The sequence below is a fragment of the Dendrobates tinctorius genome, unplaced genomic scaffold (genome assembly GCF_039654945.1).
Source record: "Dendrobates tinctorius isolate UK_male_01 unplaced genomic scaffold, ASM3965494v1 ptg000048l, whole genome shotgun sequence".
NCBI classification, from domain to species: Eukaryota; Metazoa; Chordata; class Amphibia; order Anura; family Dendrobatidae; genus Dendrobates; species Dendrobates tinctorius.
In genome coordinates, this window is record NW_027361716.1 from 11,467,536 (window position 1) to 11,539,624 (window position 72,089).

The window sequence follows — 72,089 nt, forward strand, 5'->3', positions numbered from 1 at the left end:
ATTCCGTGCGCAAGCGTGCGCATGCGTTTTTTTGACGAGACAGGGCGGACCAAAAAAAGCAACATGTTGCGTCTGGCGCGCCTGGCGCAACAGACAAAAAAACGCATGCGCACGAAAACGCTAACATGCGCAAAACACTGCGCACGCCATTTTAAACATAGGGGCGCAGTGCGCATGCGCACGGTGCGCTGCGCGCAAAAATGCCAATGTGAAACCAGCCTTACAGTATGAGAGATGGATCCAGGAATCTTGACCGCAGAAGGAGAAGTCCACAGGACCTGGTAAGGACCTTCCCACTTAGGATGGTGCTGGTGTCTCTTCTTTATCACCTTCACAAGGACCCAGTCTGCAGGTTTCATGATCTCAGGTTTTGTTAGTGGGTTTTCCTGGAACAAAACTACGAGTAGAAACTTCTTTGTGAGTTAATATCTTAGCCATATATTCTGCTAATGTACAACCAACTTCCTCATCTATCCTTTTAGAGGATTTTAGCTGAGGTAACAGAAAAGATCTCCCGTATATGATTTCAAAGCCTGTCAGCACTACAAATGTCCGTGTGACATACATATTTAGTACAACCAATAGGAGACAGTACAACCAATTTTTCCTGTTTCCTGCATGGTCTTTGTCAACCTATTTTTCAAGATCCCACTGTGTCTCCCAACCAGTCCGGCTGACTGAGGATGACAGGCACAGCGGTTTCCCAACTCAATTGACAATGTTTTAGGTAATAATAACATTACTTAGTTTACTATATATTTTCTGGAACCCCAAATCTGGGTATGATTTCCTTTAGAAGGGCCTTCGGTACCATTAATGCATCAGGGTGGACAGCTTCAATCCACCTGCTGAAAGCATCCATAATAACAAGGCCGGACTTTTTCCCTCACACTTGTTCAATAAAATCCATACAAATGTGTTGAAATAAGTATTCAGGGTGAGGACATTGTCCTCTCTCTGGTCTCAGATTCCCTTAGGAATTATTTTTGCACAAGTAATGCAGATTAAACAAAAATTTTAATAGTTAGTAAAGCCATACATCATTAATACTTAAGATATGACCTCTACCATCCCTCCTGTTGAGACATAGCTTATGCCATGGCTCAATACTGTGACATATCTTAGGAGGTCACTGGGCAGTTTATACATATAGGGCATCTTTAAAGAACCCCTTTTGTTACCAATTTTTTTTTTTTTTTCTTTTCTTTTAATGCCAATAGCATGTCATCCACATATAAGAGCATCTGGCTGCCTTCTGGTGACTCACATTGAGCTAGGTTAGCCGATTTTACCTGGAAACAATAGTAGGTGATTCACAGTACCCTTGTGGGATTCTGGTGAATGTATACCTGGATGCTGAAGAAGACATTAATGACATCACTATAAAGACCTTATGTTCCGGCCTCCAGTCATTTAGCAGAGTATGGGGGTCCGGCACTGTGGGGGCTCTTGTTATCACCGCCTTGTTTACAGATGGGGGCGCCCTCCCTACTGGAAACAAGGCTGTGTTACAAGGTGAGCTGGACAGGGTATAATCACCCCTTTTATCGATCCCACATCTGCTGGTCATGAGGACCACAAAGATTCTGGGTATGTGGTCAATTCTTCCTCTAATTCTAGGAAAGGATCAGCATTTCTCACTCGTTCCCCTGCCTCGCTGCAGGTGGACACTGGGTTTAGAAATGGTGTTCCACTTTAGTACTTGTGAATATGCCTGCAGTCTGGCATTGTAAAATGAGCCGTCATCCAAATCCTCCCATCGTTACTTTCCTTACACCCCAACAAAATCACCAAGGAATTTCCATGATCTACCTTTACATCTGGAGAGGGAAATATGTGGCTCGGTGCCTCTAAAAAGCAAAAACAACAATTTAATTTGTTCTGACAGTTTACAACTGACAACACAGTTCCCTTTATAATTCCAGTATATGGTGTGCAAAGAACAATCTAGAGCATGGAAATTCCCATATTTTACATCAGGACCCCTGAAATACCTGTAGTACATGGAGCAGTGTAGTTCTTCAGGTGTGTGAAAATCTACATTTGTATACCTTTATCTATTGCTTCCTTGATGAAGGGCTCAGTAATAAAGGATGGTCCTGCAGTTATTAGATCTAGACTGTAATAGTATCTGGATTCCCCATACCCCTGGAGCACCAATGTCTCAGCCATGGATTTCACCTATAGTCCTGCAGCAATAGGAATTATTCCCAGGCTCAGGGCTTGCATCATATCCCTCCCACACAGCTGATAATATAATTTGTGCAACTGCACTTTTACCTGTGCCAAGGGCCCGGTGTTTCCACAGGCGTAGACAATGGTTCTCTGTGTCTTACCACTTGCTCCTTTTACCATTATGCAGGCAGCAGACAGCCCAATACTCGGTATCTCTTCTGGATGTACTAAGGTTCTAGTGGCTCCTGAATCAACAAGAAAAGTGACCTCATGGCTTCCCACAAGGATGGTTATTTCTGGAAATACAGTGTTTTTTTATAAATGTATTTCTACTTTAGCCAAATTAAATATTTCCTCTCATTACACATTTCTTGTACCAAATTTTCACATTATATGAAATACAACCCATCTGTCAAAAGACACATTCAGGGTCTCCTAGTGGCCCCTTCTTATCTCAAAACCACAACCACATTCCACAACACATCTCATGCTCACAGCTTATCTCCCACCTCAGGACTGTTTGCTCTGGGTGGTGCCTACTCCTTGTTTGTCAAGACTAAAAAGACAATGTCAGGGACATACAATTTTTACTATTTGTTATAATATGTAAGAGGTAGGCCTATAAGTTACCAATAAGGACACATTACACATTTGATCTGAAGACTGTTCTCTCTGGGTACCTGATGAAAAAGGACCATATCCAGTCTCATTCCAGGGATACCTTCTCGGTACAATATTAATAACTTTCCAGCCATCAGATGAAATGGTCAATAACAATCCTGCCTTACAATGAGGACAAGGTCTTAAAATATATATCTATGGGATAAAGTCCCATAATGATGTTACATAAAATTCTTAAACACAAAAAGACAAACAACAAAATAAGGACTATACACAATATAAACCCTGGAGCACAATGGATTTCTACCCACTTATAAGAAGTTTGACAAATATCAATGGAATTCATATGTCAACAAGAAGACAAAAAAAACAATAGAAACAATACAATTACTGCTCCTAATATCCAGGATGTAAATAATCCTCACTGATTACACTATGTCCCAGATATTTACCTGCTTGTATCTCTATATCTTGCCATCTCCGTCCAATGAAGGCCTGTAAGGGCCTAGTATGACAACACAGTGTGGCAAACGTGAACGGTCCCCAAGGAATGGGGTCACGATGATAAATGTGGTCACTGATCTGAACGAGATAAATATGCTCACAGGGACTTCTGACCAGTGTAACAGTACAAACACACAACATACAACACTCTTCACAGTTAGAGAATGGACAGACACACGTACATAGAGACATAAGACAAGAGAGTAAAGTTCCCTCGTACTCCTAGACCTGAAGTGCTGAGATAAAGTCTAATGACACCGCCTCTTTATATCCAGAGACGTTCCCGTTCTTAAAATCAGGTATTCAGAGCACCACCGGCGCGGACTCTACTAACTCCTCAGTGATCGTGATAAGGTCCCATTTGACCGCCACAAATCTGACTTTGTGTCCACTTTTTAAACGAGGAGGGTTCAGTCACTCTGTGTTATTAAAAGAAAAACATATAACAAAACAACATAGAATATTCTCTATGGGGATCAGGTGACATGTACCTAGGTGATTTATACCACTATAATAACCTATGATTTGTCTCCAGTCCACAGGTGACTGTTGACCACGCCTACTGGACTCCCTAATACAGTCAGGATTTTATTTCAATCCTCTTACATTCACTCAAGATAACATTCAAGGAGTCTCATGTGTAACATAAAACATATATTTATGGCGTTTTAGTTCTATGTAGTTTTAAAAGACAGACAAAACAGCACACTTAACAGAAAACAACATTCAACAAAGCACAGAAGACAAAACAGAATACCGGCAAAAATTCATCTTATACCGGATTCCTTAACCCCTTAGTAGCCCTTTTTAAAAACAGCACCCCCTGACATATTGAAAACTTCTGTCAGTTAGTTTATTAACCCTTCAGGTGATTTACAGGAATTAATGCAAAGTAGTATAGCAGGATACAGCAAGTTGTCAGCTATAGTAGACAGCCGACAGCTGCTGGATCGTCACCTGTGTGGGGATGATATTCTCTTATATCTCAGGTCAGAAAAAAGATATATTGGCTGTCATTAAGGGGTTAATCTAACGAGAATCTCCCTCGATTCTCCCATCTAGATCGATTTAACGTGCACACGGAGTTTTTTATTCCACAGTAGCCTTCTCACACTGGCTTTGTACCCATTCAAAAAATAAAAAATAAAATAAATAGAGATTATTGTTATTTAGCGGAATATCTTAAAAGAACAAACAAACCCCAAATCTATGGAGCTTCGCAACTTACAGGAGTTATTATAACGCCAATTGCATGTAAACTTCCAATTTACAAGAGCCTCTCACAAACCCCAATTGGAAAAGTCTACCAGTTCCCTATTCAATTCCTAAAATAACATTCATCCCATTCAAAAATAAAAATAAAAAAATAAAGATTACTATTATTCTTCGGAATATTTTACAAGAACAACAAACCCCATTCCTATGGAGCTTAGCAATTTACAGGAGTTCTTCACAAACCCCAATTGCATGTAAACTTCCAACTTACAGGAGCCTCTCACAAACCCCAATTGGAAAAAGTCTACAATCACAGTTCCCATTCAATTCCAAGAATAACATTCATACTGGATTAACAAAGTTACCGAATATAATGAAAATTATTAAATGTTCTTACCTGTATTCAGATACAGACGATTCCCAGAGATTCTTAGACTATACGAAATCCGTCACTTTCCCTCAGACCGGGATAACTGATTAATGCCCCTGGTGACGCCTAATGTCAAGGCGGAGGACTTACTTAAGGAGTCCCAGACTCCCCCGTGTACGGTTTACAGTACTCACCGGTGAGGGGAAGGTGTTGGATTCCCGGCCAACGCACCAAAATGTCAAGGGAGTTTCAGTCTTCCAATTAGAAATCGTCCAGACCTGAATAAGTAAGATGCTTCTTTATTGGACATGCTGGCATGGAGAGAGAATGACGACCACACAAGATGTGAGGAGTCCTCTGTCTAACTCAATACATATTCTTAAGAGTTTAAATAGCAAAGCCAAAAGGGTGTTGGAACATTGTGTTTGCAAAAAAGAGTACATACAATATGCTGAGCTTGTTAGAAATCCTTATCTACAGTTACCAGAGAAGTCATGTAAGACAAGGAAACCTGCTAACGTTCACAAAGAGTAACACCCAAAAGTAACACCCATGTATTACATCAGCTGAAAAGAGTTTCAAAGTCTTAAGCAAAAATAAATGGCATATATGCAGTCATGTGCATAGATACATATATACATACATATATATACATATACACACTCATACATACATACACGCATGGGTATATACATACACACATATATATATACACATACACCCATGCACACAAAAGAAAGAACTTTATTACAATTATTATAACACCAAAACATTATTATGACACCATTTTGTAAGCTAGACCCCCAAAGGAACTTATCTAGATGTGTGGTGAGCACTTTGAACCCCCTAGTGCTTCACAGAAGTTTATGACGCCCGGGCGTGAAAATAAAAAATTTGTATTTTTTCCACAAACATGATCTTTTAGTCACCATTTTTTTATTTTCCCAAGGGTACCAGGAGAAATTGAACCCCAAAAGTTGTTGTCCAATTTGTCCTGAGTACGCTGACACCCCATATGTGGGAGAAAACTACTGTATGGACACACGTCGGGGCTCGGAAGGGAAGTAGTGACGTTTTGGAATGCAGACTTTGATGGAATGGTCTGCGGGTGTCATGTGCGTTTGGAGAGCCCCGATGTACCTAAACTATTGAAACTCCCCACAAGTGACCCCATTTTGGACACTAGACCCCCCACGGAACTTATCTAGATGTGTGGTGAGCACTTTGAACCCCCAAGTGCTTCACAGAAGTTTATGACGCCCGGGCGTGAAAATAAAAAATTCGTATTTTTTCCACAAACATGATCTTTTAGTCACCATTTTTTTATTTTCCCAAGGGTACCAGGAGAAATTGAACCCCAAAAGTTGTTGTCCAATTTGTCCTGAGTACGCTGACACCCCATATGTGGGAGAAAACTACTGTATGGACACACGTCGGGGCTCGGAAGGGAAGTAGTGACGTTTTGGAATGCAGACTTTGATGGAATGGTCTGCGGGTGTCATGTGCGTTTGGAGAGCCCCGATGTACCTAAACTATTGAAACTCCCCACAAGTGACCCCATTTTGGACACTAGACCCCCCACGGAACTTATCTAGATGTGTGGTGAGCACTTTGAACCCCCAAGTGCTTCACAGAAGTTTATGACGCCCGGGCGTGAAAATAAAAAATTCGTATTTTTTCCACAAACATGATCTTTTAGTCACCATTTTTTTATTTTCCCAAGGGTACCAGGAGAAATTGGACCCCAAAAGTTGTTGTCCAATTTGTCCTGAGTATGCTGATACCCCATATGTGGGAGAAAACTACTGTATGGGCACACGTCGGGGCTCGGAATGGAAGTAGTGACGTTTTGGAATGCAGACTTTGATGGAATGGTCTGCGGGTGTCATGTTGCCTTTGGAGAGCCCCTAATGTACCTAAACAGTGGAAACCCCCTACAAATGACCCCATTTTGGAAACTAGACCCCCTAAGGAACTTATCTAGATGTGTGGTGAGCACTTTGAACCCCCAAGGGCTTCACAGAAGTTTATAATGCCCGGGCATGAAAATAAAAAAATCGTATTTTTTCCACAAACATGATCAATTAGTCCCCAATTTTTTTTATTTTCCCAAGGGTAACAGGAGAAATTGAACCCCAAAAGTTGTTGTCCAATTTGTCCTGAGTACGCTGACACCCCATATGTGGGAGAAAACTACTGTATGGACACACGTCGGGGCTCGGAAGGGAAGTAGTGACGTTTTGGAATGCAGACTTTGATGGAATGGTCTGTGGGTGTCATGTGCGTTTGGAGAGCCCCGATGTACCTAAACTATTGAAACTCCCCACAAGTGACCCCATTTTGGACACTAGACCCCCCACGGAACTTATCTAGATGTGTGGTGAGCACTTTGAACCCCCAAGTGCTTCACAGAAGTTTATAACGTTCGGACGTGAAAATAAAAAAAAAATATTTTTGCCCCCAATTTTTTATTTTCCCAAGGGTAACAGGAGAAATTGGACCCCAAAAGTTGTTTTGCAATTTGTCCTGAGTAGGCTGATACCCTACATGTGGGGGTAAAACACTGTTTGGGCGCATGGCAGAGCTTGGAAGGGAAGGAGCACCATTTGACTTTTTCAACTCAGAATTGGCTGGAATTGAGATCAGACGCCATGTTGCATTTGGAGAGCCCCTGATGTGCCCAAACAGTGGAAACCCCCAATTCTAACTCCAACCTGAACCCCAACACACCCCTAACCCTAATCTCAGCCCTAGCCCTAACCCTAATCTCAGCCCTAGCCCTAACCCTAGCCCTAGCCCTATCCCAAACCCTAGCCCTAACCCTAACCCTAGCCCTGGACCTAACCCTAGCCCTAACCCTAACCCTAAGGGGAAAATGGAAATACATACATTTTTTTTATTTTATTATTTTTCCCTAACTAAGGGGGTGATAACGGGGGGTTTGATTTACTATTTATGGCGGTGTTTATGTTTGGCAGCTGTCATACGCTAAAAGACGCTTTTTATTGTAAAAATAGTTTTTGCATCACCACATATTGAGAGCTATAATTTTTCCATGTTTTGACCCACCGAGTCATGTGAGGTCTTATTTTTTGCGGGACGAGTTGATGTTTTTATTGGTACCATTTTTGGGCACGTGACATTTTTAGATCACTTTTTATTCCGATTTTTGGGACGCAGAATGAACAAAAACCAGCGTTTCATGTATTTCTTTTGGGGGGGTGCGTTTACACCGTTCCACGTGCGGTAAAATTGATAAAGTGGTTTTATTCTTCTGGTCAGTACGGTTACAGCAATACCTCATTTAGGTCTTTTTTTATGTTTGGTGGTTTTATGCAATGAAAACTATTTTATGTAAAAAATAATTATTTTGCATCGCTTTATTCTGTGAGCTATAACTTTTTTATTTTTTCGCTGATGATGCTGTATGGTGGCTCGTTTTTTGTGGAACAAGATGAAGTTTTCAGCGGTACCATGGATATTTATATGCGTCTTTTTGATCGCGCGTTATTGCACTTTTTGTTTGCCGGTATGATAATAAATCATTATTTTTTGCTTCGTTTTTTATTTTTATTTTTTAAGGGGTTCGCTAAAGGGGTTAACTAATGGGACAGTTTTATAGGGCGGGTCGTTACTGACGCGGCAATACCTAATATGTGTACTTTTATTGTTTTTTTTTTTTTTTATTTCCAAAAAATGGATTTATTGGGGGAATATTTTTATTTTTTTTTTCTAATTTATTTGGTGATTTTTTTAAAATTATTTTAACACTTTTTTTTATTTTTTTTTAACTTTATTACATAGTCCCAGGTGGGACATCACTGTCCTGTGACAGATCGCTGATCTGTCACATCACTAGTGCAGACTTCCTCATGCCTGCGCTTTGCAGGCACTGAGGAAGCCAGCTCCCTACAGGCCCCCGAAGGCCCCCGTCGCCATCTTGCATCCGGGGGGCCTGCATGGAAAGAGCCCCCCTGCAGCAGCGCTGCACATTGCACTGCTGTGGGGGGCTCAGGGAAGCACGGAGGGAGCCCCCTCCCTGCCGATGCTTCCCTTTAACCCCCGGTACACCGCGATCATGTTTGATTGCGGTGTGCAAGGGGTTAACGTGTCGGGGGTGGTCCGTGACCCCCCCTGACACATAGTGCCGGATGTCAGCTGTGATAATCAGCTGACACCCGGCCGCGATCAGCGGCGCTCACCACGTGGGCGCCGCTGATCGCGCTAGACGTACTATTCTGACCATGGGCATAGGGGCCCGGGTCCCATGGACGGGATAGTACGTCTGATGTCAGAAAGGGGTTAAAACATTTCCCCCCTTGTCAAAAATACCAGGTCATCAGGGCCTGGACACTGGGAGGTCGTTATGAAATTGCCCAAGGCCTTTGACATTGTACTCCTGAATCTGCTGTACCTGGTGTGTGTCTCACTCGCCTCTTCTCCTTTTTAGGCAAGGAAGCTTGCCCCAAGCTGCTAGTGTTTTCTGATGGGAATTTTTCCAACATATTTTCCACAATGGCCTTTTGCTGTAGCATCATTTTAGTAGATCTCTCCTCCTCAGGAAGGAGAGATTCACAGTTCTTCCATATAAGGTGGGTCTAGCAGGGTGAACAACCAGTACTCTTTTTTGGCCAAGATGAATGTAATGTGAAGGTCACGGGAATGCCAGCAGTACATAAAGTTGGCCATATATGCAAAGGTTCATACAGCCAACACTTTCCTGTCTCCAACATGATGACTGCTCTCCATCCCCTCCTCCTTTTTCTCCTTCTTCTTTTCCTCCTCTTCCCCTCCTCAGGCCATCTACATAGGAGAGACGGGATGAAACATTTGTGGTTACTAGTGCCTGTTCCTCCTCGTTAGCCTCCACGACCTCATTTTTACCCAATCTGCACTGATCAGATGAGATGTGGCTGGGCTGGGTAGTATCTCCCTGTCTCATCTCGTCTTCCATTTCCACTTAGTCCGCATGTAAAGCTTTGTGTTTAATTGTCAGCAATGACTGTTTAAGTAGGCTCAGAAGCTTGATTGCTGTGCTGACGATGGCATCATCATGGCTCACCATCTTTGTGGAGTTCTCAAATTCTTTGAGAACTCCTCAAATGTTTGCTCATTCTTCAGATCTTAAGTGCGAAGGTTGACCAGAATACTGACAGGAGCTGGTATTCCACAACTGGCCTCTGCTGCTCACAAAGCATTGTCAGCATGTGTAGTGTTGAGTTCCAGAGCATGGTAACATTGCACACCAGTTGATGACCTGGCACTTGCAAGAGCTGCTGTAGCAGTGCAAGAGCGGCAGCAGCTGTAGCAGACTTGCGGAAATGGGCGATGACGTGGCAAACCTTGATCAGAAGCTCTAGCAAATATGGGTAAATTTTCATAAACCTCTGAACTACAAAGTTGAGCCAATAGAGTAAAAATAGTACATGTGTAAGCTTGTCAAGCTTCACAGCCGCCACCCATGATCACAAACATCCGTTCCTAGTTGTAGGTTCAGTGGCGAGAGTCACAGATCTGTCTGATCTGTTAGTCCTTTCAATAACTGTGCCGTGATGTGTGGTTTGTCTCTTAGACAAATTAGTTTCAGCAGAGCCTGTTGCTACTTCACTGAGGCAGTGTGGTACAGGAAAGATGTATATCTTTGTACCGTGTTAGCCAGTAGATAGAAAACTATTCAGAATTGAGAGTCCTCAGTGGTTGATACCTTTTAATGGCTAACTGAAAAGATGGTAACACATTGCAAGCTTTTGAGACTACTCAGGTCTCTTCATCAGGCATAGACTAATACAAAATCTGAAGAGTCACATATTTATGCACAATACAGAACAGAAAAAATGCAATAGATGAGACAAGTGACGTGAAGCAGAATTATGATTATGGGAGAGGGAGAAACATAAATATTGGACCAGTTCATAGATAAGGAGTCCGGATGTTTTATTGTCCTCTGATTGGGGTCTCCTAATGTGTTGTGATGCCCCCACAAGGTCTTAGGAGCAAATTCCTTAATTAATGTAAAAAGACATAAATCCATGCGACACATTCATTCCAGCATTGAGAGTGTCAAAGGTCGTCATAAATTTATAATCACATCTCAGAGAGAGAGAAGAGTCTGTGAGTATAAATTTATGACGACCTTTGACACTCTCAATGCTGGAATGAATGTGTCGCATGGATTTATGTCTTTTTACATCAATTAAGGAATTTGCTCCTAAGACCTTGTGGGGGCATCACAACACATTAGGAGACCCCAATCAGAGGACAATAAAACATCTGGACTCCTTAGCTATGAACTGGTCCAATATTTATGTTTCTCCCTCTCCCATAATCATAATTCTGCTTCACGTCACTTGTCTCATCTATTGCATTTTTTCTGTTCTGTATTGTGCATAAATATGTGACTCTTTAGATTTTGTATTAGTCTATGCCTGATGAAGAGACCTGAGTAGTCTCAAAAGCTTGCAATGTGTTACCATCTTTTCAGTTAGCCATTAAAAGGTATCAACCACTGAGGACTCTCAATTCTGAGGAAGTGTGGAAGAGCTTTCAGCTAATTTGTGATCTGAGAAAGCACGTCAGAGATGGAGGATGAGGAGGAGCAAGAGAGGGTGCAGGAAATGGTGTAGTAGGTGGAGGAAACCCTGATAGAAGTATGGACAGCAATCCTTGGCATCAGGAGCACGTGCTGTGCCAGGGTGGGACTTGGCCGTGACCTCCACAGTGTTCATCTAATGTGTTGTCAGTGAAATGCAGCGTCCTTGGTCACATGCGCTTTTCGACGTATTTGTTGTTAAGTGGACAATCCCAGTAGCCATATTCATAAGCACATGGGTGATGTTCCTGATAAAAGGCGGGGATGCCACACTGTGAGAAATAAAGGCAGCTGGGAACCGAGAACTGAATGACCAAATCTGTACACCTGTAGCAGGCCAATTTTGGTTTTTATTTCAATCCAACAAAATTGCACACAAACCAAGTTCTACAGTATGTATGACAATAGTCAATTTTTGAACAACAAAATTTGTACACCTGTAGCAAGCCATTTTGTTTTTTATTTCAAACCAACAAAATTTCAAACAAAGCGGGTTCTACAGTAGATATGACAATAGTCAACTTTTTTAACAAAAATATTTTGTGAACTGTGCCACGCCAAACAGTTTTTAAAAATTTGAGCAGTTTGTAATTTTACAGAAAGCATGTTAAACTTTATGGATGAATAATTGAATACATTAACATTTTTGGAGTCTTTTTTTGGAGTTTTATATACCACCATAATGTAAAAAGAAACCAAGTTAAACTGTGTGTATGAATAACTGAATCCATTAAAATTTTTGAAAGGGTTATTTGGAGTCTTATATACCACAGTAATATAACAAAAACCACGTTAAACCGTAAGGATAAATACTTGAATCCATAACATTTTTTGGAAGGTTTTTCTTTTTTGTTTATATAATCACCTTAATGTAACAAGAACCATGTTAAACTGATGAATGACTAATTGAATCCATACAAAATTTTGGAACTTTTTTGGAGTGTTATATGCCGCCGAAATTTAACACAAAGCACGTAATACTGTATGGATGATTAACTGAATCAATTTTTCAATGCTTTTCTGGTCTGTTGTATAATACTGAAATGTACCACAGACCACGCAATAGTATATGGATGAGTAATTGAATCCAAAAAAGTTTCAATGCTTTTTTGGAGTCTTATGTACCACCAATACCACCAAAATCTCACAGAGAGCACCTAATGCTCTATGGATGACTAATTAAATACAGACACATTTTTAAATGCTTTTTTGGAGTATTATGTACCACTGAAATGTAACAGACCATGCACTACTCTATGGATAACTAACTGAATACAGACAAATTCTTCAATGGTTTTTTTGAGTGTTATATACCACCAAAATGTCACAGAAAGCACTTAATATTTTATGGATCATTAATTGAATACAGACAAATTTTTAAATGATTTTTTTGAGTCTTATGTACCACCAAATGTAACAGAGAGCACGTAATACTCCCTGGATGACTTACTGAACACAGAAACATTATTCAATGCTTTTTTAGAGTCTTATGGACCACTAAAATGTCACAGAAAGCAGCTAATACTTTATGGATGACTAGTTGAATACAGACACATTTTTAAATGCTTTTTTTGCAATCTTATATGTCACCAAAATGTCACAGAAAGCACTTAATACTCTATGGATGACTAATTAAATCCAGACAAGTTTTTCAACACTTTTTGGAGTTTTATATGCTACCTAAATGTCACAGAGAGCACCTAATACTCTATGGATGACTAATTGAATACAAACAATTTATAAACCCTTTTTTAGACCGTTGTATAACACTAAAATGTACCTCAGAACACATAATAGTATATGGATGAGTAATTGAATACAGAAAAAGTTTTCAATGCTTTTCTGTAGTGTTATATGCCACCAAATTGTACCACAGAGCACGTAATAGTATATAAATGAGTAATGGAATACAGGAAATATTTTCAACTCTTTTTACAATTGTTATATAAGACCAAAAAGTACCATAGAGCACATAATAGTATATGGATGAATAACTGAAAAAAAGACAAATTTGTTCAAAGCATTTTTGGAGTGTTATACACCAACAAAATGTAACAGAAGGCACCTAATACTGTATGGATGACTAACTGAATCCAGACACATTTTTCAATGCTTTTTTGGAGTGTTATATTGCAACAAAATGTAACAGAAAGAATCTAATACTGTGACATATTGTACTTCATGTTATTGGTAAAATTTCTTTGATATAACTTGCGTTAATTTCTAAAAAAATGGAATTTTGGAGAAATTTTTAACTTTTATCTCTTAAATCAGAGAGATGTCACACAAAATAGTTAGTCAATAACATTTTTTCTTTAAACTTTTTTTGTTGTGAAGTTATAAGGGTTAAAAGTTGACCAGCGATCTCTCATTTTTACAGCAAAATGTACAAAACCATTTTTTTAGGGAACACATCACATTTGAAGTGATTTTGAAGGGCCTATATGACAAAATTCTGAAAACTAACCCCCCCCCAAGGTGCTCAAAACCATATTCAAGAAGTTTATTAACCCTTCAGGTGCTTCACAGGAATTAATGGAATGTAGGAGAAAAACAAACTTTTAACTTTTTTTCACAAAAATTTTACTTCTACACCCAATTTTTTTTATTTTCACAAGGGTAACAAGAGAAAATGGACCCAAAATATGTTTGTGCAATTTCTCCTGAGTACGCCCATATCCCATATGTGGGTTAAAACCATTGTTTGGGTTGCTAGGCAGAGAAGGAGCACCGTTTGCCTTTTTGAATGCAAAATTTGCTGGAATCGAGAGGGGACGCCATGTCGCATTTGCAGAGCCCCTAATGTACATAAACAGTAGAAACCCCTCACACGTGACCCCAATTTGGAAACTAGGCCCCTTACGGAACTTATTTAGATGTGTGGTGAGCACCTTGAACCCCCAGGTGCTTCACAGAAGATAATAAAGTAGAGCAGTGAAAATAAAAAATCTAATTTTTTTTCACAAAAATAAACTTTTAGCTCCAAATTTTTTATTTTCACAAGGGGAACAGGAGAAAATGTTCCCCTAAACCTGTTGTGCAATTTCTCCTGAGTATGCTGATATCCCATACGTGAGAGAAAACCACTGTTTGACTTTATTAAATTAACTGGAATCGAGAGCGAACGACATGTTGCGTTTGGAGAGCCCCTCATGTACCTAAACAGTGGAAACCCTATGCTAGTAACCACATTTTGGAAACTATACCCCTCAAGGATCTTATCTAGTTATAAGGTGAGCACCTTGACCCATCAGATGCTTCACATAAGTTTATAAGGTAGAGCCACAAAAATAAAAAATCTCATTTTTCTCACAAAAATTTACTTCTAGCCCCCAATTTTTCATTTTTGCAAGGGTAACAGAAGAAAATGGACCCAATAAATGTGCCCAAACAGTGGAAACCTCTCACATGTATCCCCATTTTGGAAACTAAATCACTCAAGTAACTTATCTAGATGTATGCAGTGCACTTTGAACCCCCAGGCACGCCATAGATGTTTAAATTGTTTTATTTTCACAAGGGTCACAGGAGAAAATGGACTGCAAAAATTGTTGTGTATGTCTCCTGAGTACGTTGATACCCCATATGTGAGGGAAAACCACTGTTTGGGTGCATGGCAGGACTTGAAAGGGAAGGAGCACCATTTGGCTTTTTGAATGCAAAATTGGATGGAATCGAGAGCGGACACTATGTCTTGTTTGAAGAGCCCCTGATGTGCCTTAGCAGTGGAAATCACCCACATGTAATTCCATTTTAGAAACTACACCCCCAAGGAATTTTTTAGTTGTGGAGTGAGCACCTTGAACTCCTAAGTGATTTACAGAAAATTATAACATTGAGTGGTGAAAATAAAAAAAAAAATACATTTTTTCAACAAAAATGTTATTTTAGCCCCAATATTCTATTTTCACAAGGGTAACAGGAGAAAATAGACCCCAAAGTCTACTGTGCAATGATACCCTATATGTAGAGGAAAACTACTTCTTGGGTGCACAGCAGGGCTCAGAACGGAAAGAGTTATAGTTTGGAATGCAGACTTTGATGGAATGGTCTGGGGTCATCATGTTGCATTTGGAGAATGACTGATGTGTTGAAAGAGTGGAAACCCCTACAAGTGACCCTATATTGGAATTGATCTAGTGTGTCCTGCTGTGTGAATTTTATAATGTGGTGCCATATGTAAATTGTGTAGAGTGCATCAGGTTGGCATATGTGAGTTGTGTAAGTCAGAAATGAATTTAGTAGTCTATGGATTTGTGGTACAGTTTGAAGCATTCATTTATACGCAGGCCAGGTTTGTCAAGGCAGGTGTTGCATTTATAAGTGGTTTCCTTGTGTATCCCCCTTCTTTTGCAACATTCCTTTCTTTGTGCTTTGTGGGGCCTCACCGGGGATATATTGGCCTAGTACGATACAAGCACCTTCAGTTCTGGAAGTACTGGGGCCCGCTTTTTCCTTATCTCCAAACATTAAGGCCATGATTACTACTTCTTGGTAGTACTGGTCTGGATTGCACCTTGCAAAGTGTTGAGCAATGCCATCTGTACGAAGTGCATGGCCAGCTTTTTGTACCACACTTTGGTTTTTGTCATGGCACTGTATGACTGGATGACTTGATCAGAAAGATCAACTGTCCCCATGTTCTTGTTGTACCCCAGGACACAGTCTGGTTTGGTGACCTGTGTAGAGGTACAGCAAGTTGAGGGGGCACCACAGAAATCGTAGTATTGGGATCCTAGCCAAGGCCTGTAAACACTATAGCATAATACAAAGGAGAAAAAAGGCCATACAAAGGGGATCACCACATAATATTATATATAGCAAACAACTTTATTGAGTACAAAACTAAACACAAAACATAAAAACATTTAAAGTCACAGATGAGACATGAGCTGTGCAATCAACCAGTTTATAATAAAACCGTAGCCAATACCCTATAGACATATGTGCTCAGAGAATGAAAATTATGTGCCAATTTTTATATAAACAGCATACCATCACATTTAAATGTAAAACGGGGTGAATAAGAGATCTGCATATGAGATGATATACTTGATAACAGCAAAAATATTTTTTATCAATATTTTCTGAAGCAGTCTACCCATATTGTACCAGGTCACAAGATACAGAGAATACCCTCCTCAAATCCTGTGAAAAAATATTGGTGGTGAAAAATACTTTAAATGACTGCCACTCACAGGTATATATGGTCAGGGAAGGGAGACCTATATAGAAATATGCAGACCCACACCCTTTGCAGTAAAATGCTGCCTTAGAAAGTGAACATGTACAGCGGCTTACCCAGAAGAAGAGTCCCCATGCATATGGAACCCCAAAAATAGAATAAAGTGCATGACAGCCAGAACAAAAACTTGTCCAAGTACAGGCACAAAGTAAAGCATGTCAAGTAAATTTGGATGGGTAAAAATCCATAGCCAAATCTTGAGAGGCAGAGATAAAGGTAGCTGAATATGTGCACATAGTCTAGGGTAAGGCAAAGAGAAGATACCCGACTTGTGTCGCCACTCACGGTGTGGAGGTACCTCGTATAGTGGTGGGGGTGCTGCCATCACCATGTATAGTTAGTTATCAAGAAAAGGACATTCCTTTTGTCCTTGTACTTGACAAAAGCATGTTGTCACTACATGTTGTCACTACTGAGGGCTTTGCTCTCACCCTTTCAGAGCAGTTTCCCAATTAGCTTCTTAGGGAGGTGTCACGGGGTCCTTCTCTGGTATCACACAATCAACAGAGCAAGCGAAGAGTGAACAATTCCCAGACCTTTATTCAGGCAAAAATACGAAAAGGTCCATATTCAGTCCACCACACAAAGGATAAGATAGTCCAGAATAAGAATGCAGTCCAGTAACAGGATAAAATGTCCAGGGAAACGAGAATCCAAAACTCTAGCACCAGAGGATAAAATGGGTCCTTCTCTCTGAAATGCAGTCTTTACACGATCCTGTCCACTCCGGAACTGACTTGCCCAGCTCCTGTTCTCCCCCGACCCCCTTCCTTGTCCAGGGAAAGTCAAACAAGTTGAGGCGGTTTCCAGGCCCCCCAGAGGAGACCAAAGGGCCTTAGGGATTAATGCACTACAGGGGGTCATCAAGAGACAGATACAGTGAGGCTGTAGACTTACAATGTAATAAGAAAAACACTATGAAAATAACTGAAATAGAAAAATAGGAATGTACAAAAAATGACATCCACATAGCATATCACACCATCACAGGAGGCCTCTCTGAATTTAGTCGACAGTACTGCAGGCTGTGGTAGCTTGCTCAGAGAGAGACTTGAAGAGTGAGATGATGGTATAAAAGTTATCTACATTGAGGTGATAAGCTTGATCCAGTAATGTGGGCACCAATTACCACACAATTTTCCCACTCACTCCCAGGACAGGGGGACGTTCAGGGTTTTAATCCGGATGTCCTGCCTTTCATGAATTCTAAACCTGTGGGTGTACTCAGAGGTACTCTCACAGAGTTTGTATAGCTTAATTGCATACCTGGTCCTCTTATTGGGTGGGTATTGCTGGAATTTGAGCCTCCCTTTGAAATGGATTAGTGACTCATCCACGCAAATGTCCCTTTGGGACACATACACCTCAACAAACTGATTGCTGAAAAGATCAATGACCGACTCAACTTTGAAAAAACGGTTAACTTTGGGTATTCTCTGGGAACACATTGTGCCTTATTATTGTAATGCAAAAATTGTGAATTGACTCAAATCGTTTACAGGTCATAGCCATGCGGAACACTTGAGTGTTATAAAAAACGTTAACACTACAATATTGCTGAAGCTCTGTCTTCTTCACTAATCCCTTGCGATGGACCATGCTCCAAAACGTCATCATTGCTACTGTGTCTACAGGGGTCCAGTAGAAATTAATGAAGGACTTTTTGTCAAAAATTGCTGGACATTCAAATTTGTTTGAGCCAGCAAGAGTTTTACAAAACACTCAGAGAAAAATACTTTGAAAAAGTCTGTTTCTGTGATGACGGTGGTGTCAGATTGGATTCCTAATTGTGACACAAAGTCAGGAATCAGTGACTTGTTATCTTCAGGGGTCAGGTCCATACAGAGTCAGTAAAGGTGAGAGCAGATTTGTTTTCTGTCCTAGGGCGTCTGCATGGCGGTTTGGCATCACTTGAGGAAGAGGAGGAGGTTGAAAAATAAAGTAAGGTGACATCCTCTCCCTCACTGTCAGGAAAGGAAAGCGCTACATTTTTCAGTAAGCGGTGTTCATGTGTACCAAATTTTTTTTCAGTTTTGTGTGTGAGTGCTTGGTGTAATTTTTTTTATTTAGAACAGACATAGGACACACACATAGATGTGATAATTTTTTTTCTGTGCTGAGACTACCTCAATTCAGCAATAAATACTATATTAGACGATGATTACTACAGTATATTTTACTGTCTGTAATCTAAATTATTTTGTTTATTCTCGTTTCACAAAAAAAACCAACAACTGGAGTTTGATCACTGATGTGTGTCAGTGATCAGCACTCGACGGCTGTAGGATGTGTAGGGAGGAGGACCCCCGCAGAGTGTCCGGGCCGGAACCAAGGGGACTGCCATCTGAGTTCCTAAGGAAACAGTACCCGGGGAGCAGAGTAAGAGAGTGGACTGCTGAGAGTGACAGGACAGCAAGGGGAGGGGTGAATATAAAAGGGGCAGGGAGCGCACAGGGGAGTCAGTTGGTGATACGTCAGACACGGAGCAGGAGACGGAGGGGGCGTGAGAGTACTAGGAGGACACTGACAGTTCAGAGAGGAGACCAGCAGCAAAGGGTAGATACGCAGTGGCCCTCAGGAAAGAGGCGCAGAACTTACCGACAGGCGACTGCCTCTTCACCCCAATCCCGGTTTGCGATCTGCCCCCGGGCATCCTTGGCTGTTACTGCTGAGCCCGAGCCCTCCGTGGCCTGTCCGCTGCCTCGGCCAGCCGCTGCCATCCCCCTTCAGCCCGCGGCTGCGGCCTGCCCGCTGCCACCCGCGGACGCAGCCCGTGGTTGCGGCCTGTTTATCGCCGCTCACAGCCGCCTTCACCCCGCTGCAGTCGGCAGTTGGGGCCTGTTTCTCGTCAACAGAGACACCCTGCACACAGCCCCAGGCTGTGCACGTGGCCAGTAAACCGCCACTCTTGACAACTGCGACACAACCCTGCTTGGGAACAGGAGTCCCATTGAACTCACTAACTAGCGCAACCCCGCAGTTACAACAGGGGGTTCCTTCATCTCAGGACTCCATCAGGGCCTGTTGTGCCCCAACTCCTCCTGGGCGCTGGAGCGCCCGAAGACTACTCCAAATCTTCAGCAGCTGGGCCCAGCGGCTGCGACGCCAAAGCAGCCTCATCAAAGACGCCAAAGCAGCCTCATCAAAGACGTCAAAGCAGCCTCATCAAAGACGCCAAAGCAGCTTCATCAGCATCGCAGCTCCCACAGAGACACCGAGGGACATCAGGACGGATAAGTGACATTATAGAGTATAAAGAACCATAGAAGGCCATACCGCGGCCCCATAGTCACCGGCCTCGGCCGGGTTAGTCGTGTTCTCTTTCAAATAGTGTTTGGTTGTACTGAGTCCCTGCGAGGACAACTGTTGTTATCCCTTTTTGGTTGCTTAGCATAGCCCTAGTGGCTTTAATTTATAAAAGTTTGCTTTCCAAAGTTCAACCGGTCTCGCGTCTCGTCACTGCATCCTGCGAACCTGCTGTTTCCTACAGATGGACGCACGGATGATTTTTTTTATATATTTTACTGTCCCCAATTTAAATTATTTTTTTATTCTCTTTTCACAAAAAAACTCCTCAACAACTAGAGGTTGATCACTGATGTGCGTCAGTGATCAGCACTCGATGGCTGTAGGTATCACAAATAGAGTTGAGCGATACCGTCCGATACTTCAAAGTATCGGATCGGAATGGATCGGCCGATCTTAAAAAAAAGTATCGGTATCGCCGATTCCGATACCGGAAGTCCCATTCAAGTCTATGGGACTTCCGGTATCGGAATAAGAAAAACCCTATTTTTGCCTTGTACAGCCTCTCTGGGGTCTGTACGGGCCTTTCGGGGGGCTGTGCCGGCCTGCCAGGGGGTCTGTGCAGGCTCCGGTGGTCTGTGCCGGCCTGCCGGGGGGCTGTGACGGCCTGCCGGTGGTCTGTGCAGGCACCGGTGGTCTGTGCCGGCCTGCCGGGGGGCTGTGACGGCCTGCCGGTGGGCTGTGCAGGCTCCGGGGGGCTGTGCCGGCCTGACAGGGGGCTGTGCTGGCCTGCCGGTGGTCTGTGCAGGCTTCGGGGGTCTGTGAAATTCCCACGCAGCAATGGCATAAAGTGAGACTAGGGACTTTTTTTTTTTAAGTGGCGGAGGAATACAGTGCGGAAGGATACCTACCTTCCGTCATTGGATTCCTGCAGCCCGTAGAGAGCGGCAGCATCAGCTGATGCTGCAGTTCTCTACCCAAGATCGTCGTGGGACACACTCGTGGACTGCTTCGGATCATGGGTGAGTATTTTTGTGGTTTGTTATGTTAATATTTATTCCGTAAAAGACAATGGCTTCGGGGAACAATGTGACAAGTATTGGTAAGTATGTTACTCTATGTTATATGTACTGTATGTCTGTGTATGTATTGTATGAATGTATTGTATGTAGCATGCATGTAGTATGTATGTAGTATGTATGTAGCATGTAGTATGAATGTAGCATGCATGTAGTATATATGTAGTATGTATGTAGTATATATGTAGCATGTAGTATGTATGTAGCATGCATGTAGTATGTATGTAGTATGTATGTAGCATGTAGTATGTATGTAGCATGCATGTAGTATGTATGTAGCATGCATGTAGTATATATGTAGTATGTATGTAGTATATATGTAGCATGTAGTATGTATGTAGCATGCATGTAGTATGTATGTAGCATGCATGTAGTATGTATGTAGTATGTATGTAGCATGTAGTATGTATGTAGTATGTATGTAGTATTTATTTTTTTTTTTAAACATTTAACACATTAGCCGGATGATGGGACTACTACTGTCCCATCATTGGCTAATGTGTCAATCACTGTCATGGTAGCAGGCATCGCCAGATGGGACTTGTAGTCCCATCGGACGATGCTTGCACAGACCCCCGGACATCAGCACAGCCCCCCGGCAGGCCGGCACAGCCCCCCAGCAGGCCGGTACAGACCCCCACAGGGTGCACAGACCACCGGCAGGCCGGCACAGCCCCCCGGCAGGCCGGTACAGACCCCGGGCAGTCCACACAGCCCCCCGGCAGGCCGGCACAGTCCCCCGGCAGGCCGGCAGAGACCCCCGGAAGGCCCGAAATGACGGCGCATCATGATGCGCACACACCGCGCATCATGATGACGTCATTTCGGCTGTCAAATCAATCAACTTTGAACTTCCGATTCCGATGCCGATGCCCGATATTGAAAAAATATCGGATGTCGGTATCGGAATTCCGATACAGCAAGTATCGGCCGATACCCAATACTTGCGGTATCGGAATGCTCAACACTAATCACAAATTATTATTTTTTCTGCGCTGATACTAACTCAATTCAGTAAAAAATACTGTTGTAGATGATTACAACAGTATCTTTTACTGTCGCTAATCTAATCCTATCAACTAATCTAAATTACTTTTGTTTTACGCTTTTCTGATACTGACTTACTCAATTCAGTAAAAAGTACTGTAGTAGACAAGGATTACAACAGTATATTTTTACTGTAGCTGATCTAGTCCTATCAACTAATCTAAATGATTTTTTACTTGATTCGTTTTTCAGAAAAAAAACAAAATAAAAATCAACCGAAGGTCTGTCGGTGATGTTTGTCACAGACCAGCGCTTGACGACTGTAGGACCCACGCATAGATGTGGTGCAAAAAGGGGATAATAAAAAATAGACAGGAAAAAGTTCTTGCCAAAAATGAAGTGGTGCAAAGGGGCGAAGGGGAAAAAAGTGAAAAAAAAACATGGAAAACAGCGAACATGAGTGCGGATCATTGATATGTGTCACTGATCAAGGCTCGGCGGTGGCAAGATGCATGCAAGGAGGTGGTGCAAAGGGGGCGGGAGAAAAATGGACAGGGACAAAAAAAGTCCTGGAAACTAGCAAGCATGGACTTGATTAGTGATTTGCGTCACTGATCAACGCTCGACGGCTATAGAATGCACGAAAATAAAAAAAAGCCAAAAATCGAGTGATCAAGTACTGATCAGTGATCAAGTATTGATCAGCGCTTGCAGCAAAAAGGAGAGTATAAAGGGGAACAAGTAGGCAAATAAGGAAAGGGGGATTGGGGTGGATAAAAAAAAGATCAGGCAAGGATCAGGAAGGGATCAGGAACTCTTCTTTCAGCAGCGGCTGTAGCAGGAGCAGAGACAGCAGCAGCAAGAACTGTGATGGAACAGGCTTTTTTGGCACCACAAGGCCCAGTACTATGCTCAGAGCAAAAAAGTGACCACCCTGTACAAATATGTATCTAGAATGAGGAAGAACAGGGCGGTCACAGCCAGGTCACACCATGTTTGTGTTTTCTGATTGGTGCGATCGAAGTCATCATTGTTTGCACCATTCAGAGCTGGCTCTGGTGATCTTTGCGTTGCTAGGCTCCAGCCTATGATTGATGCTCTTACAGCACTGATCATAGATTGGACATCAGTGTTTCAGGCAAACTGATTGCCTGAAACAGTGAGAAACGCTGACTGCAATTGGCTGCTTAGAATTGAACAGCCAATAACAGCAATTGTAGTTGCGAAGATGCATTGCCACCCCCGGGACGATGACTATGTGCTCTGCTTCAAGATGGCAGCAGCACTTTAATATGATCACCACATTAAAGATATGACATATCTACAGTATACGTCCAAGGTCGGTAAGTACCAGCCGACCATGACGAATAAATACATCCAATGTTGGGAATGGGTTAAAGTGTAGTTGCTGCACTCATACACTCATAACGTCTTTGCAGAAAGTGCAAATCCAGGAAAAAATTATAAGGAGGGTCATCCAGTCATCCATAGGCCCCAAAATGGAAACCACTGGCTGGCCTCATTCAAATATTTTTAAAGTGTAGCTGCTGCATTCCTACACTCATAAAGGCTTTGCACAAAGTGCATAGCAAGGAGAAAATTAGGAGAGTAATAGAGTAATCCTCTTCAGGTACCCACTTCTCCTTTCTTTCGTGGCTGGGGAGACTGCCTCCACCTGTTTCCTGGAGCCAGATTTTCAGGTGCCTAGGTTGTAAGTGACTTGGCTTCGGGTAGTGCATGAGGACATGGAGAAATGGGCAACAGCCCCCTGCACTATCCGTGCAAGTAGAAGAATAAGTGTGGCACTCACTGTCCCATAAAATCCACTTCATTAAGGCAATTTAAAACATCCAAGACAGGAGAGTCCCATGAGGAGTATGAAGGACGACGGCCGTTTCGCGCAAATGCATTTCTTTCTTTGCTTGTGTTCCCCCTGCACCATCGCCTGGTCTTGCATAGGAGGTAGGGAACCCCAAGGACAGTCTAATCTCTCGGGGGTGGTAGTAGTTCTGTCTAGAGCCTTCTTGTCTCTTTCCACCAGCCTAGGCACCGCAATCCGCTCACCAATTCATGAATCCTGGCTTTCCCATCCCAATACTCAAGAACCCCAGCGGTGAAGGCTGCTATGTGAGTTCAGACCTAGATCCGGGCCTTGATGGTTCCAGGAAAGCAGACAGTTCCGGACCACAGGCTCCTGCCACTTCCACTGTCACACCAGCATACTCTTGTGAGTTTTGCATGACTCTGCCTTCTTTGTCGCCCACAGAGCACATAATACTTTATGGATGAGTAACTGAATACAGAAAAAAATTTCAACACTTCTTTGTAGGATTATATGTCACCAAAATGTACCACAGACCACGTAATAGTATATAGCTGAGGAATTGAATACAGAAAAATTGTCAACTCTTTTTAGAGTGTTCTATAACTCCGAAATGTACCACAAAGCACCTAATACTCTATGGATGACAATATAGTACTTTTTTCACCCAAAAAATAAAAATGTGGTCTACTGCTGCAGCTATTTAATCAGCAAAGGTCTGCAAAGCCCCAGTCCCTGCCTAGAGACTGAATTCAGCAACTCTTCCTATTCTTGCGACTCTCTCTCCCTCCCTAGGCTAAAAGCAAAATGTAACTGATAAAATCAGAAAAGCACCAAATTAGCCCTTAAAAAAACTGTTAGAATGATGGTTCTGCTTCAGTACAGGACTCTGATTCATTAAATTGTGCACACACCTGAACAAGCACTCTCTTCCTCCAATAACAACTGTCACAGAGATGTGCAGTGGTGTCAGTGTGCCAAGCCTGGTGGCTGTCGTTTTAGATCATCTGATGTCACGCAGCCAGACAATCACAGTAATGCCACTACCAAGTGACTCGCAGGCAATGCTCGCATGCTTACTGGCAGTGTGACGGGGGACAGTGCTGATGATGTTAAGCGCTGTAGCACTAATGACGTCATATGAACGCGTAAAATAAATATATAAATCTGGATCTCTAATCTTTGGCACATTGTGACTCATAGTCCATTTTTATTATGATTCGGAAATAGAGTTAACGGTCTATATGAGAAGAGCCATATTAACCCATTCACCCCCAAGGGTGGTTTGCACGTTCATGGCCGGGCCAGTTTTTACAATTCTGACCACTGTCCCTTTATGAGGTAATAACTCTGAAACGCTTCCATGGATCCTGGTGATTCTGACATTGTTTTTTTATGACATATTGTGCTTCATGTTAGTGGTAAAATTTCATTCAAATAACTTGCGTTTATTTGTGAAAAAAACGGAAATTTGGTGAAAATTTTGAAAATTTCGCAATTTTCCAAATTTGAATTTTTATGCCCTTAAATCACAGAGATACGGCACACAAAAATCTTGATAAGTAACATTTCCCACATGTTTAGTTTACATCAGCACAATTTTGGAACCAAAATTTTTTTTTGTTAGGAAGTTATAAGGGTTAAAATTTGACCAGCGATTTCTCATTTTTGCAACACCATTTTATTTTTACGCACCACATCACATTTGAAGTCACTTTGAGGGGTCTATATGATAGAAAATACCCAAAAGTGACACCATTCTGAAAACTGCACCCCTTAAGGTGCTCAAAACCACATTCAAGAAATTTATTAACCCTTTAGGTGCATCACAGGAATTTTTTGAATATTTAAAAAAAAAATAAACATCTAACTTTTTTTCTCAAAAAAAATACTTCAAGTTCAATTTTTTTTATTTTCCCAAGGGTAACAGGAGAAATTGGACTGCAAAAGTTATTGTGCAATTTGTCCTGAGTACGCTGACACCCCAAATGTGGGAGAAAACTACTGTATGGGCACACATCAGGGCTCGGAAGGGAAGTAGTGACGTTTTGGAATGCAGACTTTGATGGAATGGTCTGCGGGTGTCATGTTGCCTTTGGAGAGCCCCTAATGTACCTAAACAGTGGAAACCCCTCACAAATGACCCCATTTTAGAAACTAGACCCCGTAAGGAACTTATCTAGATGCGTGGTGAGCACTTTGAACCAGAGGCGTATCTAGGCTTCCTGGCACCCGAGGCAAGAATTTGGTTCGGCGCCCCCCCACTCCAAATCCCCCACACATTAACCCCATCCCCACTCATTAACCCCCATCCCCACTCCAAATCCCCCACACATTAAATAACCCCCATCCCCACTCCCAAATCCCCCCCACACATTATGTACCCCCCACTCCAAATCCCCCACATATTAACCCCATCCCTACTCATTAACCCCCCAAACAATAACCCCCATCCCCACTCATTAATTCCATCCCCACTCATTAACCCCCCCGTCCATACTCCCAAATCCCCCAACACATTATGTACCCCCCACATTAACCCCCATCCCCACTCATTAACCCCCAGACAATAATTCCATCCCCACTCCTTAACCCCCCACACATTAACCCCCATCCCCACTCCTTAACCCCCCACACATTAACCCCCATCCCCACTCATTAACCCCCCACACATTAACCCCCATCCCCACTCATTAACCCCCCACACATTAAACCCCATCCCAACTCATTAACCCCCCACACATTAATCCCCATCCCCACTCATTAACCCCCCACACATTAAACCCCATACCCACTCATTAACGCCCCCACACATTAACCCCCATCCCCACTCATTAACCCCCCACACATTAACCCCCATCCCCACTCATTAACCCCCCACACATTAACCCCCATCCCCACTCATTAACCCCCCACACATTAACCCTCATCCCCACTCATTAACCCCCCACACATTAACCCCATCCCCACTCTTTACCCCCACACAGTAACCCCCATCTCCACTCATTAACCCCCATCCATGAACCCCATCCCCACTCTTTAAGCCCCCACACATTAATCCCCATCCCCACATTAACCTCATCTCCACTCATTAACCCCCCCACACATTAACCCCATCCCCACTCATTAACCCCCCACACATTAACCCCATCCCCACTCTTTACCCCCACACAGTAACCCCCATCTCCACTGATTAACCCCCGCACTCATTAACCGCCATCCCCACACATTAACCCCCATCCATTAACCCCCATCCCCACACATTATCCCCCCACACATTAATCCCCATCCCCACATTAACCCCATCCCCACTCATTAACCCCACTACACATTAACCCCATCGCCACACATTAACACCCCCCATCTTCGGTGGTTTCTTCAGCTCCACATTGGAGCACACTTACCACCAGCGCTGAGCGTTCACTCTGGGCGTCGGGGAGTGACGTCAGCAGCGTGATCACATGACATGTCACGCTGCTGACGTCGCTCTGGCCCGGCGGTCAGAGCTGCATTTGTACTGGCGTCTATACAGACATCAGTACAATTGTTCCCTGGGAGCTGGCATGCGCACCTTCTCTGCGCCTGCTGTCAGCTTGACAGCTGACACCGAGAACCGCCGACTCTCAGGCCAGGGGGGGCGGCAGAACGGCAGCCGCCAGGGAGGACACTGCGGACCGCTGCTTTCCGGCCCGGACTGCACCCCCTGCCGGCTGCGCCCGGGGCAACTGCCCCGGTTGCCCCCCCTAGATACGCCCCTGCTTTGAACCCCCAAGGGATTCACAGAAGTTTATAATGCCCGGGCATGAAAATAAAAAAATCGTATTTTTTCCACAAACATGATCAATTAGTCCCCTATTTTTTTATTTTCCAAAGGGTAACAGGAGAAATTGGACCCCAAAAGTTGTTGTCCAATTTGTCCTGAGTACACTGATACCCCATATGTGGGAGAAAACTATTGTATGGGCACACATCGGGGCTCGGAAGGGAAGTAGTGACGTTTTGGAATGCAGACTTTGATGGAATGGTCTGCGGGTGTCATGTGCGTTTGGAGAGCCCCCTGATGTACCTAAACTATTGAAACTCCCCACAAGTGACCCCATTTTGGACACTAGACCCCCCACGGAACTTATCTAGATGTGTGGTGAGCACTTTGAACCCCCAAGAGATTCACAGAAGTTTATAACGCCCAGGCGTGAAAATAAAAAAATCATTTTTTTCCACAAAAATGATATTTTTGCCCCCAATTTTTTATTTTCCTAACGGTAACAGGAGAAATTGGACCCCAAAAGTTGTCTTGCACTTTGTCCTGAGTAGGCTGATACCCTACATGTGGGGGTAAACACTGTTTGGGCGCATGGCAGAGCTTGGAAGGGAAGGAGCACCATTTGACTTTTTCAACTCAGAATTGGCTGGAATTGAGATCAGATGCCATGTTGCATTTGGAGAGCACCTGATGTGCCCAAACAGTGGAAACCCCCAATTCTAACTCCAACCCTAACGCCAACACACCCCTAACCCTAATCTCAGCCCTAACCCTAGCCCTAACCCTAACCCTAGCCCTGGCCCTTACCCTAGCCCTAGCCCTAACCCTAATGGGAAAATGGAAATAAATACATTTTCTTTTAATTTTATTATTTTTCCCTTACTAAGGGGGTGATAACAGGGGGTTTGAGTTACTATATATGGCGGTTTTTATATTTGGCAGCTGTCATACGCTAAAAGACGCTTTTTATTGTAAAAATAGTTTTTGCATCACCACATATTGAGAGCTATAATTTTTCCGTATTTTGACCCACCGAGTCATGTGAGGTCTTATTTTTTGCGGTACGAGTTGACGTTTTTATTGGTACCATTTTCGGGCACGTGACATTTTTTGATCGCTTTTTATTCCGATTTTTGGGACGCAGAATGAACAAAAACCAGCGTTTCATGAATTTCTTTTGGGGGGGTGCGTTTACACCATTCCGCATGCGGTAAAATTGATAAAGCGGTTTTATTCTTCGGGTCAGTGCGGTTACAGCGATACCTCATTTAGGTCATTTTTTTATGTTTTGTCGGTTTTATGCAATGAAAACTATTTTATATAAAAAATAATTATTTTTGCATCGCTTTATTCTGCGAGCTGTAACTTTTTTTATTTTTTCGCTGATGATGCTGTGTGGCAGCTCGTTTTTTGTGGGACAAGATGATGTTTTCAGCGGTACCATGGATGTTTATATGCGTCTTTTTGATTGCGCGTTATTGCACTTTTTGTTTGGCGGTATGATAATAAATCATTATTTTTTGCTTCGTTTTTTATTTTTATATTTTAAGGTGTTCGCTAAAGGGGTTAAGTAATGTGACAGTGTTATAGGGCAGGTCGTTACGGATGCGGCGATACCTAATATGTGTACTTTTATTGTTTTTTTTTTTTTTATTTCCAAAAAATGGATTTATTGGGGGAATTTTTTTTTTCTAATTTATTTGGCGATTTTTTAAAAATTATTTTAACACTTTTTTTTATTTTTTTTTTACTTTATTACATTGTCCCAGGTGGGACATCACTGTCCTGTGACAGATCGCTTGTTTGATCGCGGTGTGCAAGGGGTTAACGTGTCGGGGGCGACACATTGTGTCGGGTGTCAGCTGTGATAATTAGCTGACACCCGGCCGCGATCAGCGGCGCTCACCACGTGGGCGCCGCTTATCGCTGAGACATACTATCCCGTCCATGGACATAGGGGCCCGGGTCCCATGGATGGGATAGTACGTCTGATGTCAGGAAGTGGTTAAATATGTGTTGAAATATGTTTGGTGCAACAACTCCATTGCTGTCCATGAGTGTTTAGTTGATAGATTTGTATGCTGTTCATAAAGTTAGAACACAAAATAAAACTCTCAGAGGCTCACACAGGGAGAGCATGTGACTGTATTTCCTGTTTTCCTGTGTCTGTGTATGAGAGAAGCAGCCTGCTGTGGATGCTGCACAGATAGAGAGACAGAAATGATTTATTCCTGATCTGTTAAGCTTATCATATATTGTTCCTGATTGTTCCTGAATAAAGAAGCTCTGTTGTCACACGCTTGGAGAGTATCCTGAATAATCCGCTGCCAACAATATGAAATGTAACATTTAACAGCTCTACTTGCCTAACGTTATTCCTCCAGTGGCCTGATAATATGCCAGCCTCTGGAAGGATTTATAGGTCTTTTTATCTCTATTCAAATGACAAGATATGAAGTGAACTTCTGGCTTTGCAGTGTGACTACAACTACATCTTACTCCCCTGACTTAGGACTCCATCAGTCCTGGCACTAAAAATCTGGGTTGTTTCATTGATCCTTTTAGGGTTCAGTGCGTCCCGTAATCTTTACCATAAAACACTGGATTCTACGTTGACATTTTTAGGGTTAAACCTGTGTGTGCCTCCGATCTCATGGGATCTCACTGTCTCCTCAGTTGACAAATGGTCTTCTCAGGAAGAACATTGCTTAAGGAAGGATTAAAGACAAGGTTCACTTTAATCAGTGGCTATCCATATGATATTCTAACAGCAAGATACCAAAGAAGGCTGTGTTTGCAGAAATGCAATTTGACTTGTGCTTCTCATAAGTCTGAGTCTATGATCCCATTGGGACGTTGCTGTTCAATTTTTATGCCTGTACTTTTATTTCCATTTTTGTCTCAGACATCCTGTGCTCAAAACACAGCAAAATGATTGTCCTTGATAGGTCTATAAGATGTGAATATTAACTCATAATTTACTGAACTGAATTCATGAAAACGTAGGCTTAGCTGTGAAGGTCTCACCATTTCCAAAAATAAAAATCAAGAGAAGATAGGTTGTTTTCTTCTGTATGTCTATGGAACATGCGTTTTTGCTGTTTATTAGTTAGCTAGATATTTTTAAGTGCTGTTCCAGCTATCGCCAGTAGGTGTCATAAGTTGCCCTTCTTCTTTTATTCCTGTGTTTGGAATTTTCTGTTCCCCGAATGGTTAATTGTTCAGAACCACCCCTTCTTCTAGCCTTGGTCAACAACATGTAACCATTCTCCAGCGTCTCCTGAGCAGCCCACATGTGTTTAGCTCAGCTTTGGAAAATCATTGCTATAAAAAGCGGATTCCAGTAAGGATAATGCAATTATGAGTTATGCATCTGTGTTAGAAGCCATAATGCAGCCCCCATGATGTTTGCAATGCATGCTCAGCTCCTGTGATGTTATTTCGTTGCATGTTTGTTATAAGCATCCTCTAGTTATGCATCCTCTGTTCAGTGAATGTAAAGCTGGCAGCCACTAGTTGTGTTAGATATTTCTTTCCCCTTTGCTGCTGTGTATGTTATATTGCCCAGCTCTTATATAATGCATGATAGCAGCATCCTTTACCATTGCTACTGTTGTGATAATACCCTGCATTGCTATTACCTGCCAGTATTCGTGTTTTGTATACTGTCTACTAGTTCTGATATGCTGTATTATGTCTTTTGTAGTTTTTACCTGAATCATCCACATTTTGTACAACAATCTACTGAATCATCCATAACTGTGTTCTACTATACCATCTGTTATCATCTCCCATTGTTGTCCATATCATCCCAATAAATAATAGACTTAAGCACCTATACAGTCTTGTCTCTGGGAGTGGATGAAAGGTTAAGCCGTATACTGGAATCCACACAGCGTTATACGTGGAAGAAGGCAGAACACCTCCTATTTGTCCCAGTTCAGTTTCACAGTTAGACTCTCCTAGATACGATGAAATAAAAGTAATAGACAGGGCTCCAGACACAAGGCAGCAGAGGGATGCCAGACTGGGAGACTGTGTACACATCATCAAATCTATTAGGTTTCCATGTTGGCCCATTAAGAGTTATCAGAGATGGTGACAAACTTACACTTGTCTAGGACCAATAAGGCCACTCACATTCATCTGTATATTTTGCTGCAAGCAATCAGCTCTTCAGGGATGACTGCTTCTATCTGTGCAGCAGTACACGGCATGCAAGCGGCTCTTGGCTTGCTGATATGTACTACTACTTAGTATATAAACTGCTATTTAAAGTGCATTCAGGACTGAACACTAATTGCTCTTGTAGCAATGTGTTTTCCACTGACTCCAATGTGCAAAGGTGAAATTCTCCATTATCTTCGGCTAATGGCACCCATAATTTGGTGAGTGTATTGTTAGTACTATATTGCATTACACAGTAACTGTAGTGGAGTCAGAACATTTCCATGAACTACAAAATGTTGAAGCATTGAAATAATTGTGTTTCATATGACACTTGCATTTTTTTAAGTAAAAGTTCTCTACCTTTAGCTATGTTCCAACCTGCTTAGCTAGGGATTGATGGAAGAGAATATGATTCGAGGAACAGAATACACAACCCTTTTTTGTTGTCTGTTACTTACTATTGAGAAACATAGAATCCATTCTACATGCTTTGACAAAATAAAAAAAAAAGTTGCAAACGTTCTCAAAGCAGTTAAGATTTCCTCATTGGAACTAAGGCTCAAATTCATCAACATTGGCGCCAATTTACAAGAGGGGGCATGTCGGAGTCAGGCGAATGCCTCTTAATGAATCAGCCGCATCTGACAAGTGGCATGCACCCTGCCACAAATCTTACTCTAGTGAGGGACTGGAGCAAAATTTCTGGTGAAAGGTTTGCCACAGTTCATCAGCTTCCCACCCCAACTTCCCTTATCTTGGAAACTAGCATGAAAACTCTGAAAGCCTTAATTGCGCAAAACTGTTGCCACTTTTCAAAGTCGGGCCTTTGTGTATAAAGAGAAAGTAGATAAGTACATGTATAGATAATGGTTATGGAATGAAAATGTGATAAAGATTAGTTAGATAGATAGATAGATAGATAACAGCTAGGAATAAATAGATAATAGATCTCTGTATATGTCTGTTTTCATATAGTACATGTAGAGATACTTTATTTTGGGTTTACATAGAAATAATAATTGGCTGGCGACAAGACCTCTGTGCATACAACCACATTACATACCACAAATATAGAAACAATAGATATTTTGTTGCTTCCTGTAATTTGCTGGCAGCCTGGATCGTATTCATTGTTAAAACAGTGAAGGTGGACTGACCCCTATTGTTATAGCTCCCTTGAAATATGATATTCTGATGAAAACTGCCATTTAGATAAAAGGCTAGGGATAATAGTGGAGGCTGGCATGAAATTCTATAGTTTACTATTTCTGCTTCTATGTAAACTCTGACTGGTTCCTCTTGTGTGGAATGTTATATAACTGTGCCATGCAGCTAGAGAGCTACGGGTCAGGCAGAGGGCATTTCCCAATTTGCCGGGCTTGCCTGACATCTGCGGAAATAAACCTCACAATCCACAATAACTGATTAGCACAGAGGTTCAGCGCTCAGTTCATGTAAGTAGACAACACAGTGTACATGGATCATTGATTATGATGGATTTTAATAAAATAGTTAAAAGAATTTTCTGTGTCCCTAAAGCTAGCTGTCTTCATTTAATACATTTCATATTCTACAATAAATGATGTCTTTCAAGGATGAGACTGAAGAGCTGAAAGTGGAATGCCAAGCTACAAAGAATACATCTGCTTCAGGAATCCCTCAATGAAAAGAAATATCTGTTGCAGTGTGATGGAAGTTCTGCTGAGGAGACTGCCAGCAAGCAGACTGTTGCAAATGCCAGCCAAGTGTGAACTAATTTGTTTTTAAGTGTAAACTTTCTTCCTCTGTACAAGGGAAACTGTTGCCTCAAGTAAGACTGTCGCCTCCTCATGAGTGAAGCTCTTAAATTGGTAGAGTAGGGAACCTCTCTACCAAGGGCCACTACATCTTTTTTATGTTTCAAAGGGCATACCTGTTAGAATCTGTTCAGTTTATGACTATCCGCCATTTTATTGTGATGTTCGGGCTACTGGTCTTTTTCCTGTGGTGCTGGGTTTGTCTTGGGTCAGGTGATTGTATCACCCTTTATTAACTTGCACCTGTCTCCCATTCCTTGCTGGACAACAGTGTTAATCTGCTTGTATTCCGGCTTGGAGCTTTGCTTTGCCTTCTGTGTGTTTAATTAGTTCAGTGCTTGGACCTCTGGTTCTGCTAGTCTTAGTTTCTGTTTTCAGTTTGTTTCTGCAGCCTTTTATTTGTTTTCTATTAGGAGGTGACTTGTTTTTGTACCTAGTCCTTAGATCTTTCAGGGACCCGTTCCCCCTATGTATAGGTCTTCGCTTGAGATTAACCTAGGATCGTTGGTGGGTCTATTCGCAAGTAATGGGTCGCCCACTCCATCGTAGGGTATCAGCCTAGTCGCAGTGCAGGGCCAGTTTTCCCCCCTACTACCCTAGTCCTGTGCTGCAGAACTGTAACAATAACATCCTACAACTCTCCCCCACTCACATCATCCAAAGCAACTCCTTTACAAGCATCCTACTAAAATGCTATCGTTGTCAATGGTGAGCCTACCCCTTTGACTTCTTGTGAGGTTTACCAGACTCAACAAGTACGTAATATCTTGGATATATATTGGTGTATGAAGCTAGATTGGAATCTAGCATTGTCGCAATTTATCCTTTAAATGTCATGGTTGGATGGGCCGTCAACTACCACTCCATTGACAACTCCCTCCTCTTTATTGTACTTGCAAAAAAGTGATCACAGGTTTAAGTTCCTTAAAAGAACTTGCAAAATGAAAAAATATAGAACCTCCCTTAGCCCCCAAAGAAAAAAAAGTTGGTAACAAAAATGTACATGAAAATGGTACAAAAATACAGCTCACCAGACACCTTGCAAATAAACTAGGAAAAAAACCCAACAAAGATTTCATACCACCCTAATGCCCCCCCTAAAATATGAAATTATGGGTCTCACAAGTCAGGTCCTTTTTTTATTTGCTTTCAACTTTTTTTTAAGTAGTAAAACATAACAAACCTGTGTAACTACGGTATACAGTTCTGGCAAAAATTAAGAGACCTCTACAAAATTTTCAGTTTGTATGATTTTTCTCTTTCTAGGTATATTTTTGAGTAAAATGTAAATTGCTCTTTTGTTCTATAAACTACTGACAACATGTCTCCGAATTTCCAAGCAATAAATTTTGCATTTATTTTCAGAAAATAAGACATGGTCAAAATAACAAAAAAATGCAGTGCTTGCAGACCTCAAAAAATGCTAAGAAAACAAGTTCATAATCATATAGAAACAACAATACTAATGTTTTAACTCAGGAAGAGTTCAGAAATCAATATTTTGTGGAATAACCATGATTTTTAATGCATCTTACAATGCTTTCCACCAGTCTTTCACACTGCTTCTGGGTGACCTTATGCCACGCCAGGTCTAAAAATTTAAGCAGTTCTTCTTTGATGGCTTGTGACTATCCATCTTACTCTTGATTACATTCCAGAGGTTTACAATGGGGTTCAAGTCTGGAGATTGGGCTGCCCATGACAGAGTTTTGATGCGGTGGTCCTTCATCCACACGTTGATTGACCTAGACGTATTGCCCTGCTGGAAAAAACAGTCCTCAGAGTTGGGGAACATTGCCTGAGCAGAAGGAATCAACTGTTTTTCCAGGATAACCTTGTATGCGGCTTGATTCATACATCCTTCACAAAGATTAACCTGCCCAATTCCAGCCTTGCTGAAGCATCCGCAGATCATCACCGATCCTCCACAAATTTCACAGTGGGTGCAAGATACTGTGGCTTGTATGCCTCTCCAGGTCTCCGTCTAACCATTAGATGACCAGGTGTTGGGTAAAGCTGAAAATTATACTCATCAGAGAAAATTACCTTACTCCAGTCCTTTATGGTCCAATCCTTATGGTCTTTGGCAAACTTCAGCCTGGCTCGCCTTTGCTTCTCATTGATGAAAAGCTTTTTTCTAGCATAACATGACTTAAGCCTTGCCTCTAGGAGCCTGTTACGAACTGTTCTTGCCATGCACTTCACCCCAGCTGCCATTTGCCATTCCTTTTGTAGGTCACTTGATGTCATCCTGTGGTTGCTGAGTGACATTCAAATTAGATGATGGTCGTCCTGATCAGTGGAGCGTCGTTTTCGTCCTCAGCCGGTCTGTAGCCTTGTTGTCCCCAATGTCTGCTGCTTGAACTTGTTGTAATGGACTGCTGTCTTAGAAATTTTAAGGATGGAGGCACAATGACCCTCACTGTATCCCTCTGCTCGTAAAGCCAGAATTGAGCCCTTCTTTTCCTCACTCAAGACTTTTCTTTTCAACTCCTTTGGCATGGTTAAAATTTATTTTTTCATTCCTATTACTTTTGGGATATTACTAGCACTTGTTTTGCCATCCAGCTTGTCCTATTGCAAGAGGATTGTGAACACCACAGCAGGGTTTTTGATACTTTCCTTCATTAAATAAGATTTGGTTCAGATGATCACCTAATCAGAAGCACATTAACCCCTTTACCCCCAAGGGTGGCTTGCATGTTAATGATCAGGCCAATTTTTACAATTCTGACCACTGTCCCTTTATGAGGTAATAATTCTGGAACGCTTCCATGGATCCTGGTGATTCTGACATTGTTTTCTCGAGTCATTTTTAACTTCATGTTAGTGGTAAAATTTCATTCATATAACTTGCGTTTTTTGTGAAAAAAACAGAAATTTGGGGAAAATTTTGAATTTTTTTTTTTTACTTTATTATATTGTCCCAATGTGGGACATTACTGTAAAGTGTCAGATCACTGATCTGACACTTTGCAGTGCACTGTGCCAGATCAGTGATCTGACAGGCACTGCAGAGGCTTTCTCAGTGCCTGCGCGATTCTTCCCTATGCCCCCGGTACATTGCGATCATGTTTGATCGCAGTGTGCCAGGGGTTAATGTGCCGGGGGCGGTCTGTGACTCAACTGCGATCAGCGGCGCTCCCCCCGTGAGCGCCGCTGATCAACTATGACGTACTATTCCGTCTATGGGAATTAAGTCCCAGGGCACATGGATGGGATAGTACATCATATGGCAGAAAGGGGTTAAGTTGAATGAGGTGTACTCTGGTTGGTATTCAACTGACACTGGAATGGAATGGTTGTCAGACATGTAGAGAAGCTGATTTTTATAAAATTGTGCAGTGATCTCTAAATTTTTGCCAGAGCTGTGTAGTAAAGATAGGAGGCCATTGTTACCACACAGTAAGTGCAAAAAAAAAAAACAAACCCAAGCAACAATACCCCAGTTGGTTCTGGTTTTTTTCCATTCACTTCCTTGTTTTTCAGAATAATAAAAAGGTATTGCTGATTTTTCAGAACAAAAATATGGTATCTGGTTTCCGCTATTTACACTCCACTGAAACTTCCCTCACTAAAGTCTCTAATGATCTAATAACAGCTAAATCGAAAGGTCATTACTCCATGCTAATTCTCCTGGATCTCTCTGCTGCATTTGACACTGTGGATCACCAGCTCCTCCTCACTATGCTCCGCTCCATCAGCATCAAGGACACAGCCCTCTCCTGGTTCTCCTCCAATCTCTCTTACCGCTCCTTTACTGTATCTTTTGCCGGCTCCTCTTCCTCTCCTCGTCCCCTTACTATCGGGGTCCCGCAGGGATCAGTCCTAGGCCCCCTCCTCTTCTCTCTATACACTGCCCCTATTGGACAATCAATCAGCAGATTTGGGTTCCAATATAATCTCTATGCTGATGACACCTAATTATACACTTCTTCCCCTGACATCACCCCTACCCTAATTCAAAATACCAAGGATTGTCTGTCTGCTATCTCTAACATCATGTCCTCCCTCTACCTGAAACTAAATTGCTCCAAAACTGAACTTCTTGTGTTTCTCCTCTCTACTAACCTCACTCTACCTAACATCGAAATAACCCTGGAGGGTTCAACCATAACTCCCAAGCAGCATGCCCGCTGTCTTGGGGTCATATTCGACATCGAACTTTCCTTTACTCCCTATATCTGATCACTCACTCGCTCTTGTCACGTGCATCTTAAAAACTTCTCCAGAATCTGACCTTTTCTCATCTTTGAAACTGCTAAGACTCTTATTGTCGCTCTTATTCATTCTCGTCTGGACTACTGCAACTCTCTTTTGTTCGGTCTCCCTCTTACCAAACTTTCTTCTCTCCAATCCTTCTTGAATGTGGCAGCCAGGGTCATATTTCTGTCCAGCCGCTTCACCGATGCCTCCATCTTGTGCCAGTCATTACACTGGCTACCTATTCGCTACAGGGTCCAGTATAAACTCATCTCTCTCACCCACAAAGCTCTCCACAGTTCTGCACCGCCTTACATATCCTCTCTCATCTCTGTCTATCGCCCTACACGTGCCCTCTGTTCTACAAATGACCTAAGACTAACATCCCCCGTAATCCGAACCTCGCACCTCCGTCTCCAAGACTTCTCTCGTGCTGCGCCAGCTCTCTGGAATGCATTTCCCCAGACGATCAGACTGATACCTAGCCCCGACCTATTCAAGCGTGCTTTGAAAACCCATCTCTTCAAACAAGCCTACCACATCAACTACTCAGTAAACTAACTTTGCCCTGTTACCTCCTTCCAAATATTATTCTGAATCTGCACCCTACTATTCATCTGTCTCCACACCCTCCATGCACACGATAACTGCACTTGATATTTGACTATTGCACTTAAACACACGGGTTGATGACCGGATCATGCAGCTTTATATGAAAATCCCTATTTATTATAATTGCCAGAAGTGAAATAACAAGCACTTTTCACCTACTGTGTCCCCCCCATTTCCTTGCAGATTGTAAGTGTGGCGCCCCTGAGGCTCAGTCGCCACAGAGGTACTGCACCTCCTCCTGGGGTGTGGTGCCCCACCATCCAGGTAAGTTGGAGGCTCCTGACCACGCTCCAACACTCGCACCCCACACAACAGAGTAGTTCAGCAAAGCCACATTGCGGCTCTTTGATTAGAGAGCAGCAGAGCACCTTTGGTGGTTCCCTGCTTGGAACACGAAACGTGCTGGGAGGCGGGTGGAGTTGAGCATACATAAAAGAGCGGGAAGGTTTAGGATTACAGGTCAGTCTGAGAGAGAAAGCCACTCAGAGAGGAGTGAGGAAAGAAGATCCCTGAGAGAGGGATGGAGGAAGGAGTTGCTGCAGCAGACCTAAGTGACCTGGGTCTGCTGGCACGGGAAAGGAAAGAAGGAGAAAGACATTGAACTGAAACCTGATCTTCCATAAGAGAGAGAGAGAGATTTGAACGGAACGAAGGAGTAAAAGGGAACAGAGAGGATGTGGGTTAGAGGAAGAACCCTGCCTAGAAGTTCTAAGCGCAAGGCCGGGGCCCGGTCCCCGAGGTTGTATGGACACTAATGGTTCTGCAGCAGACACCGGTGGAGTAGTGGGCTGTAAATGCACTACTCCCATCTAAGACTTGGGGGCACAACAGCAACTTGGATAGTGAGCCGGGACTCAGGAGTAGAGAGTGCCTGAAGCAGGCTACAGCTGTCTGCCGTACAAGTAGAGTTATTGGGAAAATCTGTCAGGAGGCACTCCAGTGTAACTCAGTACTGGGAGTACTTCACACTTAAAGGCGCTATAGAGGAGACGTTCAGAAAGGCACATGTTGGCGGAGCGTTGGAAGGGAGCATTCCATCTTGCCTGGAGGTTGACTGAGTCACTGACCCGGCACGGCACGGAGGTAGGCACCTGTGTGTACTACAGACTGCGAGTAAAGCTTTGGAACTGAAAGCCCTGGTGTCCTCCATTCACTCTTGCGCCAACGCATCCAGTCCCGCTACATCTGGGTACCAGCTTCTACACCGCTTGTGCCTCTCCTCTTCCCCCACATCTACACTGCCCTGGGGCTACAGCTCCACCTGTGGGGAGCTTCACCATCTTGGCTGCAACACACCACCAGCCCCAGAGGATCTGCATGCAGCGTCGGCCTAACATCTCACTTGCCGAACACCACAGATGGCGTCACGAACTATTCATTCAAATCATTACATTCCCCCCCCATTACTTGGGCGCCCAGGGCCACGGATAGCGTCAACGCTGCTGTGACACATCCCGCTGATACTGGCCCGGTACCGAGTACCCCACAGCCGTGGGAGGGCGACCCATAAGCTTGCAAGCAGGGACTTCCCTCCTAATGTCACTGTTTAAATTGTCTTAACTTGTATTGAATTTATTGTCTGTACATGTCCCTGCTTAATTGTAATGTGCTGCAGAATATGATGGCGCTATATAAATAAAAATTATTATTATTATTATTTCTCTTGAGTGCTTAAGTGACAGGAAAAAAGTAAGCAAAAAAAATGGCCACAAGAGGAAGATAACTTAGACTAAATAGATGATTGGTGCAATAAAGCCTTTTTTCTGTCCAAAATAAATTGTGATATTTTTTTAAAAAAGATTACATAATCTAGGATATATTTTACATTCTGGTTGTTTGCAATTTAATTTGAATAATAAAATGACTTGAACTTGAAATATTGTTTACCGCCTGTATCATCTGATCTTGCATTCAGCATTCTGTGTCTATTCTGTCACTCAGAAACATGACTATATATTATATACCTTATAAAATGAAGGAAGTAATATTCTGAAATATATAATATTACAAGTACATGTAATAGTGTCATGTAAAAGTTTGGGCACTCCTGGTCAAAATTACTGTTGACATTGAACAGTAAAGCAAATTGAAGATGAAATGATATCTTAAAGGCCTAAAGTTAAAGATAACACATTTCCTTTACATTTTCAAGTTGCCCTTTCCTCAGTTAGAAATGTAATTAAGAAATGGCAGTTAACAGGAAGAGTAGAGGTCAAGATAAGTTCTGGAATATCAAGCAAAATTTAAGTGAGAGCTGCTTGTAGGATTGCTAGAGAGGCAAATCAGAACCCCATCAAAGGACCTTCAGAAAGATTTACAAGACTCTGGAGTTGTGGTTCATTGTTCTAGAGTTCAGAGACACCTGCTCAAATATGACCTTCATAGAAAAGTCAATCATAAACATTTATCCCCTAAAATGATACTTTATTTAGTTAAAAAGACCAAACAATTGGTCATACACCAAAATACCAATGTGACAAAAAAACAAAAATAGCAGTGTCCAAGCAAAAAACCCCTTAGGGGAACCACTAGGAATCCCTAGTAGATATCCTGAGCTTTCACCTGCCTCGCCGCGGAGGTTGGCACCCTAGGGGGAAACGTTGTGGCGCCCCCGCTCAACGGTGGCTATCCCTAGGTGCCCTGATGTGCCCTGCAGCCACTGAGGATACCCTCTACCCGATATTAAAGGGACCCCTAATCCTAGATGGATATGATACTGCTCTAAAGAGGACCCTAGTTCCCTCATGAAGTTAAAATCAAAAGAACACATATTATGTGCAAATTGTATCAGATGGCATCATGGGTATATTAAATCCCCTTAAAAAGGCAATATATGATATTTTAGATGTCTTGGGGGATTCATAGATAATGAAATAACAGTAAGCTGGCACTGCTATGACCTTATAGTCATCAAATAAACTTTATGCAAGCGGCAATTTTAAATATAATGCACTGTTTCCATAATATCAGCACTCCCCTAGTGCCTCAACGGTTATAGTACATGCCTCCAATAATTAGCAATCTATGCCAGCCTTACTCACATATACAAACACAGCACCGAATAGAAAAAAATGATATTCATCTGTGTTATTCATCTCTGTCACCCGACATCTATAATGGGTTAATTGCGCCTCAACGCGTTTCGCCAGTCATGGCTCATCAGGAGGCTAGATAGTCCGATGCCATGTGTCCAAGATAAGGTGCAATATTATAATGATATCTCCACTGGTTCCCTTTTTAAAACCGCCGCCATCAGCGTGTATATCAACGCCCACCTATGGTGTCCTCCCCACAGTCTATCTGCACATGTCTGAGCGTCACTAAGATATGACCAACCAGGCGCCTGTAAAGTGAGCGTCACATTGCCCTGATCCATTTAGTCCCCACTTCATGCGCACATCGCACAAGCAGATGCTTCATCACGCATGCTCACCTCCTCCCAACCACAAATATCGGGAACTTCTGGGAAGCTCATGTATCGCGTCATCAGATGCTTCATTGCGCAGACTCCGGGAGCTGAGTCCACAACTGCCATATTGGTATTCCCGGACTGCCAGGAGTCAAGCCGATCATACTGCACATACTCGAGGCCCCATTAGGATTGGCTACCTTTCACCTCCTGTTCTGTATGATCCATATCACCGTTTCAATAAGCAAGAAACAAAGGGCTACATTGCGCAATCACAGTCAGCCATCCCGGTTCAGATAATCATATAAAACAGACTTTGGAACATCCTATTATTTCTTATTAAGCTCAAAACCGTATTTTATTCTCCTTAATCTCCTATGGCATATTAGGACCCCCCAAAAAATCAGTAGGTACCCACAACTCAAGATGGCAAACAATAAAGAGAACCTGATATGTACAATATTCCATATCAATACAGTATATGAGAATCCTCAAATGTAGAGGACCTCTAAAAGCAAAAACCCAGCACGGCCAGTTCACTCAAAGGGTCACACTCCTCAGCCCTGGCTTATAAGAAACAGACAAATGAGACTTGTTCATTCAGCCCCTTTGGCTCGAGGGACTCCATCCTGAATATCCACTCACACTCTGTTCTGAGGATCTATATTTCCCCTCTCGGATTTAAATTCACAACCTCTATTATGTTGAATTTAATTTGACCAGGGTCACCTTTATGAAAGGACCACATATGTTTCGCGAGTGGGGTCTCCCTTTGGTTTCTGATATCGCCAAATGTTCCCCCACTCTCCTCCTAAACTCCCTCTTGGTCTTCCCTATGTAGTCTCTAGGGCAGGAGCATGTGGCCATGTACACAACCCCTGTGGTTTTACAGTTCGAGAAGTCCCGTTGGAAAAAGGGCTTCCCCGTACTTGAGCTGCAGAAAGATTTACCAGGTTTCATATATTTACAGAATCTGCAGTCTCCACATTTAAAGAAACCACAGGGTTTCCTCTCCAACCATGTGCCACTGACCCCTGGTCTCCTGTATTGGCTGTGTACTAGCATATCTTTAATAGATTTGCCCTTCCTAAAGGTTATATTAGGGCGTTCACCTAATACGTCCTTGAGGTCTGGATCTAATCTGAGACCATCCCAGTGTCTTGATAGGACTTTCCTGATCTCCTGATGTCTATTATCAAATGTCCCAATGATCCTTATTTGATCCGTCGAATCCTCCACCATACGTTTTTGAAGCAATTGCTGTCTATTTGCTTTACTCGCAAAATCATACGTGGTGTCGAGGACGTGCCTTGGATATCCCTTCTCCTGGAAGCGGCAGAACATATCCCCGGCTTGTCTCTGAAAAATATCATTCCTGGAACAATTCCTTCTCAACCGCTTGAGGGGAACTGGATGGTGGCTCTGCCAATGTAGCAGACTGTTCGTACTTGTCGGTTTGCGATATATACTTGTAGAGAACCCTCCCATTCTATCTTTTTTAACTTTTTTGACCTTAATATCCAGGAACGGTATTTCAGATTTGTGGATCTCAGAGGTAAACCTGAGACCCACATCATTTTGATTAAGTTCTCTTACAAACTCTGCAAATTGGACCTCCAACCCTGTCCATATCACAAACACATCGTCTATGAATCTGTACCACATAGATACCAGGCTATGCCACCATTTCTCCTCACCCCCAAACATGATAGTCTCCGCCCACCAGCCCAGGAAAAGATTTGCATACGACGGGGCACAGGGACAACCCCATCGCAGTGCCCCTGAGCTGGTGGCAGAATTTTCCATCGAACGAAAATGCATTATGGGAAAGAGTAAATCGTAAAAGTGATGTCAAGAAGGCATTATTGTTGTGAGTTCATTTTCCCCTTCGTCACTGAGGTCTGGTGAACTCCCTATTCTGGTGAAGGAAGGTAATGAGCCTGATTATCAGGCACCTGAGCCTGATGAGGATGACTGGCTGAGTGGAGTCATGGACTGGATATAAGGCTGCCGACGCCCTTCTGCCCTGCAGGTGATTTCTCTGTGGACTTCTAGGACACCAGTCTGATTCCTGCTCCTCTAAGCTTAAGTTTTTCTGCTTTGCCTGTTTGCATTAGTGTTTAGTTTTTGTTTTCCTTGCTTTTATGGATTCTGCCATTCCCTGCTGGGGTGAGCTGAATCTCCTTTTGCCTGTAGCTCTGTCTTCAGAATATTCCTGAGTACTGACATAGTTTTTTTGAAGCCTAGCGTCTTCAGGGCCTTTTTCACTGTCAGTCTGTTGGCTCTTATTTTCATAGGGTTTTTCACGGATTGCAGACAGCAGCCTTCCTGTCCTTTCCTACGTAGGTAGTTTGGGCCCCGTCTTTGCTCAGTCTATCTTTCTGTCTGTGTTAGTGTTTTCATCTTGCTTCACCGTCATTATATGTTGGGGGCTGCCTATTGCTTTGGGGTCTGCTCTGGGGCAGTTTAGTTTTCCCCTTTCTTTCTTTAGGCCTAGTTATTTCTCCGGCTGTGATCGAGGGGTCTAGGGCATCGTAGGAACCCCCCACGGCTACTACTAGTTGTGTTGATAGGTTCAGGGGTCTGCAATCCGATAGCTGCCAACTTCTCTGGTTTTCTGGACTTAGCTAGCAGTTCTGTTTTTGCCTCCTACGGTGACTCAATCATAACACATTATGCCCTCTGCATGCCACTGATCTCTGACTCAAAAAATGTTCAACACCCCTGATCCCTGCTTCATGAGGTATGTTGCTGTACAAAGCTTCTATGTCAATAGAAGCTAGCCATGCATTCTCCTCAAAATATAGACCCTCCAATTTTAACAAGAGGTCTGATGTATCCCTCAAGTATGAAGGGAGAGATACCACAAAAGGGCGCAGAATCTGATCAATATACAGGCCACAATTTTGTGTAAAAGAGTCCACACCTGATACGATAGGCCTCCCTTTTAACGGGTCCAAGCCTTTATGTATCTTTGGTAATGCATAAAATGTAGCTGTCAGTGGAAATTTGGGGAGAAGAAATTCAAATTCTGTTTTGGAGACCAAGCCATTACCTAATGCCGCATCCAGGAGTAATCGGAGCTCCTCCTTGTATATATTTATGGGGTTTCCTGTCAATACCTCATAGGTGGAATCATCCTGTAATATTGCATTACACATAGTACGATATTCAGTGTGGTTTAGAATCACCAAATTTACCCCTTTATCAGAGGGTTTTACCACCAGTTGGTCATTCTTTTTAAGGGCCTCCAGAGCTGACCGCTCACTCACCAACAGATTATCTTCATTTTCCCACTCTGGTTTTGTCAATTTTTTTAGATCCCTCTCTACAAGTAGGGCAAAAATATCAATATTTCCCATATCTCCTTGAGGTGGCATTTTGTCGCTCTTATTCCTCAAAGAGGTGAAGGGGCCTTTTCCAGCATCAGGGACCCTATCATTTTCCCTTAAGAGACCAACAAGCACTTCATACCCCTCTATATCTTCCTCACTGAGGCCTTGTTGTCGACATGCCTCTCGACTATTGCGTCTAAAAAATTTTCTCCACTTTAATTTTCTACAAAAGAGGTTCAGATCTTTCACCCACTCAAAACAATTAAATTTATTGGTTGGCACAAAATTCAACCCTCTCGATAGGACATTCTTTTCATCACTAGTAAGGGTGTGCGAGGATAAGTTCAAAATCTGTCCCCTCAATGGTTGAATCGGGTTCTGAGCTGATAACCCGTCCTCGCACCTTGTTCCAAAAAAGAGGAAGAGGAGGAAGAAGAAGCAGAGGGCTGGGTTGACCCAGGTAATATATTGGATGTCAAAAAGGAGGACTGTGTTCTCATGCCTCCCCTGTATGGCCCTCTTCCCCTCTTCCCAGACCTGCCCCTCCCCCCTTGCCATCTTTGTTTGGGTAAGCTTTCCCTATATTGATGACCACCAGCCAGTGATGTCTCTGTCCTTTCTGTATCAGAAGTGTCTATGTCCGAGGAAGAAGCCTCTGATGGTTTCTCTTTTTGATAACTAAAGACCTGATTTTCGCTAAAGTCTTTTAAGTCTCTATGAAATTGGAGCTGTTTCCGCTCTTTCAGCAGTGCCTGATACTTTTCAACCGAGGTTTGCAATAACCCCTCCCTCCTGTTGAAATCGGGATCCCCCTTAAACTTCAGGACTCGTTCAATCAACTTATTCAGATCATTAGTAGATCTCTCGAGTACCTTCTTTTCTTCAGTCAATAAGATCTGCATGAATCTTATAGATGATTCTATGGACTCCTTGATCTATGCATTCATCAGATCAGGTGAGGCAATCCTGGGGGAGGGATTAATGTTTATCCTCAGACCCCTTGGAATGATTCGATTTTTCAAGTAATTCTCTAGGGTTCTTATCTCCCACTAGGACTTCAAAAAATCCTTATATCCCCCATTCACCTCATTGAACAGATTTTTAACCCCTTCACCCCCAAGGGTGGTTTGCATGTTCATGACCGGGCCAATTTTTACAATTCTGACGACTGTACCTTTATGAGGTCATAACTCTGGAACGCTTCCATGGATCCTGGTGATTCTGACATTGTTTTCTCGAGACATATTGTACTTCATGTTAGTGGTAAAATTTCATTCAAATAACTTGCGCTTATTTGTGAAAAAAACAGAAATTTGGCAAAAATTTTGAAAATTTCGCAATTTTCCAACTTTGAATTTTTATGCCCTTAAATCACAGAGATACGGCACACAAAAAACTTGATAACTAACATTTCCCACATGTTTACATTACATCAGCACAATTTTGGAACAAAAATTTTTTTTTTTGTTAGGAAGTTATAAGGGTTAAAAGTTGACCAGCGATTTCTCATTTTTGCAACACCATTTTATTTTTAGGACCACATCACATTTAAAGCCACTTTGAGGGGTCTATATGATAGAAAATACCCAAAAGTGACACCATTCTAAAAACTGCACCCCTTAAGGTGCTCAAAACCACATTCAAGAAGTTTATTAACCCATTAGGTGCGTCACAGGAATTTTTTTGAATGTTTAAAAAGAAATGAACATCTAACTTTTTTCACAAAAAAATACTTCAGGTTCAATTTTTTTTATTTTACCAAGGGTAACAGGAGAAATTGGACTGCAAAAGTTATTGTGCAATTTGTCCTGAGTACGCTGATACCTGATTTGTGGGGGGGAACGACTGTTTCGGCGCATGGCAGAGCTCAGAATGGAAGGAGCGCCGTTTGACTTTTTCAATGCAAAATTGGCTGGAATTCAGATCGGACGTCATGTCACATTTGGAGAGTCCCTGATGTACCTAAACAGTGGAAACCCCCTACAAGTGACCCCATTTTGGAAACTAGACCCCCCAAGGAACTTATCTAGATATGTGGTGAGAACTTTGAACCCACAAGGGCTTTTCAGAAGTTTATAACGTACAGCGGTACAATTAAAAAATCATATTTTTTCCACAAAAATGATCTTTTCACCCCAATTTTTATTTTCCCAAGGGTAACAGGACCCTAAAAGTTATTGTGCAATTTGTCCTGAGTATTCTGATACCCCACATGTGGGGGTAAACCACTATTTGGGCGCATGGCAGAGCTCGGAAGGGAAGCAGCGCCATTTGACGTTTTTGGCTGGAATTGAGATCGGACATCATGTCGCAATTGGAAAACCCCTGATGTACCTAAACAGTGGAAACCCCCCACAAATGACACCATTTTGGAAACTAGACCCCCTAAGGAGCTTATCTAGATGTGTGGTGAGAACTTTGAACCCCCAAGGGGTTCACAGAAGTTTATAACATAAAGCCGTACAATTAAAAAATCATATTTTTTCCACAAAAATGATCTTTTCACCCTCAATTCTTATTTTTCCAAGGGTAACAGCACCCTAAAAGTTATTGTGCAATTTGTCCTGAGTACGCTGATACCCCACATGTGGGGGTAAACCACTATTTGGGCGCATGGCAGAGCTCGGAAGGGAAGCAGCGCCATTTGACGTTTTTGGCTGGAATTGAGATCGGACACCATGTCGCGATTGGAAAACCCCTGATGTACCTAAACAGTGGAAACCCCCCACAAATGACACCATTTTGGAAACTAGACCCCCTAAGGAACTTATCTAGATGTGTGGTGAGAACTTTGAACCCCCAAGGGCTTCACAGAAGTTTATAACATAAAGCCGTACAATTAAAAAATCATATTTTTTCCACAAAAATGATCTTTTCACCCTCAATTCTTATTTTTCCAAGGGTAACAGCACCATAAAAGTTATTGTGCAATTTGTCCTGAGTACGCTGATACCCCACATGTGGGGGTAAACCACTATTTGGGCGCATGGCAGAGCTCGGAAGGGAAGCAGCGCCATTTGACGTTTTTGGCTGGAATTGAGATCGGACACCATGTCGCGATTGGAAAACCCCTGATGTACCTAAACAGTAGAAACCCCCCACAAATGACACCATTTTGGAAACTAGACCCCCTAAGGAACTTATCTAGATGTGTGGTGAGAACTTTGAACCCCCAAGGGCTTCACAGAAGTTTATAACATAAAGCCGTACAATTAAAAAATCATATTTTTTCCACAAAAATGATCTTTTCACCCTCAATTCTTATTTTTCCAAGGGTAACAGCACCATAAAAGTTATTGTGCAATTTGTCCTGAGTACGCTGATACCCCACATGTGGGGGTAAACCACTATTTGGGCGCATGGCAGAGCTCGGAAGGGAAGCAGCGCCATTTGACGTTTTTGGCTGGAATTGAGATCGGACACCATGTCACGATTGGAAAACCCCTGATGTACCTAAACAGTAGAAACCCCCCACAAATGACACCATTTTGGAAACTAGACCCCCTAAGGAACTTATCTAGATGTGTGGTGAGAACTTTGAACCCCCAAGGGCTTCACAGAAGTTTATAACATAAAGCCGTACAATTAAAAAATCATATTTTTTCCACAAAAATGATCTTTTTAGCCTCAATTCTTATTTTTCCAAGGGTAACAGCACCCTAAAAGTTATTGTGCAATTTGTCCTGAGTACGCTGCTACCCCACATGTGGGGGTAAACCACTATTTGGGTGCATGGCAGAGCTCGGAAGGGAAGCAGCGCCATTTGACGCTTTTGGCTGGAATTGAGATCGGACACCATGTCGCGATTGGAAAACCCCTGATGTACCTAAACAGTGGAAACCCCCCAGAAATGACACCATTTTGTAAACTAGACCCCCCAAGGAACTTATCTAGATGTGTGGTGAGCACTTTGAACCCCCCAGTGCTTCACAGAAGTTTATAACGCCCGGGCGTGAAAATAAAAAATTCGTATTTTTTCCACAAACATGATCTTTTAGTCACCATTTTTTTATTTTCCCAAGGGTAACAGGAGAAATTGGACCCCAAAAGTTGTTGTCCAATTTGTCCTGAGTATGCTGATACCCCATATGTGGGAGAAAACTACTGTATGGGCACACGTCGGGGCTCGGAAGGGAAGAAGTGACGTTTTGGAATGCAGACATTGATGGAATGGTCTGTGGGTGTCATGTTGCCTTTGGAGAGCCCCTAATGTACCTAAACAGTGGAAACCCCCCACAAATGACCCCATTTTGAAAACTAGACCCCCTAAGCAACTTATCAAGATGTGAGGTGAGCACTTTGAACCCCCAAGGGCTACACAGAAGTTTATAATGCCAGGGCATGAAAATAAAAAAATCGTATTTTTTCCACAAACATGATCAATTAGTCCACAATTTTTTTTTTATTTTCCCAAGGGTAACAGGAGAAATTGAACCCCAAAAGTTGTTGTCCAATTTGTCCTGAGTATGCTGATACCCCATATGTGGGAGAAAACTACTGTATGGGCACACGTCGGGGCTCGGAAGGGAAGAAGTGACGTTTTGGAATGCAGACATTGATGGAATGGTCTGTGGGTGTCATGTTGCCTTTGGAGAGCCCCTAATGTACCTAAACAGTGGAAACCCCCCACAAATGACCCCATTTTGAAAACTAGACCCCCTAAGCAACTTATCAAGATGTGAGGTGAGCACTTTGAACCCCCAAGGGCTACACAGAAGTTTATAATGCCAGGGCATGAAAATAAAAAAATCGTATTTTTTCCACAAACATGATCAATTAGTCCACAATTTTTTTTTTATTTTCCCAAGGGTAACAGGAGAAATTGAACCCCAAAAGTTGTTGTCCAATTTGTCCTGAGTACGCTGACACCCCATATGTGGGAGAAAACTACTGTATGGACACACGTCAGGGCTCGGAAGGGAAGTAGTGACGTTTTGGAATGCAGACTTTGATGGAATGGTCTGCGGGTGTCATGTTGCCTTTGGAGAGCCCCTAATGTACCTAAACAGTGGAAACACCCACAAATGACTCCATTTTGGAAATGAGAACCCCTAAGGAACTTATCTAGATGTGTGGTGAGCACTTTGAACCCCCAAGGGCTTCACAGAAGTTTATAATGCCCGGGCATGAAAATAAAAAAATCGTATTTTTTCCACAAACATGATCAATTAGTCCACAATTTTTTCATTTTCCCAAGGGTAACAGGAGAAATTGGACCCCAAAAGTTGTTGTCCAATTTGTCATGAGTACGCTGACACCATATATGTGGGAGAAAACTACTGTATGGACACACGTCGGGGCTCGGAAGGGAAGCAGTGACGTTTTGGAATGCAGACTTTGATGGAATGGTCTGCGGGTGTCATGTGCGTTTGGAGAGCCCCTGATGTACCTAAACTATTGAAACTCCCCACAAGTGACCCCATTTTGGACACTAGACCCCCCACGGAACTTATCTAGATGTGTGGTGAGCACTTTGAACCCCCAAGTGCTTCACAGAAGTTTATAACGCTCGGACGTGAAAACAAAAAAATCATTTTTTTCCACAAAAATGATATTTTTGCCCCCAATTTTTTATTTTCCTAAGGGTAACAGGAGAAATTGGACCCCAAAAATTGTTTTGCAATTTGTCCTGAGTAGGCTGATACCCTACATGTGGGGTAAAACACTGTTTGGGCGCATGGCAGAGCTTGGAAGGGAAGGAGCACCATATGACTTTTTTCAACTCAGAATTGGCTGGAATTGAGATCAGACACAATGTTGCATTTGAAGAGCCCCTGATGTGCCGAAACAGTGGAAACCCCCAATTCTAACTCCAACCTGAACCCCAACACACCCCTAACCCTAATCTCAGCCCTAACCCTAACCCAAGCCCTACCCCTAGCCCTAACCCTAACCCTAGCCCTAACCCTAACCCTAACCCTAGCCCTAACCTTAACCCTAACCCTAACCCTAGCCCTAACTCTAGCCCTAACCCTAACCCTAATGGAAATAAATACATTTTTTTTATTTTATTATTTTTCCCTAACTAAGGGGGTGATAACGGGGGGTTTGATTTACTATTTATGGCGGTTTTTATGTTTGGCAGCTGTCGCACGCTAAAAGACGCTTTTTATTGTAAAAATAGTTTTTGCATCACCACATATTGAGAGCTATAATTTTTCCGTATTTTGACCCACCGAGTCATGTGAGGTCTTATTTTTTGTGGGACGAGTTGACGTTTTTATTGGTACCATTTTCGGGCACGTGACATTTTTTGATCGCTTTTTATTCCGATTTTTGGGACGCAGAATGAACAAAAACCAGCGTTTCATGAATTTCTTTTGGGGGAGTGCGTTTACACCGTTCCGCGTGTGGTAAAATTGATAAAGCGGTTTTATTCTTCGGGTCAGTACAGTTACAGCGATACCTCATTTATGTCGTTTTTTTATGTTTTGTCGGTTTTATGCAATGAAAACTATTTTATATAAAAAATAATTATTTTTGCATCGCTTTATTCTGCGAGCTATATTTATCTTTTCGCTGATGATGCTGTATGGCGGCTCGTTTTTTGCGGGACAAGATGACGTTTTCAGCGGTACCATGGATATTTATTCGAGTTTTTTTTTATCTCGCGTTATTACACTTTTTGTGTGGCGGTATGATAATAAATCATTATTTTTTGCTTCGTTTTTTATTTTTATTTTTTAAGGGGTTCGCTAAAGGGGTTAAGTAATGGGACAGTTTTATAGGGCGGGTCGTTACGGACGCGTCGATACCTAATATGTGTACTTTTATTGTTTTTTTATTTTTTTATTTTCAAAAAATGAATTTATTGGGGAATATTTTTTTTTTTTTTTACTAATTTATTTGGCGATTTTTTAAAAATTATTTTTACACTTTTTTTTATTTTTTTTTTACTTTATTACATAGTCCCAGGTGGGACATCACTGTCCTGTGACAGATCGCTGATCGGTCACATCACAGATCACTGTGACAGATCAGTGATCTGTCACAGGCAGTGCCGAAGGCTTCCTCATGCCTGCGCTTTGCAGGCACTGAGGAAGCCAGCTTCCTGCAGGCCCCCGAAGGCCCCGTCGCCATCTTGGATTCGGGGGCCTGCAGGAAAGGAGCCCCCCGCAGCAGCGCTGCACATTGCGCTGCCGTGGGGGGCTCAGGGAAGCACGGAGGGAGCCCCCTCCCTGCCGATGCTTCCCTTTAACCCCCGGTACACCGCGATCGTGTTTGATCGCGGTGTGCAAGGGGTTTAACGTGTCGGGGGCGGTCCGTGACCGCCCCTGACACATTGTGCCGGGTGTCAGCTGTGATAATCAGCTGACACCCGGCCGCGATCAGCGGCGCTCACCATGTGGGCGCCGCTGATCGCTGAGACGTACTATCCCGTCCATGGGCATAGGGGCCCAGGTCCCATGGACGGGATAGTACGTCGGATGGCAGGAAGGGGTTAAGGGCCAGGGGACCAGAACTATCCTCTGTTGTGCCCCCTATCCTAAATGCTTGGTTTGCGTCTTCCAACCAAAGATCTGAGTTAATTGGGCCCTCAAGAAAACAGGCCATACCAGATTCGAATTCAACCAATCTCAGTATATATAACACAAGGGTCTGAAATATAATCATAAACATTTATCCCCTAAAATTATACTTTATTTAGTTAAAAAGACCAAACAAATAGTCATACACCAAAATACCAAAGTGACAAAAAACCAAAAATAACACAGTGTCCAAGCAAAAAACCCACTAGGAATCCCTAGTAGATATCCTGAGCTTTCACCTGCCTGGCCGCGGAGGTTGGCAACCTAGGGGGAAACGTTGTGGCGCCCCCGCTCAATGATGGCTATCCCTAGGTGCCCTGATGTGCCCTGCAGCCACTGAGGATACCCTCTACCCGATATTAAAGGGACCCCTAATCCTAAACAGATATGATACTGCTCTAAAGAGAACCCTAGATCCCTCATGAAGTTAAAATCAAAAGAACACATATAATGTGTGCGAGTGCTGTGCGATTTTTTTATCGCACCCATTGACTTCTATTGTAGGATGCGATCCGTTTTCTGATTACAATCGCAGCATGCTGTGATTTTTTTCCTGCCCGATTGTGATCCGATCCGAGCTGGAAAAAAAAAAACACAGATGAGCACACAATCATAGATTAACAATGGTCTGAATTCAATCCGATTTTTTATTGGATTGAATTCGTCCGATTTCATCGCAAGCAGGCATGAACCCTTAGGCTGTGTCACATACACACTTCTCAGCACATGATGGGGAGTGCACCAGCATGGGTTAATTTATCTCCTCTCACTCAATCCAGCTTTCAACCTCTGTTTTAGGCTATACAGTGAGTATTAGAGTTGAGCGAAACGGGTCGGTCATATTCAAAAGTCGGCGACTTTCGCTGAAGTCGGGTTTCATGAAACGAAACTCGACCACAGCATGAGGTCGGCCACCAGAGCGCCAAAGTCGCGTTTCAAAAGATGCTTCCAGCGCCCTTTTTCAGCCAATGATGGAGGACGCACACTGTGGGCAACGCGATGACTTAGGCATCGGTCACCACCATCTTTGAGAAGGGCATGCGAGTGATTGACTGGCTTTGTGTGGTGTCACAGGGGCTATAAAAGGGCGTGAACGCCGACCGCCATCTTACTTCTGCCGATCTTAGCATTAGGGAGAGGTTGCTGCTGCTGATTCTGAATAAGGGAGAGCATTAGGCAGGGAAGAAGAACCAAAAAACTGCTTCTGCTGTTAGCGATTTCCACTTACAACACAACACATTGTTTGCAGTGACAGGGAAGGCTCTATTTTTGTGCATCAGCTCTGTTGGTTATTAGGCTGCCTTATAAGGCTCCCTGATAGCTGCATTGCTGTTTGCACACTGCTGTGCAAACTGCTTTTTTAAAAGCAAAAATACTTTTCTTCCTCTTTTCTGCACAGTTACCAAGCATTCATTTTTCCACCCTTTTGTGTGTGCAGCAGTCCTGCTTATTAGGCTGCCTGCTGCCATACTTGGACTGAGAGCATCATTGTCAGCGTCCTCAAATCTCTAGTGAGATCCAAATTCTCACAAATCCTGTAGACACCCTCCACCTTGTCATACACCATCCAATTTCAGCCTGTTACAATGAGGTGTAATCTCTCCTGGGCCAGAGACAATAGTTCTGCGTCTTCAAATCTATAGTGAGATTCAAATTCTCAACAATCCTATAGACACCCTCCACCTTGTCATTCACCATCCAATTTCAGCCTGTTACATTGAGGTGTAATCTCTACTGGGCCTGAGACAATAGTTCTGCGTCCTCAAATCTATAGTGAGATTCAAATTCTCACCAATAGTAGATACACCTTCTACCTTGTTTTACAGTACCATATAGCTGGTGGTATTTTGGGTACATTTTCACAAAAATGAGGAAGTATGGTGGAAGACGCAATGGAAGTGGGCGGGGGTTGCCAGCTGGTCCCGATGATGGTGGTGGTGTTGCATCTGTTGGTAGTGGCAAAAGCACAATAGCACCTAAGGCAGGAGGTGTTGAGCCTTTATCATCGTCTAGCTCCACAAGGCCTCGAAGGCTCTCTATTCTGGGAGTAGGTAAACCTCTTTTAAAGCCGGAGCTTCAGGAACAAGTTTTGGCTTACATTGCTGACACCGCCTCCAGCTCTCTCGCCTCCTCTTCTGAAGTTTCAAAAAATAAAAGCACTGAGTCGTCAGTGGAGGCTCCTGGTCAGGAACAACACCTTTCCTTGTGTCCTTCACCCCTACCAAAAGTGAAGGATGTGGCAGGCCACACTACTGATTACTCCATGGAGCTCTTTTCACATACCATGTCTGGGTTATCAAGTCAAATCGTGAATTCCACAGTCCAAGATGAATCTGCTCCAGTAAGGGGGGAAATAGGAGAGCAGGGCAGGCCAGACAGGTTCTGCTAGTGGGAGACTCAATTATTAGGGGAACAGATAGGGCAATCTGTCACAAAGACAGGGATCGTCGAACGGTGTGCTGTCTACCTGGCGCTCGAGTCCGACACATCGCTGATCGGGTTGACAGATTACTGGGAGGGGCTGGAGAGGATCCAGCGGTCATGGTGCACATTGGTACAAATGACAAAGTTAGAGGTAGGTGGAAGGTCCTTAAAGATGATTTCAGGGAATTAGGCTGTAAGCTTAAAGCAAGGACCTCCAAGGTGGTATTTTCGGAAATACTTCCTGTACCATGTGCCATGCCAGAGTGGCAACGGGAGATTAGGGAGGTTAATAAGTGGCTCAGGAATTGGTGTAGGAAGGAGGGGTTTGGGTTCCTGCAGAACTGGGCCGACTTCTCAGTTGGCTACAGGTTCTACGCTAGGGACGGGCTGCACCTCAATGGGGAGGGTGCAGCTGTGCTTGGGGAGAAAATGGCTAGAAGGTTGGAGGAGTGTTTAAACTAGGGACGGGGGGGAGGGTATTCCTTTTATAGGAGGGGAAGACAGTACAGATAGAGACCTGGGCACAAATAATGACATTGGGGGTGGGGGTGGCATGGGGGGTGGGGTTAGAGCAGTTAATAATTTAAGAAAGAATAGAGGTACAGAGAGATACATAAAGTGCATGTATACTAATGCCAGAAGTCTCGCCAACAAAATGGAGGAATTGGAGTTAATGTTGTTGGAACATAATTATGACATGGTGGGGATATCTGAGACATGGCTGGATGAGAGCCATGACTGGGCAGTTAATTTACAGGGCTATAGTCTGTTCAGAAATGACCGTACAAATAAGCGAGGGGGAGGTGTGTGTTTATATGTAAAATCATCCTTAAAACCCATCCTTCGTGATAATATATATGAATCTAATGAAAATGTAGAGTCCCTGTGGGTAGAGATAAGGGGAGGGGGGAAAAATAATAAATTACTGATAGGGGTTTGAAAAATATTCAGGATTGAGAGTCCTCAGTAGTTGATACCTTTTAATGGCTAACTGAAAAGATGGTAATACATTGCAAGCTTTCGAGACTACTCAGGTCTCTTCATCAGGCTAGACTAATACAAAATCTGAAGTCACATATTTATGCACAATACAGCCTAGAAAAAATGCAATAGATAAGACAAGTGACGTGAATAGGGGTTTGTTATAAGTCTCCAAAAATAATGGAAGCAACAGAGAATATCCTCATAAAGCAAATAGATGAAGCTGCGACTCAAGGAGAAGTCATTATTATGGGGGACTTCAACTACCCTGAAATACATTGGGGAAGCGAAACCTGCAGTTCCAGCAAAGGTAATAGGTTTCTGACAACGATGAGAGATTATTACCTTTCACAACTGGTTCAGGACCCAACAAGAGGGGGGGCACTGCTAGACCTAATAATAACCAACAGGCCAGACCGCATATCAAATGTAAGGGTTGGGGGTCACTTGGGTAATAGTGATCACAAAATAATAAGTTTTCATGTATCCTTTAATAAGATGTGTAGTAGAGGGGTTACAAGGACACTAAACTTCAGGAAGGCAAATTTCCAACGGATGAGAGATGATCTTGGTGCAATTAACTTGGACGATATCCTGAGACATAAAAATACACAAAGAAAATGGGAGACGTTTATTAGCATCCTGAATAGGACTTGTGCACAATATATACCGTATGGGAATAAACATGCTAGAAATAGGAGGAAACCACTATGGCTAAATAGAGCTGTAAGGGGCGCAATAAGAGATAAAAATAAAGCATTTAGAGAATTAAAGCAAGTAGGTAGTGATGAGGCATTAAATAAATACAGAAAATTAAATAAATTCTGTAAAAAGCAAATCAAGACAGCATAGATTGAGACAGAGAGACTCATTGCCAGAGAAAGTAAAAATAATCCCAAAATATTCTTTAACTACATAAATAGTAAGAAGCTAAAAAATGATAGTGTTGGTCCCCTTAAAAATAGTCTGGGTGAAATGGTGGATGAGGATGAGGAAAAAGCCAATATGCTAAATGACTTTTTTTCAACAGTATTTACACAAGAAAATCCCATGACGGATAACATCATCAGGGATAAAAATTCTCCGTTAAATGTCACCTGTTTAACCCAGCAGGAAGTACGGCGGCGTCTACAAATCACTAAAATTGACAAATCCCCGGGCCCGGATGGGATACACCCCCGAGTACTGCAGGAATTAAGCACAGTCATAGATAGACCATTATTTTTAATCTTTAAAGATTCCATAATAACAGGGTCTGTACCACAGGACTGGCGTATAGCAAATGTGGTGCCAATATTCAAAAAGGGGACAAAAACTGAACTTGGAAATTATAGGCCAGTAAGTTTAACCTCAACTGTGGGTAAAATCCTGGAGGGTTTTCTAAGAGATAGTATACTGGAGTATCTGGAGAAGAATAACCTTATGACCCAATATCAACATGGGTTTACAAGGGACCGTTCCTGTCAGACTAATCTGATAAGCTTTTATGAAGAGGTAAGTTCCGGACTGGACCAAGGGAATGCAGTGGACGTGGTGTACATGGACTTTTCAAAAGCTTTTGATACGGTGCCACACAAAAGGTTGATACATAAAATGAGAACAATGGGGATAGGGGAAAATATGTGTAGGTGGGTTAAGAGCTGGCTCAGGGATAGGAAACAAAGGGTGGTTATTAATGGAGCACACTCGGACTGGGTCACGGTTAGCAGTGGGGTACCACAGGGGTCAGTTTTGGGCCCGCTTCTTTTTAACATATTTATTAATGACCTTGTAGGGGGCATAGAGAGTAGAATTTCAATATTTGCAGATGACACTAAACTCTGCAGGGTAATCAATACAGAGGAGGACAATTTTATATTACAGGAGGATTTATGTAAACTAGAAGCTTGGGCTGATAAATGGCAAATGAGCTTTAATGGGGATAAATGTAAGGTCATGCACTTGGGTAGAACGAACAAGTTGTATAATTATGTGCTTAATTGTAAAACACTGGGCAAAACAGTCACTGAAAAAGACCTGGGTGTATGGGTGGACGACAAACTCACATTTAGCGGCCAGTGTCAGGCAGCTGCTGCAAAGGCAAATAAAATAATGGGATGCATTAAAAGAGGCATAGATGCTCATGAGGAGAACATAATTTTACCTCTATATAAGTCACTAGTGCGACCACACTTAGAATACTGTGTACAGTTCTGGTCTCCGATGTATAAGAAAGACATAGCTGAACTGGAGCGGGTGCAGAGAAGAGCGACCAAGGTTATTAGGGAACTAGGGGGTCTGCCATACCAAGACAGGTTATTACACTTGGGGTTATTTAGTTTGGAGAATCGAAGGCTTAGGGGTGATCTTATTACAATGTATAAATATATGCGGGGACAATACAAAGACCTTTCTAATGATCTTTTTACTCTTAGACCTGTGACGGGGACAAGGGGGCATCCTCTACATCTGGAGGAAAGAAGGTTTAAGCATACTCACAGATGCGGATTCTTTACTGTAAGAGCAGTGAGACTATGGAACTCTCTGCCATATGATGTTGTAATGAGTGATTCCCTACTAAAATTTAAGAAGGGACTGGATGCCTTTCTTGAAAAGTATAATATTACAGGGTATATACACTAGTTTCCTTAATATTGCGTTGATCCAGGGAGCTAGTCTGATTGCCGTATGTGGAGTCGGGAAGGAATTTTTTTCCCCAATGTGAAGCTTACTGTTTGCCACATGGGTTTTTTGCCTTCCTCTGGATCAACATGTTAGGGCAAGTTAGGATAGGATATGGGTTGAACTAGATGGACTTAAAGTCTCCCTTCAACCTTAATAACTATGTTACTATGTTACTATGGAGTGCACTGATGCACAGCCACTGCTAGATTTTTCTGCTGGTACATTCACTCAGAGCATTACATTGTCCTCGCAGTGTACTGAGGCAGAATCAGACCCTGATGAAACTCAGTTGCCCCTTCCCGCATACTATACCACCTTACACGGTGACACAGAAGAAGGTGCACATGAAATTGAAGAGGAGGTGATGGATGACCCAGTTGTTTACGCAGATTGGCATCCATTGGGGGAAGAGGGTGCCGCTGCCAATAGCTCAGAAGAGGAGGAGGAGGATCCGCAGCAGGCAACGACATCGCAACAGCTGTTATCTGGCAGGACCGTAGCAGTCCAAAAACGTGTTACAAAAACCAAAAGGGTTGCAGGACAGCTTGGCCAGACGGTCAAATTAGCACAGCGTGCAAGGTCTCGAAATGTCTTCCATAGTAGGAAGAGTGCAGTGTGGCACTTTTTTGAACAAAATCCTAATGATAAGGCAAAAGTTATCTGTAAGAAGTGCGCAAAGACCTTTAGCCGAGGGAAAAATCTGAGAAATTTGAATACCAGTTGCATGCTTAGACATTTAACCACCAAGCACTTGCAAGCGTGTACGGACTACTAAACCTCATGTACCACATGTGCACCTGCTCCGAATGAAGGTAGTCAGCAACGCTACATCGCTTCCCCCACTGTAAGCCCACCGGTTAGCACACCACCAGCAGCAAATGTCGAGGTGTCGTCGCAAGGGCAAAGCAGTCATGGAATCACAATGGTATTGCTACGAAAGACTGAATCTAGGCCATTAGCAACACCACCAACACCATCACCATCACCAACCCTCTCTCAGTCCGCCATATCCACCTCTAGTTCCACCATATGCAGCTCTCAAGTCCAGCTCACCCTACCAGAGACTCTGAGTAGGACAAGAAAGTATTCATCCTCTCATCCGCGTACACTGGCTTTGAACGCCCACATTGCCAAACTAATCTCGTTAGAGATGATGCCCTACCGGTTGGTTGAAAGCAAAGCTTTCCACGAGCTCATGGCCTACGCAGTACCACGCTGTGACCTACCCAGTCGGCACTTCTTTTCGCGAAAAGCCATCCCAGCCCTCCACGTGCATGTGAAAGACCGCATTGTCCATGCACTCAAGCAATCAGTGAGTGGAAAGGTGCACCTCACAACAGATGCATGGTCCAGTAGGCATGGCCAGGGCCGTTACGTGTCCATCACTGCGCACTGGGTTAATGTGGTGGATGCAGGGTCCACAGGGGAAAGCGGCGGTGGGACAGTGCTGCCTAGCCCACGGTATAGGAAACAGTTGGCTGTAGGCGTTCGACCATCCTCCTCCTCCTCCAGAAGTGAAAGCTCGTTCACAGAGCGCAGTCGCACGAGCACTCCATCCGCAGCTGCCAGTGTTGCACACGAGGTGTCCCACTATCGAACAGCTAGTGGTAAGCATCAGCAGGCTGTGTTGAAGATGATGTGTTTGGGCGACAACAGACAAACCGCGGAGGTACGGGCCAACTACTTGCAGCGACAAACTGAGTCATGGCTGGGCAGTCTACATCTTGAGGCAGGCAAGGTAGTTAGTGATAACGGCCGGAATTTTGTGGCAGCCATAGCCCTTTCAAAACTCAGACACATACCTTGCCTGGCTCACACCTTGAACCTGGTGGTGCAGTGCTTCCTCAATAATTATCCGGAGTTAACACCCCTGCTCCATAAGGTGCGAAGACTGTGCTCGCACATCCGCCAGTCGCCCGTACACGCCAGTCGTATTGTGAAGCTGCAGCGATTGCTCCACCTTCTCAAGCACCGCCTAATTATCGACGTTGCAACAAGGTGGAACTCCACCCTGCACATGGTTCAGAGGCTGTGCGAACAGAGGCAGGCTGTAATTCATTTGTGGGAGGATACACGGTTAGGCGGTTTGCGGGTAGACATGGAGTTGTCTGGTGTGCAGTGGTCGAAGCTGAAAGACCTCTGTAAAGTCCTTCAGTGTTTTGAGGAATGCACACGGCTGGTAAGCGCAGACGACGCCATCATAAGCATGGGCATCCCACTTATGCGTCTGCTCATGCAGACTTTGATGCACATTAAGGAGCAGGCGTATGCAGCTGAGGAGGAAGAGGAGGAGGGAAGCCTTGATGACTGTCAGCCATTGCCTGCTCAGGGAAGTCTCGTGGACGAGGTGGAGGAAGAAGAGGAAGAGGAGGAGGAGGAGGATGATGGGATGATTATTTTGGGGATGAGGATGCTTCTCAGGGGGCAAGAAAAAATGTTGGCAAGGTCAGGTGGTTTGGGCGTGACTGGAGGGATGTTGATTTGCCAGAAAGTGCTCCTCCACCCAGCAATCGCAGTGCATCACTGACACCTGGAACATTGGCCTACATGTGTGATTATATCTTGCAGATCCTAAAAAGGGACCCCCGCATTGCCAAAATGATGAACGATGATGACTACTGGTTGGCCAGCATCCTGGATCCACGCTATAAAGGCAAATTCCAAAACATCATGCCACAGGAGAACCTTGAGCTAATATTGGCTAACAAACAAGCAGCCCTGGTAAACCATTTGTTTGAGGCATTCCCAGCACACAGCGGCGGTGATGTTTTACTAACGAGCCGTAGGGGTCAACATGGAAGAGGTGTTCGTGGTGCACACAGCCGAAGTGGCATTGGACACAGGGGTTTCATGACCATGTTGTGGACTGATTTTTCAAGTACCACTCACACGACTGGTAATACTGCATCGATCAAAAGTGACAGGAGACAGCAGTTGTCAACTATGGTAACAATCTACTTATCCTCCCATATCGATATTCTCCCTCACCGGTCAATCCCTTTGACTATTGGGCCAGTAAACTTGACATCTAGCCTGAATTGGCACAATATGCCTTACAGGAGCTCGCTTGCTCGTTTGCCCTGCTGCTAGTGTGTTATCTGAACGAGTCTTCAGTGCTGCTGGATCAATCCTGACAGAAAAAAGGACCCGTCTGTCGACCCAAAATGTTGATGATCTAACCTTCATTGAAATGAACCATGCATGGGTTTGAAAGGAGTTTGTCCCACCCTCCCCTGCTGACACATAGGTTGCCAGAAAAATGGCTTGCTTTTGTCCTACTCTTCCGCGGACTTCTCCAATTACTCCATTTGCAGCTGCTGAATGTCCAACATCAACATATGCCATTTTGTCCACCTCCCAAACAGGGCTGCCTCCCCCCACAGGGCCGGGGTCACCACCTGGCGCACGCACCCGTGCGAGTGCCGTTACCCTGGACAGGTGGGTGGGCACACTCTTTGGCAACGGCACTGGCACAAGGTCCCTCATAGTAGAATCAAGTTTCTCTGACGGGGGGGTGCACACCCGCCATCAGACACACCTGCGCACTATGAGGGGCCCTGTGCCAGTACAGCCGCCCACGAGTGGGCCCCCCCTGCTTGCTCAGGGTACCAGCACTTGCAATACTTACCGCTCCCTGCTCCACCTGTGTAGTCTGGCCTGTTAAATACTTCACTGGGACTGCCAATACAAATTTGGTGAAATGATAGATGATGGTTAAGACGTAACTATAGCCTGTCCTGCTTGGCTCTATCTTCAGATGATCAATGGCTTCCATTTGTTATGGACATCGACTCACAATGAGATGTAGTGGTGGTTTATCATCAGCTTTCACGGTTTTCCGACTCACAGAGTGTGACATTCCTGCCCACATTTTTAAATGTGTCCTCTCATGCCAATCCAATAGAATCACCTACGGCCTGTGGCTTGTGTCTTTTGCACTCCAAAGTTAACTGACAGATCATGATAGGCAGTGAGAACAATGTCTACATCTCTCCCTGTGATCACAATTTGATGGAGATGAGTAACGGTGATGGGTTCCACGGTACTGTGATACAGCAAACCTTTCTTCACAAGAACTATTTTCGCTGTCTCCACAAAGTAATTGAGGGTCAGCATCGCCTCTGAGAATTCTCCCGGGAATTTTTACCGTGATTAGTAATTCCAAAATTTTTGCAATCAGTCGATTTTCCGTCTGTACTTGTATCCATCTCGTTTCCTCTTGCGGAGAGTCTGGACTGTCTTACTGAGACTGAAATATATATGAAGATTGAAAAATACCTCAACAGTGTATTCTGGTGTACGCTTCGAATACATAACCCTTTTTCTACTTTTTAGATTCTTGTCTAATCCATACTGAGGCTGTGAGTGTCTGTCGGACTCCGGAAATATACACGCAGATTTTTAATGTTTAAACTATGCTATATATACCTGTTATCCGGTGATACTGTACCCTTTCTCAACTTTGTACAATCACGTCAAATCCATACTGGGCCTGAGACCCTCTGAGTCTGCCTCCTGATATATAGACATAGGTTTTCAATGTTTAAACTATGCTATATATACCTGTTATCCGGTGATACTGTACCCTTTCTCAACTTTGTACAATCACGTCAAATCCATACTGGGCCTGAGACCCTCTGAGTCTGCCTCCTGATATATAGACATAGGTTTTTCAGGTGTACACTATGCTACATATATAACTGTTATCCGGTGATACTGTACCATTTCTCAACTTTCTACAATCTTGTCGAATCCATACTGGGCCTGAGAACATCTGAGTCTGCCTCCTGATTAGAGATGAGCGGTGTTCGAGTCGACCTGTTCGCCAAGTTAAAATTCAAGCTGTTTTGGGCGGTGTTCGAGCCGTTCGTCGAACTCGAACACTTTGCTTAAAATTCGGCTGTTCGAGGTTCCGTTCGAGAACGGTTCGTTCACCAAAAGCGTAACTTCATTTTCACATTAATAATGGTTTTCAATGTTAATAGACTGTTTCATGGCAAAGTAGCAGTGTGTGGTAGCAAGCGGTGTAGTACACCTGTCAAGGAGCTACATCGTGTGTGTTTCTAATTATTTTTTACCGCATCTTGTCCAGAAAATCCTTTTGGGCCTTGTAGCACTGTCTGCTACTCAGCAGAGGAGCCCACCAGTGAACCAAGCTATGCTGCCTGTTTATGTAAGAACTGTGTGCTACTCAGCATAGGAGCCCAGCTGTTAAGCAAGCTACAGCAACTGTGGTTTGGGCACTTAATTTTTTCATTTTTTCTGGAATGCCGGTTAGGCCTAATTCCGGAATTCCGGTTGTCCTGCACTTACTGGGAAATCCTCGTTCGCGGGGAAGAATTGGAATCCCAGATCCCCATCACTAACGGGGTTCAGCGGGTTATCTGCACCCGACGCACGCTGGACCTTTCAGTGTAGCGCGCATGCAGCCCTGGACATGTAAGGGCATGACAGACCTGTTATTGATCGATCTCGCGTGCCAGAGCCTCGCGTGTCCCTCTAGTAAGCTTGACGCGTACCACGGGGGCATGCCGGAGTCTTGTTCGTTAACGGAATTAAGCTGACAAATCGCTAGCACAACTAAAAACGGACATCCACCACCACCCACAGAATCAACAAAGCTTGCAATCTGTCAATCTTTTCTGTAGCTGGCATGGTTGAGGTTTCCCGGGTGGAATCGAATTAAGCCACAGGCTCCACTCCTGGTGGTGCCCTTCTCGACATTCCTTTAACGTTCAGCTTTGCAACCATGCTGCCCCCGGAAACCAAACACTTTGCCTTCATGGACGCTGTTCGGAGGTTCGTGAGAATAATGCCGCCCGATCAGTAGTTGGCCTAATTTACGGTGGGAAGTCCGACGGTATATGATCGTCTTCGATTTCAGATTTTTACTGTTTTTTGGTATTTTACATTTTTATTCCAGGCTTTCTTGACTTCATAAGGGCATGACATGCCTATATCTGTGTCTCCTCCTCCTCCTTTTACTACTCCACCTCTTTTCTATATGTAGTTGCTGTTTTCCATATGTTATTTTTGTATTCTGAGCATTTTGTCTGCTTTGGGACACCTTTTAAGGTGTTTTGTAATTGTTTTCTATATGTTTGTATGTTTTTGTGTTTGCCTGCCATTGTTTTCAATGGTGTTCGACGTTTTTTGTCGAACGTTTGACAATCATTCGATGAACTTGCCCCGTGTTCGACGAACCAAAACGAACTGGAACACTAGCGGGGTGGCTCAACACTACTCCTGAATATATAGATGTACATTTTTAATGTATAAACTATGCTATATATACCTGGTATCTGGTGATACTGTACCCTTTCTGCCAGGAAGTCCTCCTCCACCCACCACTCTAAGTGTATCATTGACACCTGGAACATTGTCCCACATGTGTGATTATTTCTTGCGGATCTTCTTGTTATATTGTGGTGTGATCCATCCTGAGCATGTGACAGTCTGTGGGTTACACCTGCAATTTAGATGTACATTTAAAAATTACCCCAACACTGTATACAGCTCTACGCTTGAAATACATTACCCATTTACTGCTTTTTATATTCTGGTCTAATCCAAACTGACCAAGTGAGAGTTATTTTCTGACTGTGGAAATAAATACTGAGATTGACAACAATGACCCCTACACTGTGTACACCTGTACTCTTCAGATCCATTACCGTTTTACGGCTTTTTATATTGTGTTGTAATCCATACTGAGCCTGAGAGCGTCTGTGTCTGCCTCCTGAAATATCTACGGAGATTTAGAATGTTTAAACTATACTTTATATAACTGCTATCTGATGATACTGTACACTTTTTCTACTTTTTATATTCTTGTCTAATCCATACTGAGCCTGTGAGCGTCTCTGTGTGACTAATGGTATATATAGGGAGATTGACAATCATCCTTTGACTATATAGAGCTGTACGCTTCTGATACAGTACCATATATCTGATGTTATTTTGGGTTAATTTTCTGCAACATTTTGAAGTTTGGTGGAAGAAGCCGTGGACGTGGGCGTGAGGGGGGCAGCTGGTGCTGATGGTGGTGGTGCATCTGCTGGTTGTGGCAAAAGCACAATAGCAGCTAAGGCAGGAGGTGTTGAGCCTGCATCATGGTCTTGCTCCGGAACGCCTGGAAGGCTACCTTTTCTGGGAGTAGGTTAACCGCTTTTAAAGTCGGAGCATCAGGAACTGGTTTTGGCTTATATTGCCGAAACAGACTCCAGAAAATATGCCCTCCTCTTCTGAAGTTTCAAAAAGTGCAAGCACTGAGTCGTCAAGTGCTGGCTCCTGGTCAGGAAGAACCCCTTTCCTTGTGTCCTTCACCCCCACTAAAAGTGAATGATGCAGCAGGCCACACTTTACATTAGTCCATGTAGCTCTTTCTATCATACTATGCCTGGGTTATCAAGTCAAATCGTGAATTCCCCAGTCCAAGATGAATCTGACATGGAGTGTGGGTTGCCAGCCAGGGCAGTGGGGTTAATCGGTACCGGGCCAGTGTCTCAGAGGGATGTGTCACGTTGGTGGTGATGACCCCTTCCGTGGCCTGGGTGTCCATGCAAAGGGGTGAATAACATTATATATAAACTATATAAAAATAAAGATTATTATTATTAACATTTATAGGTGAATGATACGTGACGCCACCTGTGGTTTCTGATCAGATTGACACGCGCTGTAGTGTCGCTTCTCTGGGACAGATGTTGTGGTGCAGTTAAGATGTAGAAGCCCTGCACAGGTAGGGCCATAGTCGCAGGGCAAATTAAATAGTTGGTAGATGTTGTGCAGTGCAGGATGTAGCAGAGCCGTGCGCCAGGCGCAGGAGAAAGATGACAGACACAGTCGTGCAGTTCTTTTACCTGTACTTGGTAAGTGCCGTCCAGGACCCAGAGTACAGATGGAGAAGGAGTTGGTCAGCCTGGAAGCAAATTTGTAATTCTCTCTCTGCAGATAGGTAGTGTGGCCTCCGTTCTAGCGCTTATCTGAGGTACTCGCAGTACTAAGTTCACTGAAGTTCCCCCTGTTGACTCTCTTTTGGAACTTTGTCGTATGGCTGGCAGCCATAGCCTTTTCTTTCGGGCTCACACACGTCGCTGCTGTGGACTCTGAGCCTTAGTTGGGAACTGAGCATTTACAGCTGCTACTTCCTCCGGTTTCTACTGCAGGACCGTCAGTGTCCCTACAAACTCGGAGACCAGAATCCCGACCATGCGCTCCAGCTAGGAGTGAGCCTTAACTCTGCTCATCCTCCAGCTCCCCTTCTCACATCCACACACTTCCCCTTCCCTTCACAGACTGCCCTAACTTACCTCCTCCCGACCACAGAGAGCAGCTCCTCAGCAGTCAGATTCAGAGGTCTCCCTGCTGGCCTGGATTGGGAACTGTGTTGTGTTGGTTTAACTGCTAGAGAGATCCTTTGTTGCTCCCAAGCATGACTTCACACTCCCTAGGAGGAAGGTAATGCCACTGTGGCGACCATACTCCTGGGGGAGCCACAAGTGCGCTGATGCCCAGCCACTGCTAGATGATTCTGCTGGTACATTGACGCAGACCACTACATTTCCCTCGCACTCTACACAGCCAGAATCTGACCATGATGAAACTCAGGTTCCCCTTCCTGCATACTATACCACCTTACACGGTGACAAAGAGGAAGGTGCAGATGAAAGTGCAGGTTCCTTGAGCAGGTGGGGGGGGCAAACTCATGGGCGACGGCACTGGCACAGGGCCCCTCATAATACGCAAAAGTGTCTCTGCTGGTGGGAGGGCCCTCCATCCGCCGTCAGACACACCGCTGTACTATGAGGGGCCCTGTGCCAGTGCCGTCGCCAACGAGTGGCCCCCCCTGCTTGCTCAGGATCACAGCACTTGCAAAGTTGAAATACTTACCTCTCCCTGCTCCACTGCCGTGACGTCTTCCGCGTTTCCTGACAGTGACATTCTGGTCAGAGAGCGCAATGACATCACATCTGTATACCCTCTGCCTAAACAGTCCAAGTGCAGTGAGATGGAAGATGGGGACGACGAGGAGTCCAGACTAGTACAGGGATTTCCTAGCAAGGAGACTTATTTAATTGTTTTCAATGTTGGGACAGCTACTTTTGGGGAGCACTATACTCTGGAGAATGATATATGAGGCCCACCATACACTGGAGCATTCCAACGGTGGACATCAGACACTGGAGCACAGGGTCGGACTAGGGTGTCTGGGGCCCACCAGGGGAATGGACTCTAGGGGCCCACCCTACGGTTATATGCAAATATCTGTCAGTCGTTATCCCCATTATAGTGGAGCATCGGCTGTAAAACACAGGCGGCTCCTGAACATCTTCTGTGCGCCCCCATAACTGGATGTATAATTACAGTAGCTTACATTAATGGGGTTCTTTGGGTAAAACAAGTTATCACCGATCCATGGGCTCCACAGGATAGGTGATCGCTTAGGCCCGACCATTAGAAACTGCACCGATTGGAAGAATGAGGAAGTTTTTATCCCTGATAGGACACTTATCCCCATTTTAAAATGGATCGGCAGGTGGGATATCTGACCGCAGCTCCATTCATTCTCTTTGGGGCTTCTATAAAAAAACATGTGCAGCCACGGAGGGAATGAATGGATCAGTGATCAAGTCAGACATGCCACTCCAGTCTAATGGGGATAAAAGCTCCACATTCTGTCGATTGGGTCCACATAGTCCGCCATACAATATTATGGGCAACCACATAGTCCGCCATACAGTATTATGAGCACCCACATAGTCCACCATACAGTATTATGGGAAACCACATAGTCCGCCATATAGTATTTTGAGCACCCACATAGTCCGCCATACAGTATTATGAGCACCCACATAGTTCGCCCTACAGTATGATGGGCACCTCATAGTCCGGCATACAGTATTATGGGCACCACATAGTCCGCCATACAGTATTATGGGCAACCACATTGTCCACCTTACAGTATTATGGGCAACCACATTGTCCACCATACAGTATTATGAGCACCCACATAGTCCACCATACAGTATTATGGGAAACCACATAGTCCGCCATATAGTATTTTGAGCACCCACATAGTCCGCCATACAGTATTATGAGCACCCACATAGTTCACCATACAGTATTATGGACACATCATAGTCCGGCATACAGTATTATGGGCACCACATAGTCCGCCATACAGTATTATGGGCAACCACATAGTCCTCCATACAGTATCATGAGCATCCACATTGTCCGCCATACAGTATTATGGGAAACCACATAATCTTCCATACAGTATTATGAGCACCCACATAGTATGCCATACAGTATTATGGGCACCTCATAGTCCGCCATACAGTATTATGGGCAACCACATAGTCCGCCATACAGTATTATGGGTGACCACATTGTCCGCCATTCAGTATTATGGGCACCTCATAGTCCGCCATACAGTATTATGGGCAACCACATAGTCCGCCATACAGTATTATGGGTGACCACATTGTCCGCCATTCAGTATTATGGGCACCTCATAGTCCGCCATACAGTATTACGGGCCCCATATAATGCTCCTCCATACAGTATTATGGGGCACCTGCTCCTTCATACAGTATTATGGGTCCCCTGCTCCTCCATGAAGCACATTATGCCCCCCCTGCTCCTCTTTGCAGCACATTATGACCCCCCTGCTCCTCCATGCAGCACATTATGGCCCCCCTGCTCCTCCATGCAGCACATTATGGCCCCACTGCTCATTCATGCAGCACATTATGGCCCCCCTGCTCCTCCATGCAGCATACTATGGCCTCCTCTGCTCCGGCACAGCTTCCAGGGAGCATGGTGACGAGAATGATATACAATTAAACTGCATAGGCGACAACCATGGGGCCCCCAGAAACCTATTTTTCCTCTCATTGTGGCCCCATCAGGTAGCCGGCACAGCTTCCAGGGAGGGTGCTGAGATTATATATACTATTACACACTGCGTAGGCGACCACTGTGGCGGCCCCCAAACTTGTGTTTCAGTCGGCCTTCGACTTTTCATGATAATCGGCTGATTTCGTTCGACCCGACTTCTGAGAAAGTCGGGTTTCATGAAACCCGACTCGACCCGAAAAAAGGCAAAGTCGCTCATCTCTAGTGAGTATAAATCACACCCCGACACATTCAGCACAGTGCCTTTCTTATCTCACTGATACCAAATCATCAAACACATGGAGTAATGAGTCCCCAAAATATGTTACTGTCAGGCAATCTTATAAAATATTTTAAGCTTTAATATTAAAATATACAGTAAATATATAAGTGGGTACAGAAAGTGTTCAGACCCCTTTAAATTTTTCACTCTCTGTTTCATTGCAGCCGTTTGGTAAATTCAAAAAAGTTCATTTTTTGCCTCATTAATGTTCACTCTGCTCCCCATCTTGACTAAAAAAAACAGAAATGTAGAAATTTTTGCAAATTTATTAAAAAAGATAAACTCTTCCATAAAAACCGCCTCTATGGAGTATACGGCTTATTGTTGTCAGATACTCCAGTCTGTGCTTGGGAACTCTGAAGCTCCTTCAGGGTTACCTTTGGTCTCTGTGCTGCATCTCTTACTGATGCCCTCTTTGCCCCGGCTAAGAGTTTTGGTGCGCGTCCTCTCTTGGCAGGTTTGTTGTGGTGCCATGTTCTTTCCATTTGATGATATCGAATTTGATGGTGCTCCTGGGGATCATCAGACATTGGGATTTTTTTTATAATCCAACCCTGACTTGTACTTCTCAACAACTTTGTCCCTGACTTGTTTGGAGATCTCCTTGGTCTTCATGGTGTTGTTTGGTGTTGTTTGGCTAGTGGTGCTGTGGCGCCCCCAGGAGTATGGTCACCACAGTGGCATTACCTTCCTCCTAGGGAGTGTGATGTCATGCTTGGAAGCAATGAAGGGTCTCTCTATCAGTTAAATACAACACACAACACAGTTCTCATTTCAGGCCAGCAGAGGGAGCTCTGAACCAAAATTGGGGGAAGAGCTGCTCTCTGGGGGCCAGGAAGGGGAAATTTAGTCAGTTCGTGTGAGGAGGGCAACATGTGTGGACGTGGAGGAGAGGAGCTGGAAGACTGAGCAGAGTTGAGTGCTCACTTTTAGCTATAGCGCATGATCTGGAGCCCGATCTCCAAGGTTGTATGGATACTGATGTTCCTGCAGCAGAAACCGGAGGAATAGGAAGCCGTAAATGCTCTGTTCCCATATAAGACTCGAAGGCACAACAGCAACGGGTGAGCCAGAAGAAGATGAAGACGGCTACAGCTGTCTGCCATACGAGGGAGTTCTAAATGAGAACAAGCAAGTGGAACTTCAGTGTAACACCGTACTGCAAGTACCTAAGATAAGCACTAGAAAGGAGACTACACAACCCATCTGCATAGAGAGATTCCTAAGTTGCTTCCAGGCTAATCAGCTCCTGTTCCATCTGTAATCTGGAATTCTGGACTGCATTTACCAAGCAAAGTAAAGGTAAAAGAAACTGCACCCTATTGTGTCCTTGCCTTCTTCCTGCAAACTCTCCAGCCCTGCTACATCTCTGTGCCAGACACTACACCCTCTTCCTCAACACCTATCCTCTTCATCTACTCTGCCCTGGGACTGCAGCCCTGCCTGTGGAGGGCTACAACATCATTGCTGCACCACACCATCTGTCCCAAAGGATCTGTTTGCAGGGTCGGCTTAACCCCTTTATTGCTGAGCACCACAGGTGGCGTTACGTATCATCCACTCATAAACTTTAACCAACCACGCTTTAACCCCTTTTTACATGGACGCCCAGGGCCACGGACCGAGTCACCGCTACTGTGACACTTCCCTCTGAGATACCGGCCCGGTACCGAGCACCCCACTGCCCTGGCTGGCGATCCATTTTGGCATCACAAACAGGATTTACGGAGCCTGGTGTACCCGGGTCCTGTGTGCCAGAGACTGTGTTATGTGCATTAGACTGTTTGTACCATTGCCGGCATTATCCCGCTGCTTGGCGCGCGCGGAAACCCAAACAGGCGAGCCGTCATGGGCGGAGCCAGCCGAAGAGCGCGAAGAAGTGAAGTGCCGCGCGGGATGAGACCAGCGTGCGAGAGGTGGGCGGAGCAGAGGCCTGCAGCCCCATCGTCCCCTGATCATCCAACCGGTAAGCCAGCACAACCCAGGGCCTGGCCCAACGTTAACTAGGGGGGAAGAGAATGTCTGAAGCAAGAGCAGATGCAGCAGCGGACGCCACTGCAAACCCCACAGCGCCACAAGCTGCAGGGCCCAACGCAGCTGCGGCTCCCATAGCGCCACTGAATCCAGCAGCCAGCGCTGCCTCTGGGACACCGCAAGAATCAGCG